Source organism: Brachycentrus maculatus, unplaced genomic scaffold, assembly GCF_059751285.1.
Source record: "Brachycentrus maculatus isolate JH-2025_06_01 unplaced genomic scaffold, ASM5975128v1 h1tg000315l, whole genome shotgun sequence".
Classification (NCBI taxonomy): Eukaryota; Metazoa; Arthropoda; class Insecta; order Trichoptera; family Brachycentridae; genus Brachycentrus; species Brachycentrus maculatus.
This window is the reverse complement of record NW_028281064.1, coordinates 3,549,889-3,610,836: the sequence shown is the minus strand read 5'-3', so window position 1 is coordinate 3,610,836 and position 60,948 is coordinate 3,549,889. Positions and strand designations below refer to the sequence as shown.

The 60,948-nt window shown below is 31.2% G+C and overlaps 1 protein-coding gene across 1 annotated transcript; it reads right to left on the bottom strand.

Moving 5' to 3' along the window:
• Positions 1-395: 395 nt before the first annotated feature.
• LOC148304509 (calmodulin) lies at positions 396-22,653 on the bottom strand. Its single transcript, XM_088268235.1, has 4 exons — positions 22,561-22,653; positions 18,335-18,509; positions 4,953-5,195; positions 396-1,227 (listed from the first exon to the last, which is right to left on the bottom strand). The coding sequence occupies exons 1-4, from the start codon at positions 22,561-22,563 to the stop codon at positions 1,199-1,201; spliced, it is 450 nt and encodes a 149-aa protein (XP_088124361.1). The 5' UTR covers positions 22,564-22,653; the 3' UTR covers positions 396-1,198.
• Positions 22,654-60,948: the final 38,295 nt, after the last annotated feature.

Below are 60,948 nucleotides of genomic sequence, written 5' to 3'. Positions count from 1 at the left end.
TACAAAGCAAACTGATATCTTGAAATAATCCAATTTATTATTTTTATTTCTTTAGTTAGATGCAGCTAATTTGGTTGTAAAAACCAACCAAGTGTTGACATTTTGAATGATAATGATATTCAGCGGGCATCAACATGCTAAATGGACATTGAACATGTCCAGTAACCCACCCCCAGTTGAACTTGTTGAATTAAACCCACCAATGCAACCAAGTATTGACACTTTGAATGATAAGCACATTCATCTCAGTAAGCTAGCAGTGGGGCTGCTAAACGGGCATTCAACAGTCCACAGTGACTGTGTGACAGGTCGCCCACTTGTTGAATTGAACCCACCAATACAAGGTGAGGGAGGTAGGGTAAGGAGGGGAAGTGCACAAAATAAAACAGCAAAAGTATTGACCTAAAAATGAAGAAACATTTATTTCAGTATGTCTTTTGTATAATTGATAAACAGAATGAATCCGTGTGGTATTAAGTAAACAGAGACAGAGCATAAGTAAAGTAGATAATAGGAGTAGTGTACAGAGTTCCTATGTTCTGTAGAATGTATAAACTAAACCACTATAACCAATCTGCTTGCCATAGGTTTACCATACAATAAAGGTGTGTTCTCCTATTCTTCAATCGTATTTTTTTCAAGTTTTTTTAAATATTTTTTTTCCTTAATTAGTCTATGTTTGGATACTTTAGAAAAACAAAAGAACATTTACAATACAATAAATGGAGAAGGCGACGGGCCCCAAATATAAAGGTAGGATTTAAAATTAACAATTAGAGAAATATGGGAATAAGCTGGGGCGACCCCGGAAACACATTATCTTACAAAAAATGTACACAAGTAGGATGATACTGACGGTTACATCTCTCCTCCCTATTCCTACTTTCTTTATTCATACTTAATCCATAAAATGGTGTTAAAATAATTAAAATTATCTTTTACAATTATAATATTCTTTTAATAAAGTAGTTGAATCACTCATTCTGCACTCACAGCAGAGGGGGAGAAACGCACACACTTATATTATACACTTAGTTTGCACTGGGGAGCCTGTCAAGAGTCTATGCGTACAGCTCAAGGGTGGAAGGTAGTCACGGCGTCCCCACAAACACTAGAGAAATGCAGGTCCAATCAATGGCGGTACTGTGTGTCATGAAAATGTGTTTTTCTTTATTACAACATTCTAAGCGTCGCTAACTCACTTCGACGTCATCATGGTGACGAATTCTGCAAAGGAAATGGAACATAATTAGTGCGGCTCTACGAGCATCTCGCGTCTCAGCTAGGGGGGCTACGCTACGTCGCATGCCACAGCCAACTACGCCGCATGCCGCTACCTACTCCGCGCTTCCAAACCTCCTCGCTCTGCCGCTCTACTAACATCGCTCGGGAGGACAACACAACACCGACAGTCGGAGTAGCGGACGTGTCTACATGCGCGGATCCAGTGTGCTAGACTTGGAGGGGAGGCAGCTATGGGACAGATCGAGCAGCAAATAGTAATCCAACATTAGTGAATGGAGTCTGTACCTACGGTCGTGGAGCTCCCGACTCCCACTATAAACCGTTTAATAACGTCCTATATCGCCAAAGGGCAGGCCTAGGCGGCGCTAGTACTCGTAGTCGCTTCTCAAGAAAATTAATTTAGCTAGAGCATGGAAATCTGGAAGAGAGGAGGATCAGGTCACTAAACAACCTCACACACACTACCGCTAGGCTATCGGGCGTGACAACGACATTTACCGGGTTATCTGTCATTAATCTGGCAAAACTGTAGCGTTGGGAACATTTATACTGAATTGTTGGGTAATATATCCAAAATTAAACAGGGTTTATTTGGTTGAATTCTACATTTATTTATGTATATGTTAATTTATCAAAAATTATCAAACACAAAATATGTTTGATAATGTCCTAAGAAAACGAAACGCATCACGTATTAATATATACATAAATAATGTAAAATTCAACCAAATAAACCTTGTTTAATTTTGGATATATAACCCAACAATTCAATATAGAATTCTACCAACTGTCTGCAGTTACAATAAATAACATTTATACTATCTGCCTTTTGCGACAGCAATAGAAACAAAACTCTTTAAAAGATTAAAGAAAACAATTGAAAACATCGGTAATATTAATTTTTATGTAACAAGTAATAAGTGAACATCGCTAGATCTCTTCCTGAAAGGAATCAGCGGTGTATAATGCCCATCTGTCCGACAATAGCTCGTTGACCCGCAGTTGACAACACAAAGTGGCGGGCCACGAGTCAAAAGGGAGGAAATGCGGCTGTGACCCGTGAGCCGCGGCGAGAGGTGAAAGAATCCACAGACACTTGCCGCTCGGAATGCGGAGGGAAGATGGGAGGGGGTCACACCGGGATGTATCGGTACGGTGGAACATATATCAGGTATTGGCGCGCCGCCAAGCTCAGACACAATGAAAGTTATTTACCAACACACACACACGACAATGCGCATACTGCATTTGTATGCTTTATTTCGGTTCACTGAGGCATACAAAACAATCGGCCTGGGATGCAAAATCAATTATAAAAGAAATTAAATATCATACAATAAGATGGTGTAAATGTGATGATTAAAAATAAAAATACATATCTCTCACAGAAAAAGCTAATTTTGTAAAGGAGCATTACGACATAGTATATTTAAAAATATGCATTTATCGTAAACTTTTCGTTTATGAATGATATTTGCAAAATTAAATAAATAACTAAGATTTTTTTTTAAAACAAAGAAAATTTTTAACAGTACGTAGTACCTACTTTAAAAGAAATTTTATTTGCACTAATTAAATTTTTTGTGCATTAAAAAAAAATATATAATTTTATATTATAAATACATGATTTGCAAATCAAGAGTTTATGAAAAAAAAGATACTGCGTTGCAATGCCCCTTAAAATCTAAACTATTGATGATACATTTATATGCGAAACTTTCATCTCTACTAAATTAAATTCAAAGAATACCTGCAAGAGTAAAATGAGAAATTATTGCTATTTGTGTGAAGCAGTGCTCGTGTCGCACTGGTTGGGCGCCCCTCCCAACAGTGTGGTGCATTAGCGTGTAAGTATACCAGTGGTGGACCATTACCGAGTCAAGCTTCCCTTCCTACAATATTATCAGTCGCAAACAAAGGCTCACTATGTGTAATCACAACACTATACTGCAGACACAACACCTAATATTATTTATATTCGATGCGGCAGATTCTAAATGACGAGCGAAAAAAAAGTATGGCCGCATGCCAGAGATCTTTAAACCGCGGGGAAAATAATTAAAATTTAACGAGTGCGGGATGTATTGTCCGAGTGCGCCACTGCGGTCCCGAAACCTTTTGACGTGTTGCAAATGCGGCTCAAAAGCGCTACTAAAGTGGACAGCCGTCATTCTATTACGGCCGTGTCGTAATACAGCGTTGTTAAGGAAGTGTGAGACAGTTAATAGCATCAATGAAATTGCATCGCCGGCTCACGCTTTCACCAAACTGGGAGAATGTCGTGAATGTATTTTTTGGTCTGGAAAAAACAACTTCCATTATTGAATTCAGGTAATTGAAAACAAAAACAGGCATTCAATTCAAGAGTATTTAAAAAAAGCGGAATTTAGCAAATTTTGTCTACATTTTAAGATAAAATTGCATTTGTTAATTTAATATGGAATATGTATTAGGGATGTGAATGCTTTACCCTCAATGTGAATCTATTGGCTGATCTTAGTGATGTTTATTTTTAAATTCACTACATCTCTACTCAATAAAAAAATCCTATTTGAATACTGAAATAATAAATTTCAAATAATTGAAGACATTGCACGAGTGGTAATAAAAGGCACATTTTTGAAGAAATGGACATTGGGGATGTAACACAATACACTGTCATTGCAAAATTTTATAAAAGGAGATTCTGGATAATGTCAGTATATTTTCCAGGATTTGGAAAGCTATTTTAAAGAAATTTAAATACCGATGTGGCAACTAGACATCCGTACAAATTTAGCGATGGATCATTACAAGTTCTTTAGAAAATATTAAAGTTCAATATTAAAATCAAACACATCCTTATAAAGTGACTTTGATAGACTAATCTTAGTAGGCAAAAATATTTAATACGTAAAACATATCATAGAAATGCGTGAAATGAGTTTACTTTCTCCACCATCAACAATTGGTCGTCTGAAGGTAGAAGTGGCGAGACCAACTGTGCTTTTCATATTAACAGATTAGTCACACCACATTTTTATACTGGGCAGTGGTAAACTTTGCACATTTTCGCTAATAACTTTTTAGACAGTGCCCCACTAGTAAGAAAACTCGAGAAAGTAGAGCGCGAGTTGATTAAAACTTTTTACACCACAGCGACAATTATAATTAAAAACTCAGGTATAGTGAACCGATAACATTTTGAACAAAAATCACTGTTAGTGCATTTATTAAAAAGAAAAAAAACTAACAGTGTGTGTGTAAATTTAAAAAATACAAAACTCTTTCGAGTTTTCTTAACCCTTTCAATGCCGAAAGGTATTATTATGGCCATACCAAGCAGGCCGTGATTTTTTCAACAAAAATGTGAAAGCTTTTATAAAGATGACTACAACTTTGATAATATCGGCAAATTGTAATATTTTAGTATTTCTTGATCTTCCCAATTGCTGTCTATATATTCTAATTAAATTAAATATTGCAATTGGATTCGATATTGGCTTGCGACAAGCTCAATGAGAGCGCCCATTTTGTATGGGGAGCACGGAATTAGAGAGAGCGCGTTGACGCACCCGTGGCAGCGAATCGGTTAAAAGTGAAAACCTAGCGATAGTAGTTTGCCATTTACGGATGTCTGTGCAATGCCTTGGGCGGCTCGAGTAACAGGAACAACGCAGAGAGCAGAGAGAGATATAGTATGTATCTGGTAATGGAGAGTGTCTCACCTTCATAATTAACCTGGCCGTCCCCGTCGATGTCGGCCTCCCGGATCATCTCGTCCACCTCCTCGTCGGTGAGCTTCTCGCCCAGGTTGGTCATGACGTGGCGCAGCTCGGCCGCCGAGATGAAGCCGTTGCCGTCCTTGTCGAACACGCGGAAGGCCTCGCGGATCTCCTCCTCGCTGTCCGTGTCCTTCATCTTGCGCGCCATCATCGTGAGGAACTCGGGGAAGTCTATCGTGCCGTTACCTGCGCAGGGAAACAGAATACTTAATTAATAATTTACCGAGAAAACTACACACGAAAAATGAGAAACATTATATTTGCAAAATAGGGAAAATGTTCACACTTTGAAAAAAATTACATCCGTACATTAACTTTGTACACCACATATTTGTGATTTAACACAAGTTAGTGCCGCGGCACACTGGTGTACCGTGTTGATTAGTTAGTGTCTAGTTTAAAAAAAAGTCTAGTTTTGTGAAAATAATACAATTACTCCAAATTTTGATTGCCTGTGCTCAGTTAAGTAGGCTCACATTTCGCACTAAACCTAATATGTTAAATATGTTACCATAATAAAGTAAATATACACCTCTGAGATTTCTTGATTTGGTAGGTGTACCTTGAATAGAAAAAGTTTGCGGAACACCGATTTAGCACATTGTTTGCGGGAAATGGTTAGAAGTGTGTTTTACATACTCTTGGTAGAGCGGTAGACGCTTATAAGCGTTCTATTTGCTTACTTTTGGTAGAACCCGAAAGTCAAAAACATTGTACAGATCGAAATTGGGTTTGCGGCTACTTGTGATTAGTATACTGAAGGTCGGGCGACAGACTGAGCATAATTAGGGAAGGGGTTGATAAAAAAACAGGCTGACAACACTGTGTTAGTAATAAATTGAAGTATCATTTTTAACTAGTGATGGTTCAGTTAAAATATTAAAACGGGGCAATATTATGTCGGAAAAAGCTTGTGTAACTCCAAAACTACACACGTCTAAACAATACTTATTGCGGATAGATTCAGTGTTTTGAAAAGTACCAGTCCAGGATAATATTGAATAAATATTAGAGTGAAAAATCACTTATATTTTTTTGACTCCCCTCCTGCGAATCGAACCTGGGACCTTCAATACGGTAGCCGAGTGTCCTGACCATACACTGCGGAGGCGGATGGAAATAAACAAATTTTTATAAATAAAGTAAAGTTATAGAAATTAAATCATTTTTACGTTTGTTTACGCAACAAACATAACACAAAACACAAATTTTTAATAAATAGAGTAGGATCTTGACACAAGAGACAAGATCAAACAACTCAATAAAATGGGAAAATAAATTGATAAATTTAATATTCCTGAAAAAATAAATATTGAATTGCTAATGCATACAATGCGTACTGCCGGGAATCATACAAAGAGATTAAACACAACTGAATGTTTGCTTTCACTCTCTGTGTGTAATCTGATGTAATAAAAGTGGGTTCATCGCTTCAAAGAGGAGTATTAATAAATGAACCTGGGTCTTCAACCTTAAGAAGGTATTTCGAACCAATTGGTAATGATTACACTAAATGGTTTTGTGTCCGGTCATGCTGTTTGCTGAGGTCACGTAATCTACTCACGAGACTGACCTTGTCTGTTTACACAGAGTTCAAAGCCACCAAACATTCTTGCATACAAACTACTTAAAAATTAAAATAAGCATTATAAAATTTTATCATTTAGATAAAGATACAATAAAATTGATGCAAAAAATACATTTCGATCATTTCTTGGTATTTATAAGTCAACTTTATTACCAACTAGCGGCACCCGACCACGCGTTGCTGTGGCTCAGTCTGGTTAATTGGAAAAGAAAGAAAAGAGAAAGCAGATAGTTCTAATTTGTAAAATTTTAATGCTTATACCACATTGAAAATATTTAAAAAAAAATTAAATTAAATTAAACAATGCCAGTTAAGGGACAGCAGCTGTCAATAAACTCATTCCGCTATGAGCAATGTTTATTATTGCATACGCTGCTATTATTTTCAACAGATGGCGCTGCTATTGCGGTAAAAAATGCGTTTAAAAAAAAATTACCTGTCTAAATATCAAAACAATTGGCAAATAACTATTGAGATTTTGAACAAATGAACATTGAAATTTTTATTTATATTAGATATTAAGCATACAGTAACTCTTAAATGAAAAACGTTTAAATAAACATGCTAAAATACTGAATTATTAAATAGGTACAAATATTTTACTAGACCATATTTAAAAAATAATATATTCCACTACAGAATAATTTAAATTGCCCCTCATGTGGTTTCCAGATAAATCTGGTCCAAGGTATAAAATATAATCGATCGAGCTTAATAAATTTTATCTCACATCTAGAAAAAGCGGACGCAAGTCAAAGATGTGAATGACAGATTGTTAATTCAATATGGTGTGATTATAGTTGGAGAGAAAAAAGTTGCTATATGATATAGACATGTGTATTGGTGACGTAATATAATCCACTAGAAGGCCACAAGATATGTATTAATTTACACATAACCAGGTTGAGTTATTAACTAAAATAGGTATAGAAGAGTAGAAACGTATTATAAAAGTTTCGAAAATGCAAAAACATCACTTTTGGATGTTGAAGATTGAAGTATATATAACATAGCGAACTAAATTCATTATTTTTACTAGCTTCATATTAACGTAAATCTATACTTTGAGAATCACATGGTTGATTTAAACTGGAAAATACGAAGCATGCAACCATATCTTAGTCATAACGTAAAATCATAAATTTAAGGTAAATATTCTGATTTGAAATAATTGAAAAGATTGTCTTACATTATTTGGTCAACATTAGCCCGTAAAAATTATAAACATGTAGTGGTTAAAGGGAATAATCTAGATGATATTTTTTTTCAAAAAATCCACCATAGCTAGCGTTTTCTTGTACAAATAAAATTTACGCAAATAATCACTACGATTTAATTAGCCTAGAAAAAAAATACTAAATTCGGGTTTTAAATCAATACTACAAGTTTTGGAAAAGTAATCCTAACATCTACAGGTGATTTAAATCACCAGTGTGTTAATTTAAAACCCATATATAGTAAAATTTTAAACTAGAGTTAATTAAATCATAAAATGTTAGAAAATTAATGCCGACACCATTAGTGACTTTTGCTGAACGACTAAAAAGCACATTTCAATACGCTTCTTCATAGCATGACATAGCTAACATCAGTAAGAGGAGCTCCACGTGTGTGCGGAACATGTTTTTAAAATGGGTGATATACATTGCAAAAATTTGCAACTCGAAAACATAACTTAATCATGAAACCAGCATCAAAACTATAAGACCGTAGATGAAACTACGCAACATGGAGTTAATTCCGTTATCATGCTCAATATAGCAGTCTTTTCACTAAATGTGGGACAAACTCAATTCGTCTTCCTGCGATACATCAAAGTCAAAATTTAATATAAGCCATCTTTCAGATTTGCTCACAAAAGGACTGTTAGTTCACAAAGACTTGAGTTACAAATGGAGGGGCATATAAGATCGATTTGCAGCGTTAGTTGTTTCACTCAAATTATTATGTAAATAACTGAAGAGATGTGATATTGTTACAGCCGCGGTTGCCTGATTGTAATGAAAATATATGCAAATATATCTGGTTACCTGCGGCGACCTTGGCCACACCAGAGTGGGAGAGGAGATCAATGAGGCGTAACCAGTCATGCGGGTATGACAGGGATGCAAACACAACTCTGAACAAATCAATGAAACACTATCTGTCTCTCGGATTCATTATACGTCAGTTGGTGAAGAATGATGAGTAATGCACTGTGAATATATAATAAGAGGGTAAAAATAGCTATAAATATACGTTAACTCATTCTTATTCATTCAGATAATTTTAAGAAACTTCTATCTAAAGACATTACTATCTATAATTAGAATCCTAACTGTCCATCAAACCTCATCCCTCAGTTTTTTCCTCTACCTCCTTCCCTAAACTCCGTTTTTCCTTTGCCTTCCTTATTATCATCAATTTGTAAAAAAAAAATTAATGTTCAGTAATCAAATATTAATTGTATTTTTTTGATAGCCCGAATTGATTTTAATACAAGGAAACCGATCCACTATAATTTTTAATACTTAATTTAATATTTTTTTACACGGTATCAAGTTATACTATGTGCCATGTAAATGGAGAGAGAGTTCAGTGCATAATCATGTAAGAAATATCTACCAATTTTATTTTTATTCTCTTATAAAAATAAAATTTACATTAAAATATATATACAGCATTAATAAAAAAAAAACGACTATAATGAAGTTTGTTATAAAAAAAGTGTGTGTGTAACACAGATACCGTTTGGTCACATATAAGTAGCATGTGTCACACCGAGTTATGTGGAACAAACACTCAATGGCATTTTTGCATACCACAATGCTATATCTCATTAACAGGAGATTTTGTAAAAAAAAAGTGCTGACATAGTTTTGTTTACCAGAGTCTTATTTTTATTCCGAGAATTGTGCATTATTTTTCTTTTGGTTCATACACACATATCGCTCACTCCTTTCAAGAACGTCATAAATAAAAAACTTGATTTTTCAGGAGAACGTTTTTAAAGTTTGAAAATATAATACAATGTACTAAAAATAAATATCAAGCCACTTATTGATAGTGCATCAGTTCTTTTTAGGTAAAATCTGAAGGTTTTTTCTCCATTTGAAAAATATTTAGCATTTTTAAAAAAATAATTAAACAATACCTTTTCTACAAAATACAAAAACAACACTTTATGCCCTGTAGCGAGTAAATATTAAGTTAAAAATATGCTTATTTTGCTGGGATATAGTACATTTTCTGGGCATTCCGAAAACATGCTCAACTGAAAATTGGCGATTTTTGATTTATGACATTCTTGAAAGGAGTGAGCGATATATGTTTATATTGCGCTGGAATGCGTGAAGTCCTGTATACATATTCAAATTGTGTTGATAACAAATAGGTTTACCCTAAATTGTTCGCCTCCGTGATGTCTTGGTGTATCATGTTTAGCTACCGTGCTAGAGGTCCCGGGTTCGATTCCCAGGAAGGGTGAAAATAAATATTGGTGATTTTAAACTCTAATATTTAATTAATTTTACCCTGGACTGGTCCCTGAAGTCCAGGAGTAATCACCTTGCCTTCATGTAAGCAACAATCAAGATAACTCAGCGTCAATATGATGCAGTGCCCTATGCACCATTGGGTGCTGATAAGGATTAGAAGATATATTTAATTAGCATGTTTAGCTGCCATGCGTGAGGCTTTGGATTCAATTTCCATATATTATTTTATTAGTTTTTCAGTAAAATGAGCAATATTGTCTCACTGTGTATTTCATCATGTAATTTACAATAAAATGCCAACAAACATCAACTGCACTACAAATTACTTCACTTTAATTTTTTTTAAAGCAAAAATATCAATATTTATAGAATAAATTAACTGTATTTGTATGACATCTCTTTAGCATATTTTTTTCAACATACCATTTGCCTCCATATGTGTTGAATGAATTATTCAACGTCATTATGTTGGTGTAAGTGTAAATCAACTTGTCCCCTTACATGGCAAGTCCACGATATGTAACCCTGTGCCTAATACTGTTCATGCATTACATTGCATGCAGGTGAAGAATCTAATCAATACAGCTATTTAAGGCCCAGTATTCGTTGAGTCGCAACTTAATATTTTCTAAATCCTGGTAACATTTGAAGTAATCGATTTTTTCCTTAAAACACCATTTGTGCATTGAAAAAAACAAGTTTCTCTTAGAAATAATTATATGGTTTTGAAAAGATTTATTGAAAGGAAAGGAGTTTAAAAAATATATATAATTTATTTTTATTTTTAAATATATTCTAAAAAACAAAAAATATCCAATATACATTCTTTAATAGATTTATATTATCCACTGACACTACGTGATGGAATTGCATTTTTAATATATTATTAGATTAAAACCAATATTTTTATCATCCACCATCATCAGACTGGTGATGTCGGTAACGACGAAACCCGGTCACTGGTCAAATCAAAATAAAGTGGAAAAGCTAAAAATATTGGTTTTAATCTAATAATATACATTCTTTAAACAAAAAAATTGGGCGTGGAAAGGAGGTCAGCTGTTGATTGAGTTCTGAGTTTCGTTGTATCCCCTTAAAGGAGTTGTTAGTCAAACCAATCCGTCATGGTTCCCCGCTACATGGAATGAAATCAACCTTTTTTTATTCACTATGTTACAAAATTTAGTCTGCCTCCATAGTCTAGTGTTTAGCTTGTTTGGCTAGCATACCGAAGGTCACCGATTTGAATTCCAGGGTCTCAAAATAAAAATTCATTCATTCGTTATTACCCTGGACTGGTACCTGAAGCGCAGGACTAAACACCCTGTCTTCATGTAATTAACGTTCAATATAACACTACATTGATGCGATGCAGTGCCCTATGCACCTTTTGGTATGAACAACAGTTAGGAGAAGAATATATGATATGTTTTAATTTTTTTTTTATTCTAATGCATTTCACAACATAATATAAATACCAGTACAAAAACATATATTTAATAAATTAAATTTTGAAAAATATATTTTTTTAAATATATAAGAATGAAACATTGATTTGTTGAGTTTTTGTTAGTAAAAAAAAAAACATATATTAGTAAGTCCGCCTCTGTGTGTAGTGGTACAATAATGCATTTGGCTATCATGCTAGAGGTCCCGGGGTTCGATTCCCAGGGGGGTCAAAATATATGTAAGTGATTTTCACTCTCTTCTTGTGTTGATGTATTTCTTTCAAGATATTGGTTGCAAGCAGTAGCAAGAAAACAGACTGAAAGCACATATCATTTTGCCAGTACAAAAATATATTGTTTATGTTATTTGATTATTCATGTATCCACAAAGCTCAGACTCGAGAAATATTCAATAATGTATTTATTGCCACACCTACCCACTAGACTGGAAGCTACATAATAATTAACAAAACGCAGATCGTTATCGGCATTCCTTAAACTGGATATGTAAAGTAATTTATTTGTGAATTCCAACAAGGTCAGTATTTGTAAATTGAGAAAAATGATAATAGGATTCTAATGCATCTATAATTATATAACAAATTAAAATAAGCGGAATAATATGCATGTTGGTTAATTACACCATGTTTTCAATAATTGATTCGGCAGTCACTTTCTAGTAAAATCTATCCATTTTTAGTTTAAAATTTTACTTAGTAAATACCACTATTTCTTAAAATCTACTGTGACACGTGTTTCGATGCATTCCGATCATTTTCATACGGTGTTTGAAAGTAAAACTTAAATTTAAAATACACCCTGTTTCCACAAATAGATGCGTTATTGGTTTTAAAAGGCTTATTGAAGTGGTTACTATGGCTTTATTAACGTGTGTGTATTTAAGCTAAGCTAAGTGAAGATAAGAGTGTTAGATATGATAATCTTTGATGAAACAGCGTAGTTAAGTAGCGTTATCTTTCAAGAACACCGACATAGGCTTTTTACTACCCTTGACCATTAGCTAAGGCTGTATTCAGCCTTGCATTATGACTAAATGTACACCATGCCTTTAGCAAGGTAGCGAGTGTTTTTGCCTGGAATTTTCACTCATGAATTTTTACTTAATCATAAAGAGTAAATTCACTCACAAGTAGGTATAGGATATAAAACATGATAAGGCATGATAATTGGTGTTGCATAAGCCATAGCTACATTTCAGAGTCACTTGGACATTAGTTAATTCAAAGGAGTACATTTATATCGATCGGAAACACAAAAATGCTGTATTGAAAAGCTTGTGGTTCATTCCGAATAAAAAACTTAATCAAAATCACACGGTAAAACTTCATCATGACATATTTATCAATGATTTCGCGATGTCAGAGTATAACTGTTATATTTGTATAAAAAATATATGAAAATATGAACATCAAAGTTCTATGTATTGGCTATACACTTTTTTTTGTAAATAAAACACTTGCATACACCCCAAAACCTTTATTTGATTGTTATATATGGGAAAAGAACAAAAAGGTTAAAGATCTGATAACACACATGATACATATATGTTTAAAGAACCATTGGCAAAATTTTATATGATTCGTTTAAAAGGTAAGTGAAGAAAATTTGCATATTGCAAGAAAGTTTTAAAAACAAAATGATTTGCATATTATTGGCACAAATATATATAATGAATAATGAAATGCATACAATCATTGTGTGATTATTTTTCATTTAATACTCATTCTTATCGTATAAGCTTTTCATTTTATCAAAATTTAAATTAATCCGTTGAAAGTTAATCTAAGATTTTTTATAGCGTAAAAACAATTTCAAAAGAATAGAAAATTCTAGGTTTTATAAATTGTAATTTTTTGAAATTATAAATAATTTTCTAAATACTGTTTCGCAGTGGAAAAAAATAAAATAAATTATTTGATTTATATTGTATTAATTGAACTTTAAAGAACAAATAAATCAACATGTTTGTATTTACATTAAATTTTATACATCTATCAATCATGTATATGTAAACGGTTACAAGTGGTCTAGAGAATGGTTACATAAATAACATTGTTGTCAAGTGTTTACAAGGCAAGATTTAAACTACCCGAGAATATATTATATCTGAGAAGAAAGGGCATATAATGGAATGTGATATTACACATAAAAAAAATATGCATTAATTTTTAAATCAAACACAGATTTTTTGAGTCTACTAAGAATCTGTGTTTGATTTAAAAATTATTACTTAAATTATAATAATCGTAAACTGGTTTGAAGCTATTTCTCAAAACTAGGATAAGGGTGGTTGGATCGATTTGACAGAGAGCTTTAAATTGCATCTCATAATGGATTATTTGTTAATAATAGATTCACTAAAGCTGAAAGTTAATTGTGAGCTGTGGTAAAAATAGATCTGTACTAATGAATTCAAATGACTAACACTCGGAATGCTAAATTGGATATGGAAATACTCTACTGGAAGATAACCGTTGCGCAATATTCCAGCTACCTTCAGAATATGAATAACCGATGACGGAGTATAACTAATTCTCGAAATAAAAGAATAAAATTGGAAAATTAAAAATTTTCACGGCAGAAATATTTTAGTGCAAGATCTCCTCCAGACGTAATTGACAGGCAAGGATTGATTCGCACTATACGATATTTATTATTCAGTACCAGAACACAGCCTAATTAATGTAAATATTATAAATAGCATGAGGATTCGACAATGACAAATCTGTTTCCTTAATGGCTTATTAAAATTGTAGATTTTTCATACTGTACCGATTATTTTTACAGCATTCGTCATAAGCTGTATAAATACACAGATTTAATTGAAGACTGGGTCAACATAATTAATAATTCCACGCATGAATGTAACAGATTGAAGCATACTAATGAATGATCACTGCGCGCAATTTACGATTTAGAAAATTCTAGATTGATCCATAACGTGGACCGTAAATACAGCAAGAGAAAATAGTTTTTTTCAAAGATAGAAGTTTTGAAATACAGCATATTACATTCAAATTCAAACAAAACGGACGTATCTTATCTCCCAAACTAAATTACTTCCATGCGATTCGGACATTTGTGGTGTACAAAGGATTTTGTTTGAAGTTTTTATTTTCAACTAATGCTTTATGGTGGGGACTGACCGGAGCATTTCGTCGTAACATCGCTCGCGGCGAGCATCTGAAACTATGGATGGAGCGCTCGGCTCGCTGTACTGACTATTCCAATGCTCGCATCGTGTTACGTTATGACGAAATGAGTCCGGTCAATCCCTACCATTACAATTGTAGAGAGTGATCTCAAATATCTCCGTTCTGATATAAATTATTCGTCAATCAAGCAGTTTAAATTAAATGTATCGAATCATTTGTTATATACGCAAAAGTGTTTCATCATTTGAAGAAATAATTAGGCGCAGAATGTATCCCGCTAAAATAACATCGGCTATATTTAAGCTGAAATTTTGCAAGTAGGCAAACTAAAGATAATAAAAGGTTTTCTGTGTTTGCATTGGGAAACAGGTGTGTAAACAGATGAAGCGTTGGGATCTTTATCAAACAAAAATATCACCCGCATTAGCTACAAAACAACAAACTTTTCCAGAAGAATTGGATTGTACACATACACGGGGTACTATATACCTGATACACAAACACAAAACTTAAGTGTTGCAGAATGATACATTTTTTGAGGTACAATGAATTTATCGATACATTTTCAATTGGGTGATATTTTAAACCGGCATTAAGCAAAAGGAATCTCAAAATAATAAAAATTTAAAAAAATATTGTTGAATTAGAAGAACTTTCCTGAATTAGAAAAACTTTCCTGAATTAGAAGTTCAACTATATTTGTGTAGAAAATACTATTACTGAACAAATTGGCATTTTTTGATCGTATAAGTTACAAATGAATTATTTTCATTGAATCAGTATTATATTATTTTTGACATATCAACATAGATGAGGAAGAATATGGGCATTTACGGGGCTAGCGACCATCATAGGCTGGTTTAAGTGATCACTTTAAACATGTGTAACATTCAATTCAAACCATTTCTACCCATGATTGTCAACCACACTACTCAAATTCTTTGAGCTTCTATATTTATTGTTCAAATTTGAAACATAGTGCTTAATTCACTAGAATTTCACTAGAGATATTTATTGTGAGATGAAAGAAGGTTTTGATTGAATCGAGCTGAAACTCTTTAATTTGTATGTAAAAAAATAATAACTGCTAATTGGAGATAATCCAGATTTGTGAACAAGTATTTGGACACACTCAAATGTTGTGAATCAATATTAGACGATACGCCACCCACATGTAATGTCACCGGGAAATACACAAAACTGAAAAAAAATTACTGAAAAAAGTTACTGTATAACAACAGTAATATTTAAGTTTGGTATTAAACTGATGACTTATTTATTTGCTGTACTGACAGTATGTATGGCAGTACTTCTCTTTTATATTATGGTATAAGCAGATATCGCTCACTCCTTTCAACAACGTCATATATCAAAAAACTTACTATATCAATATATCAAAAAACTTGATTTTTCAGGAGATCGTTTTAAAAGCTAAAAAATATAATACAATGCTTTAAAAATAAATATCAAGCCACTTATTGAACTTTTCACTGTGCAACAGATATTTTTAGGTAAAACCTGAAGGTTTTTTCTATATTTAAAAAATATTTAGTACATTTAAAAAAAAAAATTGAACAATACCTTTTTTTCAAAATGCAAAAACAACACTTTCTGCCCTGTAGCGGGAAAATATTAAGTTAAAAATATGCCGCTTTTGCTGGGATATAGTACATTTTCTGGGCATTCCGAAAACATGCACAACTGAAAATTTACGATTTTTGATTTATGACGTTCTTGAAAGGAGTGAACGATATATTTGCTCTTGTGTTTTCTAACAGCGACAACAACTATGTTGGAAATAATAAAATAATAAAAATACATTGCGAGAGCAAAATATATCAAGATATAAATCTAACATGCTTAGATTCTTTCGTGTTGGCAAGCACAATGGTCAGATCCAATAATTATTTCTTCCAGTCGTAATTATAGAAAAATAACTTTGATGATGTTGAACAATATAATAATGCAGCATTTAGAAATATCAATAATCAGATAGAAACTAAGACATGTCAAGTGTTGCGTAAACTATACATAATATTTTTTTTCTTTATTATTTTTTTCAAAAGAGAAATATTTTTGTTTTTATTATTTACACAAATATAAAATATTAACTTTGTTATGAAAAGATCATAAAATAAAGATTAAATGGATCCTCACCCCAGTAACTACCATCATATACTTAAAAATCATAATTTTCTATAGGTAAATTACGACTCTCAAGACTTATGTATGTGCATTTTACTAATATAAAAAAATTATACATGTCTGACAGAACGGGTAAAAAAATTTTGATTTGTTTTTTTTATATGCTTTTTTATCAGTAATTTTTGTAGAACAGACTGATTTTTGCATTTGATATTTGTTTTACGTCATTTGTATTATTTTTAGTCGTTTACTTCTTCTATCCCAACTTAATTTCATACTAAACTAAACCGCATCGATCGTTTCTCTATCACCATTTACCGCGTTTATCGTTCGAATTAAGCTGCGTATTTGATGCATCTTGTCTGTTTTTTTACATTATTTCCAATTTTCTTACATTCAACGGCAACGTATGGGATAGAAACTATTAAAAGCTTGCGTAACCGATAGCAGGAGAGGTTGATATTGATGAAAAGGAGCCGCTGCCTGTACCTGGATTTCCAGAAGCGTGCACACTCTTTGAAAGAAAACTTTCTACAACGCACATTCAATAACCGATGCTGAAAAAAATACTATTTGCAAAGCCGAAAATATACTATTGACTTACGGAAATAAAACAGTTAAAAAACAAAAGTATTTTTTAAAATTCTATTCAGGTTTGTATTTTTTTAACCTTTTAAACGCGTTAACTTTGTTCCTAAGAGACGCCCGTGCGCGGCGGTATTTCGCCATTTTTTAAATGATTACTTTTATCATGTATTTAGTTAAGAAACGATTTATTTTCCGAAACAAAAACGTTCAATGGGATTCATTGTGCCTTTTTGGTACTCTATAATACACGTGTGTCACATTATTCTTGAAATATATCGTAATATAAACAAATTAGATCGTAACATAAACAAATCAAAGCACGCATCGTGTGTCACTCTTACCCACTGGCGATGCGTAGCGTCGAGAGTGAGACAGATATAGGGCATGATTATGGCGCGGACTAATTACCGACCGCAAGAAAAATCAGGGATCTGTTGTTTTATTTATCCTTGTGATGTTACAAATTATTAGTCAGATATTTCAACAGATGTCATAAGGCCGAGGATTGACGTACTATTTTATCCAAAGTTCCACACCATGAAAAAATCCCTCCAAGTTGAACTGAGGTTCGAAACTTGGAGCAAAGTGAAAACACAAACGCTTATGTCAGCCGCGTATGGGGCATGTCTTGTAAAAACACAAACGGTTATGCGAGCCGCGTGGATCCGGTTAATAGGTCCCTTTAAAAACGATAGATAGAGGTTTCACTGTATATAAAAAACAAAAACACTGCTTTAACATACATATTCATGATGCAGTGCCCTATGCACCATTATGTAGAGAAAGAATAAGAATAGAAGGATATTAAAATCATGAATTCTAGGAAGAAATTTGAAGGTTTTCAAAAGTTGTATCTATCTTAAGCAGATCAACAGATAAGTTACGGAATGGAGGAAGCTCTTACCGTCAGCGTCTACTTCATTGATCATGTCTTGTAGTTCCGCCTCTGTGGGATTCTGACCGAGTGATCTCATGACTGTGCCGAGTTCTTTAGTGGTGATGGTGCCATCTCCGTCCTTGTCGAACAATGAGAACGCCTCTTTGAATTCCGCGATTTGTTCTTCTGTTAGTTGATCAGCCTGAAAATCCCAGAAAACAATTCAGAATTTACAAAAGAAACAACATGGAAGAAGAATGCGCTTTTTTATAACCAAACTACCATTTAAAGAGCGGTCAGGTTAGGAGTCCAAAGATAACATGATTCGAAGGTGACGTTGTCCAGGACAGTAGGACCTATGACTGGAAGACAGGAGAGCTAACCCCAGCAGTCTACAAAGACAATAAGCTGAGATGTAGCCAGGAAGGTCAGGTTAAGAGTAGAAATAATCGCGGGTATGTATGAGGAGATGCATGAACGTGAAAGAGACGAAGATGTTTGCAAATACATTCTATTATCACTGCCTACCCCTGCGGGAAGTGGTGTGATGGTTAGTTAGTGACTACCATTCACTCTTGTATATATCTTACCATTCACAACACTTCTTATTCAACAATATATGGTTATGAATAGTTCATAGATTTTGTTTCCAATACCTATACCATCATTTATCCCCTTCACACTACTCTCCACAAGAGTAGACAGAGGATAGAATGACACATTACTGCTCCTTTTCCACATTGGTGTATTCTCTTATACAACTCATATAATGGATTTAAATAAATTATCTCAAATCCTGTAAACGTTCATGAACCATAAGATATTTAAAAAATGACATTTTAACATAATTTTAAGATTCATTTGAAACTCATGATATTTGAGTATATATATATATATTATTCTGCAATATCTTCTAGTTTGAATCACATAAAATAAAACTGGCCATAGATTTCTAAATATGTTTTTCTTTTTGTTTCAAAATTTCCCGTGTAGAAATTATGTGCTTTGTATCAGTAACATGAAGTATTTTTCATTGCAATATTTTTATATGATACCCTGCATGTAAAAATGATCAATGAGCCTTTATGTAATCAATGATGCGTTATCTTGCACACTATGCACCATCAGATATACTCAGTTGAACTTCTATTTAGTAAATTTCTCCCAATAACTAACATTTTTTTATTGAATTTAAAACTAAAATGACATTCTCTGTGTGTGTTTGCTTTCCAGAAATCAAACATTGAATTATATATTGTTTTCCCGAGAATCGTCTCCCGTGATACCAATTAAGGATTTCACATATGACGATTTAATAAAGTATTCGTGTTCAATTTACAGAATTACAAAAAAACAATGCAGCAAAATATCTCTCTTAATATAAACATGCAAGTCATTTTAGGGGCAGGCAGAGATGATGGTACACTATATTTTATTATTACATGGATTTCTTCTGACCGACAACACTCGTCATTTACACACAATGATTGCTCCTAAAGGCAGACCTTTTCAGGCCTAGTTCGAGTTCTTCATCCATCAATCTGATTTGTTTGTACTGCGTCCTCAAAACATCATTTAACATATTGAGAAGCACCGATGAAAAATACCAGGGCATCAATAAGAAGATGCTTGACTTGACGGCTTCACAGCCGCCACAGCAATAAAATTAATTTAAAAAAATTATTTTTATATAAACTGTATTAATTTTCTCATTTTAAAATACAGAACAGATGTGTAGTAACATAAGTAAGACCTGTATAATTATGATACAAAAAAAAACTACCACCAAGATGAAAAGTGGAACACATTTGAAATTCAAATTGTATTTTGAATGGGCTTTCTGTATTACATTACAAATCATTGGACCTATTCAGTGTTGCCAGAATTTGTTTCCTTCTAAATTTTTTTTTTTTTTTGAATATTCAGGTCTTTACTTTTTTCCAGTACCTAACTAATTTCCCTTTTCCAGTTGTCAAGACATTAAAAATAAATATATGATGTATGTTTGCATTTGTCTCTGAAAACATTATTGTAGGTACTTAATTTAGCATTTTTAAATGGTCATATTTTACTATAGATACAAAACTGCGAGCTGAAAATCAGCATGTTGACAAAATGAAACAATTTTTTTATTATTAGGATACTCAACTAATTTTTTTGTGAAAATATACCATATTAAGTTGTCAGAAATTCAACACAAGAGCTTGTTTCAGACAGTAATTTAGCTATACTATAAGGAATATTTCAAATGTAGGTCACTACCATCAGTTAATTAATACATGTTCAGAATATAAATATTATTAATTTTAATGAAGTGAACATTAGTACACAGCGTTACCTTTAATTACATATTTTTTTAAATGTTGCTTTTTTTCAATAAAATTATCATAATTTTCAAAATATATAAATTAAAAATATAAGCTAATAAATAAAGTCAAGTAATCATTATTATGATCGTTGCATACTTGTCAATTTCTCACTGCTAAACTATACTTATTTAATTTATATTATTTTATTTTATATTTCATGTTTAATATCTGTAATTCCAAAGTAATATTTTTATAATAGAAAATGCATTGTAAAAAAGTAACAAATAAATATATATCTATATTTTGTGTTGCTATATTAAAAAAAAAAAAACTACACGGATATTACAGATCCAGTAATAGAGAAATTCTTAAACATTTATTATTATTCGTATTTTTTTAAATGTCGATGAGGAAAATATTTCTTACTTCACCTGTCCTTACTAGGAAAATTACATTCAAAGGTGACACTAATTCCAAAATGACTCATTTTGAATTGGTAATTTTTAAATAATTTTAATGATTCAGACCAATAAAGATAATGATAGTGGATGGAACTTAACAATTGGTATAAATGCACTTGAGACTCAAGTAGGCGTAACCAAATTACCGTGCTCTTTATCCCACGTACAAACATCTCCATAAGGAAGGATGTTAAGTAGGATGTTAGTAGACATTTTTTTATTTGAGCAGTTGTTTCCTCTTTATTGAGGCCGCGAAATTAACCGCCATAATTAGAAAAGAACACATCGTAAATGTATTCAAACCGAGCTATAAAGAAGTTAACAAAACGAAACGGTTCTAAAGGAACGAATTAACGTAAATTTTATTGCGCGCAAACGATAATAAACCCGGATTAATTGCCATTTTACTATGACATCAGATAAAAGTTATTTCGCGCAACGCCCATTCCTAAAGTTAGGGAAAATGTTAAATATCAGCGCGGCTTATAACTTCCCGTGTAGCGTTATCTAGAACGAGGTTAATGGTGGTTACTAGTCCCTGATAACGGAAAACAAGCGCACTTTTCTCTCTATCAATGCGGCACCTCGGTCCACGTAAACTCTTCGAGAATAGCTTTTACAAGAACCAGATAGCGTGTCCGTTATTATCGGGATTCCTCGCATCCCCGTCCGCCCTGGGATATGATACTGCACCAGCTGGTAGAATTTCTCAAAGAATTACGTGTGCTGCATTCTGACTAATTACATGATTTCGCGGAAAATCGATAAATAGAACTTTCCAAACTCTCAGCTACATTCCCCGTACAAGCGGGCAATGTTTACTAAATAATGCCTCGCGTTTGGTGCCGTGGGAATATTCCGCGAATAACTATAAAAAGGCAAATAATTCCAACGAAACGGTATAACTATACGGAATGGGCAAATGGAGGACGCCGATACAAATTTTGACACAAGAGCGCCAAAACCGATCGTACAAATTGGCGAGTCTTTGCGCTCGTCTAGTCTGCATCCGATGCCTGCATTGCGGAGATGCGATATTATAGGGATATTATGGAATACGCGAGACATCGGATTACACTTATAAAGAATGCGTCATTGCGAAACAATGAGATGATCCGCCGAGCAACGTCATTTAACCGGTACCACCTAATGATTCCTAGAATCCGTTACCGCGATTCCCGAAGCGGACAATTCCATTTCGTGCAAATGTCAAAATATACATTCCGCCCCGAATAAAAGAGTCGTTACACACAACAGAAACAGATACGCGAAACGGGTTATTTGCGGATAACACAGTTTGAGAACGGAGACAGAAGAGCGGTATAATGCCCCGCATTGCGGCAAAGAGAAATGACCGTTGAGGTAATGGTCTTCTCCGGGACACGCACAAAATTCACAACAAACCCAAAAATATAAATGTATTCCTGTAGCGAGGTTCTCCTAAAACACTTATTTGACACGGATGGCGTAAAATAACACTCACCATGGTAGATTAAGGTGGATAAACCGGAGCTACACTAAGTTCGCGAGACACGGCACTGAACCGAACGTACGGGCCGATGAGTAAAACACTACTGGCGCTCCGCAGCTCCGACAGTCCCTGACACGACCGTCCGAGCCGAAACCGAATTACTCCGCGACCGGCGCACGAACTACTTTAAATTTTATTTTCGATTTTCTCGGCTTTTCGAGCTCTATTTGAATAAAACTTTTTTAAAATTTGACCATTTATTTTTCAATCACTTTTCACTGCATCGACACGGAAGATTCGCGGGGGATTAATTTAATCCGAGGAAGTAAGTCGGTTTTATAGGGTCTGGGTGCGGCTTGTTTACAAGACATCCTCTGCGGATCTCGCTCGCTGATTGGCTGCCACGCACCTGCAATGCGTCAAGCTGGTAACCGGCGCTAGAGATGGCGGCAAACGATCCGAACATTGCCGCGTCGCGCAGCACTCTGGCGGCCGCGCTGGCAACTATTTCCTCCTAACCTGACACGTTAAATTATGCGGCAAATTCAACTGCCGAGCTTTTCAAAAACTTTGAAATCGGCATACCGTTACTGCAAGAATAACGATGTAACGTGCACCCATAACCTCACTAGCGTATAAGTCGCACACATTAATTCAAAATTATAATTTAAATAAGAAATTTGAGTGCAGTGTGTATTAAATACATTTTTTAAATTGCTTAAATACCTGCATTGATAACAATATAACTATAAACAAATATGAAATGAAACATTGGGTCGAATTTTGTCTTCTAAGATTGTTTCCGCGATAATAGTATTATTGTGAAGTAAGTATTTGGGTTTGCCTTTGACCTGTTGATTCTTATACACTGTTCTTATACACGACATACGATTCTCGGCTATTAATAAAATAAGTATACAAATATATACAAAAACTTATACGTGTTGCATAATATCATTTTATACAAGCATGTAAACAATACATCGTGTTTAATGCCTATCAACGCTAAAAGCTTTTCTGGATTAGATACCTCGTTAGATATGCACATACATTTACAGGATGGCGAAAAATTAAACACCTTATCGGAAGATATTATAATTTTTGCAAATGGCGCCGTACGTCAATCATATTTGAGATATCGCTCACTCCTTTCAAGAACGTCATAAATAAAAGATCGTCAATTTTCAGTTGTGCATGTTTTCGGAATGCCCAGAAAATGTACTATATCCCAGCAAAAGCGGCATATTTTTAACTTAATATTTACCCGCTACAGGGCAAAAAGTGTTGTTTTTGCATTTTGAAGAAAAGGTAATGTTTGATTATTTTTTTAAATTTACTAAATATTTTTCAAATGGAGAAAAAACCTTCAGGTTTCACCTAAAAAGATCTGTTGCACAGTAAAAAGTTCAATAAGCGTCTTGATATTTATTTTTAAAACATTGTATTATATTTTTAAACTTTAAAAACGTTCTCCTGAAAAATTAAGTTTTTTGATTTTTGACGTTCTTGAAAGGAGTGAGTGATATGTAAACTAAACAGCTGCGGTAAACAAATAAATTTAGGGTGGCCAAAAATTATCATCCTATTTTGATTTTGGATAACTTTTTTAATAATTAAAAAAAAAAATTGAGTAATGGAAATTTTTATTTGAACCTTTATCATTTTTTTCTGAAGTGTAAAAGATGATATCCGTCAAGTGGCCAGCTGTCTAGTTCATGGGTCGGCAACCTGCGGCCCGCGAGACATCTTGGTGCGGCCCGCGAGATTCTCGCCGCAACGCACATGACGGACGATATTATACACAATCGAGTGAAAGGAGGCGAGAAAGGGAGCGAAGGGAATCTCATTGATTTTATTAAATACAATAAATGTCGTTAAAATATACACTTAGCGTTTTATTTTTAAAACTAAAATATTTGTACATAAATATTGTATGTATACCTACTGCAAGTGCGGCCCGCACTGATCCCCATGAAAAATATTTGGCCCTTTTACAACAAAAGGTTGCCGACCCATGGTCTAGTTCATAAATGTCAAATAAGATTGACGTACGACAACATTTGCAAAAATTATAACATCTTCTGATAGGGTGATTCATTTTGCTCCACGCTGTACATTCAACATGTATTATATTATAACGAGTTAGATATATACATATACGAATATATGTATATAACACATACTATTTTATTATTATTTATTTAAATATATGTTTGTATTTGTGCATACATATCCAAATGTTTCGTTTATGTTTTAAAAAATAATATTAACTTAGAAAATACCACGAATTACCTATCTTACTATATTTTTACACGTGTTTCGATCAATCAAGTGTTTGATAATGATATTTAATATATCGAAACACGTGTGACAATCAAGTCTTTTTATAAAGTTAACGTAAATTTTATATACATAAATATATATATATATATATATATATATATATATATATATATATATATATATATATATATATATATATATATATATATATATATATATATATATATATATATATATATATATATATATATATATATATATATATATATATATATATATATATATATATATATATATATATATATATATATATAAATTTATATTTATTATAAAGTTGTTGTTTTTTAATTTATTATATACACTTGTAAAATTGATATTTCATCAAATTCAGTGTCCGAAAGAAATATAATATATTTTTAAAATGATTTATGGTTTAAATTATATTTATTTAATACATTGAAACACGTGTGACAATGAAGTCTTTTTATCAAGTTAACGTAAATTTTATATACATAAACACATATATATATATATATATATATATATATATATATATATATATATATATATATATATATATATATATATATATATATATATATATATATATATATATATATATATATATATATATATATATATATATATATATGTATTTATTATTAAACTTTTAAAATTGATATTCCATCAAATTCAGTGTCCGAAAGAAATATAATATAGTTTTAAAATGATTTATGGTGAAATAAAGTATGAAGCCAGTGATATATTATTTAAATAAATATAACACATACTTAATAATGTACACTTTCGCTCCCTGTACAAGCTTTCTAATTTTGTAAACGCATTCCTCAATATGTCTAGTAATTTCAATTCAATTCAATTTAAATTTATTCAATAATAATGAATGCTTACATACGAACTTAAAGCTACATGAAAACGTAAATTAGAAAGTAAGCACTCGTGTTAAATATGTAGAAGAATCCCCCTTCGGTACACCCCCTCAGACACATGAAATAGATGAATATCCGTCGCGATATTGTTCAGCATAGCGGTAGTTCTTCCTACAGGCATAACCATTTTTTTTAATTACCTAACGTCCAAGTGACTCTGAAATCTAGCAACGGCTTATGCAACACCGTTTATCATGTCCCTACTCAGGCTTCAACTTTATAAGTTTCATAGCCTATGCTTACTTGTGAGTGGATTTAATCTTTATGTTTAAAGTTACTATAATTTCATGTAATTCATGAGTGAAAATTCTAGGCAAAAACGCTTGCAGGCATAACCATCGGCAGGTTGGTCCTGTATATATAGGAATGTGAAACAACCTATGTATAATCAACATGTTGAAATTGAATCGAAACTATCAAGTCTTTGTACCAATTTTTTAAAGACGTTTCTGGGGCCTCCAGAAATGCATGTTTTTTTTTATTAAACGATGAAAAATTATTTATTTGAAAAAGAAAAAAAATATACGTTGGAGTTACTTTGAAGAATTCGGAAAAAAATATATCTGAATTATAATATAAAGTTGTTTTCTGCTGTTAAACATTTTATTTGATAATGTTTTCGAAATTATAAATCTCCTAGTCATTAACCGATTACTTTGAAATTTAACCTTGCATACAAATAAAAAAAAAGTCTCTGTTAAATATAAAAGCTTGCCTTATTCCAACATAGATGGCTGTTGTGAACCCACATGTACAATATATCCAGAAATTGCAAAAAATGAGTAGTGTGGTTGTCAATCATGGGTAGAATTGGTGAATGTTACAAGGTTAAGACGGTCGTAAACCCTGTAAATGCCCAGCCTTGTATATTCTTCTTCTTCTATGTTGAGATGTCAAAAAATGTAATTTTGAAACCATTGAACGTCTATCATTTATCATCACATCGCTGGTTAAAAGCCAAAGGGCCACAAAGCAAAAATAAAAATAATAAACTCTTTATTCCAAAAATGGTATCTAAATCGTCAACATTTTCATATTCGAAAGACACCTATGATTCTAGCGTTAGAAATGTCCATTTCTTACGCTAGAATCATGGGTGTCTCAATCATGGGTCGTGTGTGCCGCGGCACACTGGTGTACCGTGGTGATTAGTTGGTGTGCCGCAGAAAAATCTAGTTTTGTTAAAATAACAAAATTGCTCCAAATTTTGACTGCCTGTGCTTAGTTATGTGGGCTCACATTTCCCATTAAACATACCTAACTTACCTAGACTCCATACCAAGGAATATTTTTTTAAAAATTTACTTTGTTTATTTTTAATTATAATTATAATTAAGTTTGTTTAATTTACTTTGTTCATAAAATAAAATAAAATTGTTAAACGAACTCCCTCTCTAAACACATGTATCTACTTTATTAGAGATGTAGAAACGTTATATTTGAAAAGTATTGTATATTTAACAAATATTTTGTATTATTTAAATATTAATTTTAAAAAAAATACCACAAAAAAACAACATAATATGTTAAATATGTTACCATAATATGGTAAATATGCACCTCTGAAATTTCTTAATTTGGTAGGTGTACCTTGAATAGAAAAAGTTTGCGGAACACTGAGATAGATACCATTTTTGGAATAAAGAGTTTATTTTTTTTTGTATAGTTTTTTTTCTTTGTGGCCCTTTGGCATTTAACCAGCGATATAAGTATACGTATCACCATTTGGACATTTATCATATGTACATCGTTTTGCCGCATATTCAATATAGTGAACCTTGTCTCCAAGGCAAAATGTTAAATTACGTCTCTGCAGGTATTTAGGTTCAAGTATCTGCATAATGCAGATCTAATTTTACCATGATACAGTTGGCGGTGGAGACAATGCGGGCACTGCACAGAACGGGCGCCACTCCATAATATGAATCGTTAAACCTGTTAATACTAAATCAATACCATTTTTCTAGTTTATTCATTACACTTTGTGAATATTGCTAAGGGATTGTAACGTACCTACCTAAGAAGCCTTAGAAATTGGTTTTACCGCATTTATGAACGCACATACATGCGGTCGTAGCGGTTTTTTCTAATGTGTATTATTAACTGGTGCAAGATCTCCAGATCTACAACTACTACTATGACTACTGCTACCATCACGCCGTTTCTCTGCATGGGTAGGCAGAGATGATACAACGCCACACTTTTCTGTCCTGGCATATACTTTTAGCTTGCTTCACCTCCATACTAGATGTATGGAGGTCACCTCCATACATACTCCGATGATATAGACTTTTGACCCTATCAGATTTTAGGTTCTGATTGATCTAGTCGTGACAATTTTCTTTTGGCCGTCCTTGTTATATCCTCCCGTTCACACTTTCTTAGTCATTCCCTCGTTATCCATTCGATCCACATGGCCATTCCATCTTAAAGAACTTTTCTTAATTTTAAAGCATTCTGATCTCCAGATTGCGTCAAAAATTTTAATCTAGTGCAAATGTAATCGCCCTTGTCAAAATTGACATCAATATAATTTAACCACAAACGAAAAGCTTTTAAAAAGGTTCAATTTGGTAATGACACATCTTTCCTTCATAAAATAAATAAAACACAAATATTTTTTTATAACCACTTAAATTAAAGAAATATTTTGATATTCTTAATATTATTCATATTTAAAGCATTTACTTAGTGGTACCAAAGTCATTTTTAATGATTTTTTTTTACAAAAATGTTAAAAATATTAGTATTTAACCACTCACTGAAATTTTTATGTCTACCGGTTTTGAGACGTACCCGTCTCTTCGGCAGGACAATTGTCTTCGTTAGGATAATAGACTAATATTTTTTAACATTTTTGTAAAAAAAAGTTAATATATTGATTATTTTGATTTTTTTGTTTTTTTTTGTTTGAATATTTTACCTATTTCAATAATAAAAATACCATGACTCAACCCCTCTCATTTCCAATTTCACTCATGGTAACTAACTACACCTGTATCCGCCTACTCACCTGACTGTTAAAATTTATCTGGTTTAAGTTAAGTATATATCTATCCCTGAAGAAAGCAAGATATTTGTCAAAATCGATTAAATTAAAATCGTTGAAAACAACGATTGCGTTTTAATCATCTTATAAAGTTTATAAAAGGCGCCACAAAGTATCAACCAAAAAAAGTAAAAAAAAATAAAAACGTTCCTTGCTATGGAAGGACGTGAAACCAAACCCTGCACCTGTTGCTAATAAAACCCTTAAAGATTTTTTGATTTTGAGCTGTGATATACAAATAAATAATATTATAGATAGAAAAATAACAATGTAATATATTTTTGTAATATACAAAATATAACATAATAATATTCCTAATTTTCCATGTAGGTATATCTTTTTTGTAAATTCCTTTTGAATGGTTGAGTAGACGCTTGACTGCGAAACTGGGGTCACGGGTTTGATTCCACCAATTATTTAATAAATTCAAGAAATATTTATTTTTAATCGGTCTGGGTGTTTTTCATGTATATTTTACGTCCACTTTCCCTATACTATCTTATCTACAGACAAGCCTCTAAAATAAAGTCTTTGCAGGTTTTTCCTTTTTTAATAAATAAAAATACAATTAAAAATGTAGACCTAACATATCCGTTAAACCCAAATTTATTTCAAATCCGTTTTCTTTCGTGAAAACTGTATTTCACGACATGCTTTTTAAAACCTTTTTTGTTCTAAACACCTTTGACGATATTATGTTAGTCAGTGAAACACGTTTCCAGTATGCAGACAAGGGCTTACATAACCATGTCAAAGGTCACTGCGGAATAGTAAATGAATGAGTTGAAAGCCAATAAATTCTGCGGGTGTAGGTATACATAGATAGTAAACCTATCCATTAATTTTTTTATTTTGAAATTTTTTTACTATCATTATTTTTTCATAATAAAAAGATACATTCAAATATACATATTCATTTCATATATACATTTATTATATGTATTACGGCTCTTAAGGCATGGCCTGTGTTGAGCCGAATACTAACATGTTAATACAATTTTTATATTTATTTTTTATTTTTTAATAATATATATATATATATATATATATATATATATATATATATATATATATATATATATATATATATATATATATATATATATATATATATATATATATATATATATATATATATATATATATATATATATATATATATATATATATATATATATTAATTATTATATTATAAACATAACATACAGGAGATACAAAAATAATTTACAGTAAGTATAAAGGTTTTTCAATAAGATAATTACATTCACTGTATTAATTCATTATCTATTATCTGCGAAGTCAATATCTTTTGAATTATCATCAGAAGGGGATACTTCTTATAATTTAAAATGTTAAAATTTAAAACACAGTAAGGGACATTTTTTTGTAGTACGTTTTTATTGCATTTTTGGACTAAGTAGAATCTACTTAGTCCAAAAATGCAAAAAAAAAACGTACTACAAAAAAATGTCCCTTACTGTGTTTTGAGTTTGGACAGCCGTACACTTCTCATCTTCTTGGAAATAAATGCCCAGACTTCCATATTCTTCTCCATCTTTGATGAGATGTCAAAAATAAAATAAAAAAAATATCTCCTATAATTGAAGATAATCCAGATTTGTGAACAAGTATTTGGACAGACTTCCATATTCTTCTTCACCTTTGATGAGATGTCAAAAAATAATACACTTACGGTGTTTAAAAATGATGCTGAATGCATAAAAACATAAGTCACAATAGATTTTAGAGAAATATTGGTATAAACACCGTGAAATTTAAATAAGTAATAGAAAGTTAATAATATATTTTAACGAACCTCAAAATATCCGTTGGAATGTAAGCATTTTGTTTTGAAATCACTGGACGGACAGGGAAGCCGTTTAAAAATCTCAAAGTAAGAATGAAAAAGAAACCTGTTTTGTTTTTAGCGGTTAAACCGTTGAGTATTTACACGTATATAAACACATATACGTATCACATACGTAAATATGTTTAAGTAGTCACGACCACAGATGAATGTATCAGTTGATGTTCATGTAAGTATAAAAACATACATACATTCGTACATGTCAGTCAACGTTTTATTTGAATTTGAATTTGAATTTTTTGCTCTCCCGGTTATAAGATTTATATATTCAAATTCTAACATTGATATATATGTATGTGATAGAATAAAAATGCTGTAAGTGAAGGAGCTTACGACGAAGGACGTTTCTGTTATATGAAAATGACAACGCAAGGGGACGAATAGATATGAGATAGAGTATAGTTGCAATGGCCAGGGCAGTCGAGGTTGCATACCTGCAGTCGTATAAGCTTGTGAAGGCTAGCGTGAAGGTATACGAAAAGGATAAATTGATTTTTCCATGTAGAAAAATAGTAATGTTCTTTATTATACCTAATATTTCCGTGGACTGGCACCTGAAGCGTAAGACGATCACTTTGACTTCATAAAAATTAATTATCAAATTAACATTGCATCAATTTGATGCAGTGCCCTATGCACCATTATGTACGGAAAAGGGGAAGCAGTAGTAGTAATATTATATTTGTAAGTAGTATTTTTATCATAGCTAATAAATCTGTTCATTACATGTAAAATTGTTAACGATTATTTCAACATAACGAAAAATAATCAAAAAAGAAACGCCATAGATTTTCTTTACTTTGAAAAATCGATAGGTATCGCGTGTTTTGTTTGACGTTTTCGGAGATTAAAACGATCTTTTTCCTATCTTACATTAGTCAATTACCCCATGGTAGACGACTCCCAGGCAGACCATCAAAGAGATGGGTCGATAGCTGAGAATCGACATCGCAGGAGCTAATCCCTCTTAAAAACAGGCCACAAGGGCTATAACAAGATGAAGAAAAAGAAGACATTAGTCAAAAATTAATAATTGTCAAGTAGATACCTTCTTTTTTTAAATATCCAGGTACCTACAACCTGCATATATATTTTTTAAATAGGTAGTGTCTTATTTTTTCCATTAATTTTAAAACAACGTTTCAAAGGAATAATTCCTTTATATCTCGCGTACTCTTTGTACATAAATTAAGAAAAAGATACTCGAAAAATATCTCTACGACACTGTTAGAAAACCATTTTGGAGGGGAATGAATATTAATCTCTTCTGAAGAATTTATATTACTTATGCCACGCAATACAAGTAATATATTTCCACGCGCGATGTGCAGATCCCAGTGGGAAATGGGAAAAACAATGAAGAAAAGAAAAATAATGGTAAAGTTTATATTAGACGTCTTGAAAAATAATGTCGAGGATGTCTAGGGAATTAATGGCCAAATTTGCTACCCGAACGAAATAATTAAGTTTTCCTTGTAAAAATGAAATGCCGAGAATAAATGTAAGGAAAATAAACAATTTATTTAAGATGTTTTGTGATTTGAATGTTTCAAAAACTAGATTTTTACCCCTAAGAGCGATAAAATAAAATAAATTAGGTGTCTTAACAGAGAAGAAGCATATATTTTTATTCTAAAGGTATATGAAAGTTTAGACAATCACAGGACAAGGGAATTATCTTACAATTAGATTATTAAGCCTTCGGTAAACTGATTTACTTTTTTAAGGAAGTTTGGAAGTTGAAGATTTTGGATCACGAAGTCTCCCTACAGGAGTAGGCAGAGAGGGAGTAGCGCCACACTCTTCTGTCCTAACATACACTCCTAGCTTCCTTCACATCCATACATCTAGTAATACATGCCCTCCGATTGCGTAGACTTTTGCCACCACCATATTCTAGGTTCTGATTGATCTGGACGTGCCAAGTCTTTTTTGGCCGTCCTCGTTCTGTCCTTCCGTTCACATTTGCCTAATATACTTTCTCAATCATTCTCCATACCACCTCAAATAAATTTTCTTACCTTTTAAATTTAAGTGTATGTAAATCAAAGTTATCTACGCTACTTAGTTAATGAGTTAACTTTTCACTATAATCGACCACCTGAGGATATATTGCTCGAATATACAGCATTCTTTTTACATTGAAATTGGTTTTAAAAATAATGGCAAAATGAAATTTATTTTTTCGTTGAAAAAAAGCTTCATGACTCATTATTTGAAAAACCTATGATAAATTCCTTGAATTGCAATTTATTGGTACCTACTCAATGTTTTTTTAGGTATGTGAAATATGGTATCATATACTTTATTGAATAAGAGCTGATTAAAAGATAAAACATGTTTCAGAAAGAATTTATTTGCTCCAAAAAATGTGAATTAAAAAATACACCTTGTACTAAGATAATTATTAAAATTTATCGTCAACATAAAAAGTTTTAATCTGTACTATGTATAAAGAATTTTATGATAACAACAAAGCCTAGACCAGATATCGGAGGACCTGGGTTCGAATCCTATCACAGGTAAAATATTTTTTCCTTTGATATTACGGATTTATTTATGATGAAACTTCTTTGGCTAAGGGTCTTGGCACAATTTTGTTAATATTACCTTGGATTGAATAAGCTTATTTGAAATAATTACTTGATTAGGGTTTTAAATTTACACTCCAATAGGGTTTCAAATATATTAAATTAAGGTTTATTTGTTTGTTTTCATCCCCTATCGATGTGCGGATTACTCTCCTGAGCAGGGGCGTGCATTCCATATAGGCAGGAAAGCAGTGTTTATCCTGACATACCCGCGTGACATATAAAAAGGCAACCAGTACCTACCCTACCTTACTAAGTAGTACCTAGCTTACCTTACTACCTACTTCTTCTGCCTACTCTAATTAATTCTCTGTGTAAACCACTGCTCCTGAGTAATTGTAAACCATATTATAATAATACTTTTCGTGTATCAATTGATTATTAATGCTTTTCATAAAACATGTGTAATTTTCCATTTTTCGCTTTTCAAATAGGTAAAAATGTTACTTCTGACCCCGGTTTTCCAAACACGGGTTTTGATTTTTGACGCTCTCAAAAGGTGATCTCAAAAAATAATCCCAGTTCTTTTTTACCCATCTAAAATATGAAACACAAAAGAAAAGGAATAAAACCGCACATTTGAGAAATTGTTGTTTTTCTGCTTTGCTGTTATTCTTAAGGGTTGACTGTATCAACTTGGAATTTGATCTGTTGACCGGCGTCCCTCAGGGAATATATAAATGACCCTAGAAAAGGCCGAGGGTCAAGGAATGGGAAAGGGTTCCTGCCATTTTATTTCAACAATCCACAATACATAAGTATGTTAGCACAATGGATAAGGATTTACTCGTGATTAATGACAAGTTTTTGACCTATTTGAAAAGATAGACAGCGAAGCGTATTCTAAAGTTATATATAGTCGAAGGACTATGAAATATGTAACCTATTAGATATTTGACTGATCAATTATTGATATGGTAGCAACTTTGCATAATAATATGAAGATCAATAATTTATTTACTACTACTTTTGAGTTTAATAATTATGAACATGTGTTGTAATTAATTAAAACGTGTTTTTTTGCAACTGTATTAGTTTTATTGTATAATTTAAAACCGATGATATTTAATAAATCTCTAAGTTTGCCTTAAAAATGGTATTTTTAAAATGCAAATATGGAATCTTCATACTAATTACTTTACATTTTATTTTACGTATACATTCTCCTAAAACTAAAAAAATAACATTTTGACAACCAAGTCCCACGATTTAGTATTATTTTTTAGTTAGTTGTTTGAGTATTATTTTTAAATTATCAATTGTACAAACTTAATTTAAATTTAAAAAAGAGGAAAAATGGGAAAAAATAACATAAAATTATTAACGGCAGGTTATCTTAGAGAACACATTGAATTACTCGATTTAACAAGTCGTTCATCAATATTTCCTTTTCTGCTCAAATTAACAGATTCTAGAATGGATTACCTTTCTCTGGAATGTTTTTAGTTTCAAGAGTTGGAATGTTTTAGGATATTATTGTGCACTACTAGTCTAGCTTCAGCTGATGGGTTTTATTTGCTACAACCGAATTCAATGCACCATTCATTCTCCTTTCTATTAATATATGTATTTAGGATGTTAAACAGGGATGTGTAATGTCACCGTGACTGTTAAGACTGTAGTTAATAATTGCGTAAAAGAATTGAGAGGTTTAACTATTTGAGTTATAATAATCGATTTGACTGTAGGCTGCTTTTGTTTGCTACGATTAAAAATTATTTATTTTTTACAATATTTTTTTGAAATTATTTTCATAAGTACTTAAAATGTATGGGCAATAGAAGTACGTACGTATTAAATTTTCAGGTTTTCAAAATATATCTAAGCTTTAGGATATTTTGTTTTGTTTCAAAAGTTCAATTCGAAAATCAATGTGTGATGAAATACCTCGGAGCTTATTAGAATAAAGGCCTGGAATTCGGAGGCTGTATGTATGGTATATGTACATACCTATACATACACGTACAGCCTTGACTAAAGTATAACTAAGACAACCTGTTGCGCAGCGTGTAGCCAGAATAGGGTTGCCATATTTTTCCGGGACTGCGTTGGGACGTCTTCATGGTATTTAATTTTTTTTCATATTATTTTTGAGAACTGTTATCGCATTGCGCACCGTTTTTTCTTCACATAAAAAAACATTATTTTCATATATTTCATTTTTTAGCTAAACCTATAAACATTTATATAATATATACTTGCCGACAGTGACTAATCTCTCTGGTCCATATTTATATTACCTTCTTATTATGTTTGATATTTTTTTAGATAGATTTTAAAGCTTTATTATTTGTTTGCTTTGTTAGAAGTCTAATATTCCAACCCATTTACGTAAATATTACATTTGGATTTTCTCAACAATAATTTTTTTTAAAATGAATATTCATTCCTACATTTCGTCACTCTAAGTCGTATTGGTGGTTATACAAATTATATAGGAAAGCGGTTTTGTGTGTGCAGTTATTACCGTTAATTTCATCAGGAAAAAAATGCTCTCCAAAACGAGTAAATGCATTGATAAAATATCATAAATGTCATTTTGTCTTAGTTACTATATGTAAAAAAATGAAAATATTGAACAACTATTTTTCTCACTTTCTCACTTATTCTTCCCATATGTCTAAACCATTTCAACAGACCTTTCCTAATTTTATCGTTGATATTATCTCGTCAATGAATTATTTTCTTATTTCACCGTTCGAACATCTATTAAACATCATTTTGCCCTACATTTGTCTGAGAGACCGCATTTGACAGCATTCAGTTTATTTTTTTTCATTATTTTCATATTTTATACTTCACTTCCATACATTATATATAAGATTGGTAGCAGTGAAATCTAAGTAAAACTGTCGAAATTCCACAAAAATGCTACAAGAATTATTTAGGAGAGTGAGTTAGGAAGGTGACAATTCTTAGATGAATAGAAAGCGGACAATAATCTTAAATTTTCTTTAACGATTTTTTAAATTCATCCAGAGCTCAAGTGAAAGTAAAAATAAATATCGAATCATTTTCTGAGGTCCTGGTAAATCAGGATCCCCGGTCAATGATAGTGAAATGATAGTCAATGATAGCCCCAACGTTTCGGGAAGAATGGCGACCCTAATCGAGGCCTGTAGAATACCGGGCTATGTGGGGTCGGAGGTAGGCGATGGGTGGCACATCACTACCCCAACGCGGTGGCTTTGGTGCCTGAAATTGTGCCGAATTCTCCTGAAATTTAGGGCGCGGTACTAATATTCCGAAAACAAGACTTATCACAGTTTGTCACGTTATAAGCTGATATAAGGCAATTACATCATTAACTGTATTAACGACACTATGAATATTTATGATTGAACAATATTCAAGCCTTAGAGACAACACGAACTTACATTCAACAATTGTGTACTTATTTAATAATAACACGAGCTTTTCTGAAAGTGATATTTACATACGTTCAGAATTAAATATGAAGGAGGGTTTAACTTACTCTTAATATTTTTTGTCCGCCTCCGTGGTCTAATGGTCAGCGTGTTTAGCTACCGAGCCGAGTTCGATTCCCAGGGGGGGTGTAAATAAATATTAGTGATTTCACACTGTAATATTTATTTAATATTACCCTGGACTGGTTCCTGAAGCGCAAGAGTGATCACCTTGCTTTCATGTAAGTAATTATCAAGATAACACTGCGTCAATTTGATGCAGTGCCCTATGCACCATTGGGTGCGGATAAGGGTTATAAGTAAGTAAGTAAGCAATATTTTTATTTAAACACTTATTAACAGTTTAACTTTTGTAATCAAATGTTTTTATTTACTTTAATTTTTTTAAATAAATAATTACAGAAAAAAATAGGCACGATTGCTAAAAATGTCATTACAATTTTTTTTTAATATTTTCATGAATTGATTCGGCAGTCCGTTTGTGGATATCCATCCATTTTTAAATTATGTTTGATATACCACTAGTTTAAAAAGTCTATTGTATTTCAATGCATTCCGTATCATTTTTGGTGTTTGAAAATGTTTGTACTTACAACGTAAAACTTAAATAAAAAAACATATATTTTTAATGAGTTTTATGATCCAAGTAATAAAAATAAATGATGGAAAAAGATAAACCCAGTCGATATTTTTACAGTTAGAATAATCACATTAAATATACAACCAACTAACTAGTACTAGTACTTTCTATATCATTATCTCTAAGGGTGTTAATCAGGGATGTGTAATGTCACCGTCGTTGTTAAATCTAAACAAAGATAATTGCATCCTTGACATTTTTCAAATTGTTATCTTAGATTGCGCATCACAAGAAATAAAGTGTTCATTAAAATCAGACAGTATGCCTTGTAAATTCCCAGACATTCAAATTCCCAGCTAAATGAGACCCTTCGTCTTTGTTGAGATATATATTGCTGTAAATATAAATGAGACCTCATGCACGGTAACCAAACGTGTTAACCACTGTACTACGTAGTGATCCAAATTACATAATATTTTTTCCTGTTGATATCTCCTACAAAATATCAGATAAATATTAAATTATGAAATTTCTTATGATAAAATGACAATAAAAGTTGATTCCAGTTTTGTCTTATTTAGTAGTACTTTGATCGTTACAAAAAGATTGTGATAAAGCATAAGTTCTTTTATTATCGTAAGATAAGATAATGCAAAATGTAAAAAAAATTGCAAGATATATCAAAATATTTATACTGTGTGCGTACAGATAAGTATAGCAATATACGTGGCGAAACGTACCTGATATCAATTGTGGCCGCAAACACTTTACATTGGTAATCGAGATACGGTTTTATTGAAGGTCGAAACATTTTTCATGTTCGGATAGTAATTATCACATTCAACTCAATATATGAGCTTTTTATATATTTTTTAAAAAATTTTGACATCTCAACAAAGGTGAAGAAGAATATATGGAAGTCTGGGCATCTACGGGGCTTACAACCATCGTAGGCTGGTTTAAGTGATCGCTTTTCACTCGTGTAATATTTACCAATCCTACCCATGATTGACAACCACCCTACTCAAATTCTTGGAACTTCTTGATAGATATATTGATCAAACTGGAATAATGTAAAAAAAACTTCAGAGAAAATCCAGATTTGTGAACAAAGTATTTGGACACTCTCAAAATGTTATAAATATGAGCTTAGTTTAGTGAGTGAAAACCGGAAAAGATGCTAGCCATCTGAATTGGTTTTAAAAAGAAGACTTTGATCCTTAAAAATGCCAGAAGAAATTATTAAATTATTTAAAAGAAAGTTGTAAAACAGCATAGCATATGAAATAATAATATATGTTTTTGACGTTAATGGTATTAGAACCTATAACCATTTTAAATTTGTAATCAAACAAATATATGGAACAAAGGAAAAAAAATAGGTAAGTGATTAAAGAGTTAAAAACATATTTTTTTGTTGTGTTCATTTCATGTTAAAATAGATATTGAAAAAAAAACTAAGTGAAATGAAACCTACCAACAAGACACACAAGGAGGCTTGGTGGATCTTCCAAAAAAAAGTTTATTATAAAATGTAAATGAATTTATATGTAAATAAATATATATTTTTTTAATACATAGAATTTTATAATTTTTAAAAATAATAACTGACAATGCCCATTGCGTAACCCGATTTATTCGAAATCGTATATATATTTTTTTTAAATAAAAATTACCTTTGAACATCTCATAACTATAATATGTTTTTATTAAATAATACATTTATTTAAATGGTTGGCAAAGCTGCAATGCAGTAATATTTCCTACGAAAATTTATTCCGCATTGTTATCTCTACCTTGATAAAAACAAATGTTAACGAAATATTATCCATGTATGGGTGGAATATATTCATCACTCGTCATTCTATAGCCCGAATCGATAATGCCAGGTAATAAACATTTATACATAATTGGTTTGTGAATCAATATGTAATATTATACAAGAGGTATACTGCTTTTATGGAGTTAGTTGCAAACATGTACATTGTACAGGGTGGCACAATGGGATTGACGGTTTTTAGTGTTATTATGGATAAAGGTATACTAATGAAACGATTAAGATCAAAAACACATATTTTTATTGCATATTAATGCAGTTTAACTAAATTGTTTTATGGAGCAAAGAGCCATACTGCGTCAATTTCACTAGATTATCCCTCCTGTTCCCAACACAGATTCAAATAAAAACATATTTAATTAGCTAGAAGAAACAAAAATCCACTTAATGATCTATAAACCTTGTACATAATAAACAAGGTAAATAATAAATGCAATTCCCATCTAAAAAAAAACTGCGTCAATTTTCATAACATATAATATTATACATGAGGTATACTGCTTTTAGGAATTTTCAAATATAAACATTGTAGAGGGTGCTATTGTAGTAGGTATTGTCGGTTTTTAGTGTTATTATGTGTATTTAAGAATAAAACTATTAAGGTCAAAAATAAATTTTTATAACAAATAAATGCAGTTTTACAACGAAAACTACTAACATTTAAAATTTTATTTTTACTTGGTAAATACCACTTTTTCTTTAAATTTATTGTGACACGTGTTTCGATGCATTTCGCAACATTTTCAAACACCGTTTGTGAAGCTAAGTTTAAATTTTAGAACTGTGTCCTTGGGACGTTGAAGGTTGAAGACGGGGTAGGAGCTGTTTTAAAATAAAAGATTAATAAATAAATAAAAATAAGAAACAAAAAGAGCTGTGAATATAATTAGTAAATAAAAATAAGAAACTCAAGAAATAAGAAACTTAAGTATTTCTCAAAGGACCAAAAATTAGCAGTGTCCTTATTACATATATTGTATGTATGTACTAGTAGGACTATTGGTATAAAAATTTAAATATTTAGTTTATATAAATATATGTATTTATGTATAGTACATAGATATGGTATATGAGGAGGTGACATCATTAAGCAGATACTTACCTCACGTACAAACTAATTGAAATATGGCCTAGTATCAATCAATCTTATCTAGCGACAAGAATATAATTTGTGGGAAACCATAAATTCTACGATTTGTATCGTTGTTCGCATTAATCATAAAATAATCGTAAAATTTTCTTGTGTAACCTGTCAATTAAAATTATTTTTAATTTGTTTCGCCACGTTATTCACATGTCATCATTAAAAATGCCACGACACAATGACAATCGTTAATAATTAATTACCAAAATAAATCCGCACCTAGTTCTTAGTAATCACATTTAGGAGTTGTATTTGGGGAGTGCAATATAAAGAAGTTATATTTCATCCCTGTTACTGTATGGTTATACATATCGCTCACTCCTTTCAACAAAGTCATATATCAAAAATCGTTAATTTTCAGTTGTGCATGTTTTCGGAATGCTCAGAAAATGTACTATATCCCAGCAAAACGGCATATTTTTAACTTAATACTTACTCGCTACAAGGCAGAAAGTGTTGTTTTTGCATTTTGAAAAAAGGTATTGTTTAATTATTTTTTTAAATATGCTTAATATTTTTCAAATGGAGAAAAAACATTCTAGTTCAATGAGTGGCTTGATATTTATTTTTAATACATTGTATTATATTTTTAAACTTTAAAAACGGTCTCCTGAAAATCAAGCATTTTTATAAATAGCGTTGTTAAAGGAGTGAGCGATGTATCAACTAACTGTCTAACAAACCCTCCAAATATAAAAAAAGGACTCCTCCATTTTTTCAGACTTGATTTGTTTCTTCCACATCAAAACATCTCCTTATACGAGTACATTAATTTATAATTAAAGATATTTTTATCGTTCAAAACTAAAAAAATAAATTTAATATTAACATTACATATTTTAGATACTTACACTGACCAAAAAAAATATATATAAAAATATTTGAGTTGAACAAGAAAATATATGTTGGTATATGTATTGATATTTTTTTTGAAAACATTAAAAATATTTTATTTGTTGTTTCGGCATTTACTGTGTGGTAAGACATGTTGAAATTATTAAAGGAAACACTTGTTTTTTTTTACCACTTGAGCTTATTTGACGACTAGTTTCGGAAGCTAAGCTTCCATCTTCAGGTCTAAATGTAAACATGTTCACCTGAAGACCTGAAGATAGAAGCTTAGTTTTTGAAACTAGTCGTCAAAACTGGTTAAAAAACACCTTTTTCTTTAATAAAATAAATGAAAAAAAATATTTTTTTATTTATTTTGCAAACCCTCTCTGTCAAAGTACTACTACTACTACTACTACTACCATCACGCCGTTTCCCCGCAGGGGTAGGCAGAGTCACACTCTTCTGTCCTGACATACACTCCTCGCCTCCTTCACATCCATACATCTAGTCATACATGCCCTCCGATTACGCAGACTTTTGACACCGCCAGATTTTAGGTTCTGATTGATCTGATCGTGCCAAGTCTTTTTCAGTCTCTGTCAAAGTATCATATTCGATATTCTTCATCAATGTTGAGATGATAAAAAATAATAGCTGCTAATTGGAGATTATCCAGATTTGTTAACAAGTACACACTCAAAATTTGGACACACTCAAAACGTTGTATTTAAAAGGATACTCATTCATATTTATTAGCGAAACATTGATTAAAGAGGTGACCTTTTTCTATCAAAATTTTGTCATAATTTGACGATAAAATAAGTATTTTAATGACTTGAGCAACACTTATATAAAAAAAAAATGGTGCGATAAAAAAAACATTAATCCGTTCAATTAACTTCATAAAAAAATAATTACATTTAGATTAGTATATGTTTTATTAAACGATGTTTATAAATACATTAAAAAAAATAATCCGTTCAATTAACTTCATAAAAAAATCATTACATTTAGATAAGTATATGTTTTATTAAACAATGTTTATAAATACATTAAAAAAAAATCCGTTCAATTAACTTCATAAAAAATCATTACATTTAGATTAGTATATGTTTTATTAAACAATGTTTATAAATACATTAAAAAAATTAACTAACAACCAATTAATATGGAAAAGCAAAATTCAATAAACGTTTATAACCTAAAAAACCTAACTTAACAAAAAAACCTAACCTAACCTTTCCTTACAAATCTGAATTTAGGTGCAGTTATGTTGATATGCGATGAGTTGATACAGATATGTTGATATGTCCGCCTTTGTAGTATAATGGTCAGCACGCTCGGCTACCGTTCTGGAGGTCCCGGGTTCGATTTCCAAGGGGGGTAAAATAAATATAAGTGATTTTTTTCACTGTAATATTTATTCAATATTACTATGGACTGGTACCTGAAGCGGAGGGCTGATCACCTTTCCTTCATGTGTAAACGATCAAGATAACACTGCGTTTATATGACACAGTGCCCTATGCACCATTGGGGTGCGGATAAGGGTTTTATTATTATTATTATTATTATTATGTTGATATGTAATAATGAATCCATTTTGGTAATCAGTGTTCAGTAGACTTCAAGAAATAGGGCTCACGACCTGTCGTAGGCTGGTTTAAGTTTTTAAAACTTACTCAGCCTAAACACGAATGGTGCCGAGATGTGAAAGAATGTGTTAATCGTAGGATAAATACAACTTTCGAAATTCAAGTAGTGTAGTTGTCAATCATGGGTAGAATGGTGAATGTTACATGATCACATAAACCAGCCAATGAAAGGTCTTGACTTTTTTCAGATGTCGAAATGTAAGTTTATTATTATTTATTCTATCAGACACTGGATCAATCACCCTACGGATGGTATGTTGATAAGTTAATATAAAAAATAATTCCATGCAATTATATTTAATCAGGAATTTCAGTGCTATTCATATATTTTTTGAATCGCATGTACGATTTTTTTTTATTCTATAGCGAAACACAATGTACGAATTATTCTGAATTTAACCATGCGACATCACACGTGTCATGTGACTCAGTTCGAAATCCATTTGCACCGTATGGATACAAATATCACTTTACAAAAGAGACAACGGCTTATAAGAATATATATTGTATATATAATAGATCACATTTCTTTTGGATGGGAGTTGAATTACCTTGCTCATTATGTACATGGTTTATATATCAAAACGTGGATTTTTGTGTCTACTGGTTTAAAAAATCCTGTTTTATTTTAATCGGTGTTGGGAAAAGGAGGGATAAACTAATGTGGTCCAATCAGGACCTTCTCAGCACTTGCTCATTGCTGGGAGGAAACCACGTTGCACTCCTCAGGAGAAGCCGGACTGTTGACTGTCGTCAACATACCATCCGTTCCACTAGAATAGGGTTCGACATTTTGTGTCCTAGCTTGGTTTATGTTACCAATGTCCTTCACGATTTTTATCATGTATGATACCACCTCTCATGAGAGTTTCTTTAAACTAACAGAACCCTTATTTCAAATACCTGAAAGTGGTCAGGTCAGAAGTGGGAGTAATCGGTGGAGACGTATGAGGAGACGCATGAATGTGGAAGAGGCGAAGATTGTTTGCAATGACAATCTTGTACCAAACGTAACATTGCATCTTGGCACCTTTTAATATATATTTATTAATTTTGGAAACATTTAGAGAGAATTAACAAACAAGCTTTCGATACGATTTTTTTTCATTAACAAAAGTGTTTTGGGATTGTTTGGGCATGAGAATCGAATGAGTGTAGTAAGAATAGAAAACTAATTTATGAGACGAATGTGGTTGATAATAGGAGCAGATAAAGACCGAGAAAAAATCGGTCAAATACTTAAAATACTTGAAATTGGTCAGAAGCCGGAATAATCAGCGGGTAAGTATGACGAAAACCATGAATGTGGAATAGGAGAAGATACAGTTAGAAACGTATCTAATCTGTTTTCAAATACAGATTAAGATAGAAACGCCATACTTATCTGTTTTCAAATACAGATTAGTATGGCATTCTATCTTCTCTGCCTACTCCTGCGTGAAACCGACGTACTTCTAAGTTACTTTTAGTTAGTTAGTTCATTTTTATATATCCACAAGGACTGAGTAATAACCGCTTTTATTTTTAATGAATATCGATCGTGTATTCCTAGCCTCGTTTCGTTATCTTTTATTTAACACGCACGGGAGACTGAATAATTAAATTAATTAATTCCATTTTTAATTTTACAGCTTTAAAACACTTATTACCTCAGCGGAACCTAACGTAAATTGTACACTCCACAATGTTCTACCATTTTTAAATGGGAGTGGCCGACTAAATAATATTGCCACGGCTTTCAAATTTATATTGAGTTCTTATCTAAGAGTAGAAAAAATCTTCCGCGCGCACGCAACGTTTTTCAGGGTTTTATTATTGAGTAAAAATTGGTTTCGTTTACATAAACTATTATGTGTCTGCATATATAAAAAAAAATGTATAGTAACTATAAAACACAAATTTACTCAAATACTGTACCAGGCCACGCGTTGCATTGGCTCAGTATTTTTAAATGGAACAAAAAATAATAAATGAAATTAAACAAAATACGCGTGTATTCAAATACAAAATTGTGACAAAATTTCAAATCGATCGCTGAATATCTTTAGAATTTTTTTTTTTTTATGAACACAACTGTATAAATATAATATAAAAACTAATTTTGTGTATTTTCGAGGGTTTTATTTTCTTTAAAGTTGTCTTATTGAAGACCACTTTTAAGTTTAAAAACACGATTAGTTTTGAGAAGTTTAGGTGTTCTCATCGACAGGTGTAAATGCAATGATGAGATGAGAAAATCTGAAGTTGTAAAAACCAGTGTTGTTAACATTATCAAAATCAAATTTTGTCTTACACAAGTGTTTTATTTTTATTTTTAAATCATTATATTATTTCACAAATTTAATACCAAATAATAATAATAATAGCAATAATATAACCCTTATCCCCACACCAATGGTGCATAGGGCACTGAGTCATATAAACGCAGAGTTATCTTGATCGTTTACACACAAAGGAAAGATGAAAAGCCCTCCGCTCAGGTACCAGTCCAGGGTAATATTGATTGAATATTACAGTGGAAAAACACTTATATTTATTTGACCCCCCCTGGGAATCGAACCCGGGAACTCCAGGACGGTAGCCGAGTGTGCTGATCATTACAATACGGAAGCAGACAAATACCAAATCTACAATTAATTTAATTACACCAAATAAATAAATATATATTTTTTTTAAATTCTGTATAAAGGCTTGAATTTTTATACGAATATAAATACTGTTTCTTCTATCCCTTATCCGCATTATGCATTAGGTACTGCATCCTGAAGGCACTGATGTCCTGGTTGATATTAAATAAACATTTGAAATGAAAAATCACTTGTATTACAATATGACAATACCATATTATATGACAATACCTTTTTTTAATAGCATCACGATAAAAAAAATTACAATGTAAAATATTCTATTCCGCATTGCAACTACATGCTAGCGCCTTTGATTAGGCAATTTGACGAATATGAAGTTTTTTCGAATAAAAAAAAGTAAGGCATCTAAAATACATATATCATTTCGCTAATCCAAACATAATGATTTAAATACAAAAATAAAACACTCGTATCCACATGAATTTATAAATCTAAACACAACACGTTTTGAGAACTACAAATGTTCTTTATCTCATCAGAAGGTGTTTTTACAATGATGAGATAAAAACATTTGTAGTTCTCAAAACTTGTCGTGTTGACATTAATAAACTTAAAAGTGGTCAAATACAAATAAATTAAAAAATAAAATACAAATAAAAAAAAATACAAAAAAATACTTTTACAAGAATTTATTTTCCAAACTACATTGACATAGGAGGACATTAATTTTAAAGTATCAAAATAAATATGCTTAATTATTTCACTATAATATTAGTTAAATTTATTACACGGGACTTGTAGCTGATCTGTAGGACTCATCACCTTCATTTATGTGATTAGTAATCAAATAAACACTGTATCGACTTATGTTTTAGCTGTTATAAGCGCCTTGCGTAATACTAAGTGCAAATAATGGTTAGAAAAAGAAAACGATCAGTTGACGAACGAACATCTGAATAAAACTAGGGGCTCCTGTGCTATCAGCATCACCATCTATGTATATTCGCCTTAGCCAGGACTCTAGATATGTCATTATTCATATCAGCGTCATTTATTTTCGTTACTGTCACAATAACTCGGGTTCACGTCGTGAAGTGACATTTATAAAAAAATATTAAAAAACGCGGTGGCCGTGTTAACAGCCTTAAGGCTTCGCGACACAATTTTCTGGGCCGTTTTCACCACAACTTTCTTAGTACCACATCAGCTAAGGAAATCATAAGATAAAATATTTAAACAAAGATAATCTTAATATTCCATAATATAATATATTTAAATTAAATATATTTTTCAGGGTCTTTTCGGAAACACTTTTAATTTAATTAATACACAATACTTACTAATAAAGTATTTACTTTTGGTTGATAAACAATACGTATATTAATCTAAATACAAAAATGAAACACTTGTAAAATACCACTTTTTGAGTTTTAAATGTAAACACAACTATGTAGTTTCGAGAAATAAAGATGTTCTCATCAACAGGTAAAAATAAAAACTGACCTGTTGATGAAAACATCTGTAGTTCTCGAAAAGTGGTTACATTGATCAACTCAAAAAAGTGATCTTACACAAATGTTTAATTTTTATATTCATTCAGTTATCTGATACAATGAATGCCCTTTGTTCAATTGGGTGCGTTAAAGACTAAGTAAATATTTATAAAACTTTTTTATTAATTTTTTCATCCAAGGAGCTGAAAAAAATTAAGCATTTTCCACGTCTTAAAAAAGGTCGTTGTCTTCAGCTATTGAGCTGAGAATTCATTAGTGAAAACACCTCTAAGTACCCGTTTTACCCCTTGGCCAACAGAAGCCTCGGGAAGGTTGAACATTTAGGGTTGTTGGGTGAAACCACCCCCATTTAGCCGGTAAACGCTGACAAAATGTTCACAATTAAGATTTAAATCATTTGTTTCAGATGAGCGGGCTTAATCAGCGTAAAGCAAAACGTTTGCCTTAAAAAAAAAAACAAGTATTGTACAAGTCATTATTTATATTTTTTCATAATTTATATTTTACTTCAAAATCATCAATCTTTTCCAATCTATGGACCTGACTTCGAAATTGTTTCAGATGATATTTGTATGTAAGCTGTTTCCATAATATTTTAATAATTAATCAGGAGTCACAAAAGGAGAAACAAAAATTTATTTAAAATCCCTGAAATGCCCATCAAGTCCTACCAAAATTAATTTTTAAATTGAGCCTGCGATATGTTCAATGTAATGCCTAATGAAATAGACATCAATAATGTTTCTTTTAGTACGTTTAAGAGAAATATTGTTTATGTCTATTTGATTAGTTGATAAAGAAAATTTCTATTATTCGATAAAAACGCGTAATGTAAGTTTATTATATAGTTATACTTTTATGTACATGACAGTTTATTTTATTTTTAGATAACTTAAGTGAAAACCTCTAATTGGAATGTTATTTTTTAGATTTTATTATATTATATTATTTTTGTTAAATATTCTGTTGGTTTCCCAATAAACAAAAACAAAAATATAATTGACGGATATGTATAAAGAGATGCATGAATGTGGAAGTGGTGAAGATTGTTAGCAAAAACAGATTGTTGAGGCATTCTATTCTCTTTGCCTACCCCCGTGGGAAGAGGGGTGATGGTTAGTTAGTTAGTAAGTTTTATATCCATTATACGATAAATTTGAAAATAAACCCATCATTTTAGCTTTATTTACGAGTAAGTATTAAAAAAAATTGTTTTCAAGATTTCCACCATTGGCCAATCATCCGTCGCACACAGGATAATCTGTGTGGTGAAAACTCTGATTTTGAAAAACATTGAACAAATAATAAAATATCAATCGTATAGAATATTAACTACATGATATAGATTCATCATTTTAAACACCTAACTTTCTGAAGTATGTGAAAAGATCTAACACCATTGCATAAATATAGGTTTCAATAATTAATGCAATACTTATGGATGTTCAATAATGGGCAGAATGGTGAGCATTACATAAGTGTATAAAGTGATCGCTTAAGCCAGCTATTTAGCTATGCCTATTTAACCTAGCATTTGCTAGGTTGAATGCTCAAACTTCCATCATCTTCCACAAAAAAGGGAAGAATAATACGTGTTTCATGTTAAGTTGAGATACCTTTAAAAAATGTCAATTCTAACTGATCCTGAGTGTTTGCATAATTTATTACAAAAATCGAAATAATACTGCGTTCTCCTTATAAAAACGATATGTAAATTATATATACGTGATTTTACTATTTATTCTTCTAAAAATAACTATATTTTCGCACACATTTTTCGAAAATACTCCTCTGTGCGACGACCAAGTGTCTTTCGGCCTAGTGTCCGTAAGGCCTACATATATTTTTATAAACAAATAATAATATATCAAAACAAACGTCATTTATGTAACATCAAATGGAATTTTATTACCAGGCTATTCTTTTTTTAATATGTATTGATATAATGTAAAATAATGAGTTTAAAAAAAGGAATAACGCGCAAAGCCTTTATTTTACAGGCTATATGCAGGTAGGATAAAAATATACCTTTTATCGCTCACTCCTTTCAAGAACGTCATAAATAAAAAAAACGTGATATTTCAGGAGAACGTTTTTAGAGTTTAAAAATATAACACAATGCATTAAAAATAATTATCAATCCACTTATGTAACTTTTTACTATGCAACAAATCTTTTTAGGTACAATCTGAAGGTTTATTTCTCCATTTGAAAAATATTTAGTATATTTAAAAAATAATTAAACAATACCTTTTCTTCAAAATGCAAAAACAACCCTGTAGCGGGTGAATGAAGTTAAAAAAATGCCTCTTTACAATAGTACATTTAAAATAGTACATTTTCTGGGCATTCCGAAAACATGCACAACTGAAAAATGACGATTTTTGATTTATGACGTTCTTGAAAGGAGTGAGCGATATGTGAAAAATACGTTACAAACTCCCAGACCAATTATTTCTTAAAATTCGGAACAAAAGATTTACATTTAATAATACGTAATTTGTATTATAATATTTTACGAAAAGCATAATTTTTTTATCTGTCATCTCGTCTCTAGCGTAAACCCCCCTCTTAAAGTTCAGCACTGTAAAAAGGCGATAAAAAATCCAATAAGCAAAAAAATGGCACTCCCTTACCCAGGAAACGCTATTGCAAAATAATTTTTAATTCTTTTTTGCATCGTGCCAACCTTTACATAAATCCTGGAAAGAATCAAGATAGATCTTGGATCCTGGGCATGATAAAAAATTGCGATGTTAAATAGTGATTACGTAAAAGTTTCTCAGTTTTGTTTTGATGGTAAGCAGGAGTTGTTGGGATTTTTTTACTAATTGGTAGGTTTTGTCGGCCCGGCTGGGTATTGATTGCTAGTTCTGGATGTAGGTTTAGGGTCAAGGGAATGCTCGGCTGCTGGGCATGCGCACAGGCCGCCGACGCAATGCGACGCCGACGCCTTCCCCACCCCCGACCCTCCCCTGCTGGCCTGGCCCGCTTCCACCCCTGTACGAGCTGAAACCCCCCGGTGAGCGCATATAAATTGTTGTATCGTGTAATAAATACATAAATGGAAATGGAAGTATACGTAGCATTGTAAAAAAAATCTTAATTATTTTGTTTGATTATTTTATTTCCTTTGTTGCGAGATTGGATATATATATATATATATATATATATATATATATATATATATATATATATATATATATATATATATATATATATATATATATATATATATATATATATATATATATATATATATATATATATATATATCACTTATCACTTATCGGAGGAGGCGAAGAATGTTTGCAAAATGTTTGGAAAAAGATTTACATCGTTAGTAACAATTAGCCCCAATTAGTCTGCCAAAATATAAGTAAAAGTATGGGAAGAATGGAAAGTGCGTCAGACGCTCATTCTCATTCCTCGTCATATTTGTAGGATGAGTACCTATCTACACCTACATTAAACATATATCTTATGCGCAAAATTATATATTTTTGTATAAAAATCAAGGCAAACTAAGTTTTTTTATTACTTTCATATTTCAGATTTTAATAGCGTAAAAACAATAAAACGTAGAAAAATACAGGCGGGACTTTTTTTCAGTGCCAGTGAAATTAAGCATTATTTGGAAACATTACTTTTGTCGTATAGTCTGTATCGCTCACGTCACCATCCTAAGAGATTGAACAATTTTCATATTAGATCAACTTAAAATCTTGTGCAAACTAAATAATGCACGGTGACTCATTTGAGGATGGGTGAGACTTTGAAAGATCGGCATTACTTCTAGTGGGAATTTCTCGGAATGAAAAAAAAACGTTATGTAAATAATATACCGTAAAAACTTCAATATTTAGTGAAAGTATATTTTATACACATTATAAGAAACCGCGTGTGGTTGTTATAATTATCATATTTTCTATCTATATCTACCATTTACTTAACGCTTTATGAACTTTTCTGAATTTATTCAGGCACTATCAACCCTCTGATTGCAAACAGCTATATAAGGTATCAAACATTTTGACCAAATTTACTAATTGGACTTGCGTGACAGGATAACTAAAAGTAGTTAAGTCAATTCTCCCATACGGTCAAATGTATATCGTGAAAAATCGATTAAATTAGATCAAATAAATACTATTGTAATACGTCTATAATCGTTCGAGGGATCATGTAAAATAATGACTAACGTTAAAGAATATTAAGTATACTTTAAGTTTAGTTTTTGCAACATTTAATTTGAGGTTGAAATGAGCGATTTACTCTAATAGAAGATGACGGGTAACGCAACAGTGTTGGGGTCCACAAAATCTAGATAAATTATGAGCCATGAATTTGAGTCAGATTTTAGTCTCGTGATTAGTTTCGCTGACTCTGAACCAGTGTTTTTTTATATCAGGTTCAAACCTACATACTCTGTCACTAGTTGAACCTTATTTTTAAACACAAAGGGCTTATCTGTCTAAGTATTGATTTTAAATATTACACATATTTTGTTGAAATGTATATAAATTTACATGCATATTCATGTTTTATGTTGGCAATATTTTGTGCGTCCAAACTTTTGCTCACGAATCTGAGTTTCTCCACTTTTATATTCATATCTCAACATAGATGAAGAAAAATAATGGAAGTCTGGGTTACTCGACCTCATCTACCATCAGCAACAAGCTTACTCAACTCAACCACAGATGCCGCTGTGAATATGTTAAATAATGTGTCAATTATTCTTTTCACATATCGCTCACTCCTTTCTAGAACGTCATAAATCAAAAATCGACAATTTTCAGTTGCGCATGTTTTCGGAATGCCCAGAATATGTACTATATCCCAGCAAAAGAGACATATTTTTAACTTAATATTTACCCGCTACAGGGCAGGAAGTGTTGTTTTTACATTTTGAAGAAAGGTATTGTTTAATTTTTTTTTAAATATACTTAATATTTTTCAAATGGAGAAAAATCTTCAGGTTTTACCTAAAAAGATCTGTTGCACAGTAAAAAGCTCAAAAGTGGCTTGATATTTATTTTTAAAACATTTTATATTATTTTTAAATTTTAAAATCGTTCTCCTGAAAAATCAAGTTTTTTTTATTTATGACGTTCTTGAAAGGAGTGAGCGATATGTTGATATGTCAAGCTTATTTTTTAATTTTTTTTTCAAATGTGTATACACGAAGACCTCGCTTTACTTCGTAGATACGTTTCAAAATATCGCGTCGCAATTTGAAACAACGCAAAGTGTATTGCTATTTTCCATTGGAAATCATATAAACATCAAAGATAGGTTACCGTATTTTTCATTCAGTCCTTAAATGTTAAAAAAACAAGAATATTTACAAAAGTAAAACAGTGAAACAACGCAAAGTGAAATGACGCAAAGCTAGGTCTGAGTTTAAATTAACGTGAACATATATATTTTTTTTGTAGGAACCACCACACCTTGAAATATTACATATAAAAATCGACATGGACTATTTAAACGCCTAATGTAATATTTTATTTATGTTTAAATTTATCTAATAATGAAGCAATAGCGAAAACGCTAACTATTTGAATTTTTCACAATTTTGAATAAATGAAATTTAAAAAATCACAATTTTATTTTTTTTTCATTTTTTATAATTTTTTTTTATTTCTTAAGTTAGCCTATATTACAACTAATATAAACTATTATTTACACTTAATTTACATCATCTTTATATATATTTACATCTCCTTACTGTAAACAAAACATTTATTTTAAAATTCTTTTTGAAATACATTCAGGCATCTCATCATACATTTTCAAACCCTTATTTATACATTAAACAATTTTGCGATTCGGTTTTTTTCAACAATGGGAGTCTTATTTTATCCTTATTTCAACCAAAGATGGTATATTTTTATAAGTGAAAATAATCAGGGGTTTTAAAAAAATCTTTAGTTAGCTTATATTATACTAATATATACTATTAATTATACTAGTAATATGTTCATGACAATTTTTAAAGCACATAAAACAAGAACTGTTTAATCCAGGGCAAAAATCTTATTGTATATGCTTATTATTTATTATATATTGCCTTCTTCAGCGTCTTATTTCTCCAGTATTATTTTACAAACTTAAGAACTTTCATAGCGTAATATTAATTCCGCAAATGCTGTATAAAAATTTAATTTACTTGAGAAAATTCCATTGAACCCCATTGTAATGTGTAATAAAGCACCCTGTATCCAAGTCACGTTTACGCTTCACAGTAAACAATAAAAACCACCCTTTAGTTTGCCATGCATGTTAAATGCTGACTACTCTACTGCCAGTCTAGTAATAGTCGCGACATTACAATGGATTGGTCTCTATTGCCGGAATATATTATGCACGTTCCTTAAACCAGTGTTTCTTAAACATTCTGTAGTTGTAACCCAGCGGTCGGGGAACCGGGGTAAATTACCCCAAATGGGGTAAAAATGATTTTTTAGGGGTAATAAGGAAAATTTTCTGGTTTACTATTTCACTAACGTGTTAGTATGTTTACAAACATAAACAATTCAGATGTGTGCGTGAAAAGTAAGAGACGAGCGTTGTGTGTGTGTGTGCTTGATTTTTTCCCGTGTAAATTAATTCAATAAATAATATTTATTTAAAATAAACATTTATTGTCTTTTCTTGAATGTTTTTAGCAGATACTTTGCAACAACATACAACAACTTTGTTTTAACCACTTTTTTATTATTAGTACACTTTAACCTACCGGCTTCGACAAGAACCTTGTCATCATAGAGGTTTATTAAATTCTAAAACATAAAAACATTAAAATACTCACAATTAATTACATTCTTTTACCAAAAACTACCAGTTTTTAATTTTAAAAAATTTACTGTCTTCTTTTCACACTGGAGAGAGGGGTAATATCGATAATGGTTAAAAAAGTTCCCCGACCATTGTTGTAACCCCTTGATGTTCTAGAACCTAGAATATTAATTTTAGTAACTGAGTAATGTAGTCGTTCTTTTTATTTACGGCGTATACGTTCCTTAGAATCGTTGCGTATATCGAAACTAGCACTCTCAACTAGAAATCATAAAGAGTTTTTAATACAAACATTATTACAGGTATCTCAAGTTGAGATGAATCTTCAATAATTTTTATAGGAAAGATGTGGGGGATGTTTGTGTATATGGATGTGTGTGTATGTTTGTGTGTGTGTGTGTGTGTGTGTGTGTGTGTGTGTGTGTAGTTACAATAATATTTCTAAATATTTGCTATTTCCACATTTAAGGTGGTAATAGTTGTAATGGCTGGAAATAATGGTATTTACCAAGTGAAACTTAAATTAAAAATGGACAAATATCAGTAAAGTGACCGCCGAATCAATAAATGAAATTATATTTATTGTTTAATTGGTTTACAACATTTTGAGTGTGTCCAAATACTTGTTCACAAAATCTGGATTCTCTCCAATTACAGGAGTTATTTTCATATTATTGTTTGACATCTCATCAAAGATGAAGAAGAATATGGAAGTCTGGGCATTTACGGGGCTGACGACCGTCATAGGCTGGTTTAAGTGATCACTCTACACACGTGTAACATTCACCAATTCTACCCATTATTGACAATCACACTACTCAAATTCTTGGATGTTCTGTATATATGAACCAATTTAGAAACCTTGTTCTTGAATCACTAGAACTTTACTAGAGACATCTTTTGGTGAGATGTAAAGAATAATGGGTAGAATTGGTGAATGTTACGCGTGTGTAAAGTGATAACTGAAACCAGCCTATGACGGTCGTCAGCCCCGTTAATGCCCAGACTTCCATATTCTTCTTCATCTTTGATGAGATGTCAAAAAATAATATGTTCAATTGGTTGTTCCAAGTTTAATTATTTATTTTTTGGTTGATAAATATAATTTATCAACCAAAAAATAAATAATTAAACTTGGAACAACTTAACTAACTTCAAAATACTTTTATTTTGTATCTATAATAACCGTTAATTCATTCTAAAATCTAAATTATTTCCTAAAACTTCTTAAACTTAAGTATGTGTGAGCCGAAATTAATAATCTTATCCTAAAATTCTCTCCATTGCTTTCTATATTCCCGTTGAACTAAATACCACCCCCTTATTTATCCCCTCCACTTAGTACCCCACTCACCTCCCATTTGTTAGTTTTTATTTTCACATAATGATGAGAACATATAAAGTTCTCGAAACTAGCTGTGTTTCCATTAATAAACTCAAAAACAATGTCTTATGCAAGTGTTTTTAATATTTTATTTATTTCAAAACATATTACATACATAAGTCATATATACATATAATATTCGCGATGAGTAATTTCTATTTCTCATTTTGGGACATGGTATTAAGGTTAACAAGACTGGAACTCAAATAATAAAGTAACAATTTTTTTAAATAACCAAAACCAATACTAATACATGGCAAAATATAAAAACAATAAACAGGTATTATAAATAGGCACAAAAAGCATATTTAAAAGAAATAAATTAGAAAAACATAAGGTAAGAAGCATATTTAAAATAAACAAATGAGAAAATATATAAAACAAAAGGTAAAAACAAAATAAGAAAATATGACTAATCACTACATATATATCTTTCCATAAAGTACATTTTCAGATCATTTATTTTGCATCCCCGAATGGGTTTTATTTTATAATATGTCAGGCGGCTGGTTAATTTGCATATTGGCAATATAATTTAAGGACCTTACTCCAAATTTAGTAGTGTTTATCGGCTCCACGTATATTTTGTTATGTTTTTATTTTTATATTCATAACCTCACGTTGTTTCATAAAGTTAATCCCAAATAAAATAAATAAACCTATTAAAAAAATCACAAGACAAATTTATACTGTTCTAATCCAAATCTATAACGTAATAAGATACATTTGTATAAAGGATTACACTCCAGACAGTATAATAGGCGCCGCGACACTATATCCTGATGACGTCAGGTGTGATGTCATTACATTTCGGCGTAGCTACAACCTCTTTACATAGTCTATGTACACAGTACGCTACGTCTGCTACGGATCTTGCGATCTCTGTTCCAAGTATGTAGCACTCGAAGCGGGAACTAACGGGAACAAAATCTGATTTTCACTAGCATTGAAAACAGCGTGAAAACTTAAAAAAGGGTGTAGAACATCAATGTAAAACAATAATATAAAAAAATGATTTTTATTACGAACAACGTATTAAGAATATTATATACCTTGTTAATTTAGTAAAAAAATACTTTAAAAGTATTTTTAAACAAAGAAAACAACTATGTAGTTTTTATAAGACATTCCAGTATGCGTGAATGCGTGTTTCGTATAAATATACGAAAATCAGAGTCATATATATAAAAAATAAAATGTATGGATCTCGTAGTAGATCTTCTTGTCGTGTTCTTATATTATGTATATTCTTAACAATTTTTTTAATTTAATTTTATGGACAGACTCTAGATCATAAATCAATAGATGATATTGGTGTTTCAACTTGAGAAAAACCATGTATCGCCTGTCAATATTAAATCACTTATCCTATGATCACCTTTATTTTCATTAACTAATGGTGGTTGATAATGACGCAGAATATACAGAAATACAGGAGTCATAGCAGACTTAAACAAATAGTGATATTTATAAGTATTTTAAAATAATCTAAAGTCCCTATAGTTTTCGGAATCAGGCGGTACTTTGCTATCGACCTGTAGGACATCATTGCTGGAAAGTATTAAATATACGTGTGGGAAGCTTTTAATCCTAGGATCTACGAAAATGAGATCCCAGAATCCCAGAATATTATTCCGTACTCCAGATAAATAATACGGTTTTGTCTGCTGACACATTTGTTCAACATTATAATATGAATTTGTATGTATTTTAGAATATAACATCGGATTATGTAAGTGATCTTTTTCACAAAACTCGACTCGAGCTTTTTTTAATACGTTTTTATTACACTCCCTATTCAATTCTTACATTAAAAGCACCGCAAAAACCGAGATACATAAAAGATTATCCGCTTATACCATTTCTTAACGGCTGTACTGTAATATCGTAAAATGTTGGTGATTATCGAATTTACAATACGGGTATGTATTCAAGTTAATGTTAAGCTTAGAGTGCTGTCGGAATAGGGTATTAGTGATTAAGAACAAAAATTAGCTCAGAGATTATTCAAGATTATGTCTTCAGTGAAGCTGTGAGGATTGTGTTTTATTAAGGATTTATGTATATAAATACAAGTGCGTTATAGTCAAATTTGTTTATGAATGATAATAATATTTTTGATTATTTATCGTTTATATCGCCATTTTCGGAATTTATTAAAGGGTCTTCATAAGCATCCACGTCGTTATAAGCGCCCATAAAACTATTAAAGAGCGCTTATAAAGACGTGTATTATATTTTTCGGATTTAAAAATGATTTAAAAATACTGTAAACATATTACAAGTACAAAATATTATGAAAATAACTTTGTAATTGGAGATAATCCAGATTTTGTGAAATCTCCGAAAAAATAATATGAAAATAACTCCTGTAATTGGAATCATAATCCAGATTTTATGGGAATAATAATCCAGATTTTGTGAAAACTCCGAAAAAATAATATGAAAATAACTCCTGTAATTGGAGATAATCCAGATTTTGTGAACAAGTATTTGGACACACTCAAAATGTTGTAAACAAAATATTTTATTATACTATCACAAAAAAATATCCCGCAAAGGCATAACCTGTGTGTGGGTGTACATTTTATTTAAAGTATTGAAGGAATACGAGGTATATTAAAATACAATGAAATAACATAATACGTAAATTAAAGTGCTAATATTAAACACAAATGATGATGATAATGATCACTACACATACAATACAATAAATATAAATATATGGATATATATATATATATATATATATATATATATATATATATATATATATATATATATATATATATATATATATATATATATATATATATATATATATATATATATATATATATATGTATTCTACGGTAATATTTCTTAAAAATGTTTTATTCATTTTTATACGGTTTGTATAATAATGTACGTGATTTGAAACCTGGATGCTTGCACACGTTACCTCAAGGTTTGAAATAAATAAATCAATAAATCAAAATGAATAAATCAAACACGTAAATAAATTACGTGCAATTAATATGGTAGATTTTCGGTATTCGTACACAACCTGCTTATTGTTTTATGCAGTAATATTACAAGTCTAAGTCGGAGCCAGTGGTTAAAGAGGATTCCATCAATTGCTGTATTTTGTCTGGGAATTTATCAAAGATTCATTTCACTCCCGATTTGCGTCAAATTATTAATTATTTAACCCATTGCAACACAAAGCCGGCGAATTGCCGGCTAAAGTCAATTTGTCACTGACTCACAAAGCCGTAGATTCGCTGGTTTATCTTTGAAATGATTTTTCTCATTAACACTGAATCACAATAACTAAATTCATTAATTAAAATTAAAAAGTATATTTCGGTTATTTAACCGAAAGTATTATTTAAGTATACAAGTATAGTATATTAAGTATATTATGTATAGCTTACAAAATAAACATAAAATGCTTTATGTTTTGCCATTTTTATTTTGTGTGTTTTAATATTATTGTAATAAAAATGTGTCAAAATTAAATAGTGTGTTGAACAAATAATGTCATTATCAAAGAAAACACGTTTTTTATCACTTGAGTTTATTTTACAAGGACTTGTTTCGAAAGCTAAGTTTCCATCTTCAGGTCAAAATTTTTAACTTATAATGAAATGAAATTTTGTGAAATAGTTAACTCTAAATGGATAACTTTTTCTTCAAATAAACTCAAGTGGTAAAAAACAAGTGTTTTCTTTAATGATTTTAACATATCTTACCACAAAGTAAATGCCGAAATAATAAATAAAATTTTATCATCTTTATTAGTGGTGCAGTGGGTTAAAAGTATCACTTCAAAAACATCTGGTATTATTTCATTAATTGATTCGGCAGTCACTTTGTGGCAAAATCTATAAATTTTTAATAAATGTTTTACTTTGTAAATACCACTATTTCTTAAAATCTACTGTGACACGTGTTTCGATGCATTACGCATCATTTTCGGTGTTTGAAAATGATGCGGAATGCATCGAAACACGTGTCACAGTAGATTTAAAGAAATAGTGGTATTTATTAAGTAAAACATTAATCATCTAGAATTAGTTTAATGAAAACAGTAGACGCTGCTTCCCTAAACGTTTGTATTATTTTGTAGAACGCCCTGTTTCGTTTTAACAATATACGATGCTGACAAAGACAACCCCTCTTTCCGCGTGCTTTAAGCTGACATACCGATCCAAAGCATTGGCACAAAGCCTGCCGTAAAGCCTCTTATAAACCTCCCTCCTTTGTTATCAGCTCTTGGTATAATTACTGCGGTGCGGCGTGCACTGTTCCTCGTCTTCCGCTCCAAATGTTATCCAAAAGTCCATCTTAATTGAGCACTACTCGACTATTTCACCCTTGAATCAAATGTACTCGTATATGAAGAAGAGATAAGGCTATGTTTATTTCAATTATACAAATTAAGTATTTATTTATTATCAATATTATTTAAACATTTTGAGTGTGTCCAAATACTTGTTCGAAAATCTGGATTATCTCCAATTATAGGAGTTAGTTACCCAAGTGGGTGAAAATAAAAAAGTGATTATACACTCTGATATTTATTTAATATTACCCTAGACTGGTCCAAGAAGCGCAGGAGTGATCTTGCCTTTATATAAGTAACAATCAAGATAACACTGTACCAATACGAAGCAGTGCCCTATGCACCACTAGGTGCCAAAAATGTTTATTATATAATAATCATTTAAATTAAAAATATCATTTATCATTTATCAACTTTTATTTTATTTATTGTTTCGGCATTAACTTTGTGGTAAGACATATTACAATGATTAAAGAAAACACTTGTTTTTTACCACTTGAGTTTTATTATAGACTACATGTTTCAGAAGTTAAACTTCCATCATTCAGGTCTGTATAATAACTATTACTATGAGTTATTATACAGACCTGAATGATGGAAGTTTAACTTCTGAAACATGTAGTCTATAATAAAACTCAAGTGGTAAAAAACAAGTGTTTTCTTTAATCATTGTAAACAACATTTACTGACTTTTTGAAAATTTGTGATTTTTATATTTATAAAATATGTATTTTAAAGTTTTACTTGTTGGAATTTATGTTCGAGCACATATCCTGTAAAAGTTTTCATCCTTTGCTATGGAAACCTCATCCCCATTGTGTGTAGTCTAAGGAGTGTATAGTGCACTCGTATACTTGGAAACTTCCGACTATCAATTTACAGAAATGGGTAAACCAGCAAACATCCCCTAAGATATAAATCCGTGAGAGGAAAATGCTTTCTAAGAGTCATTCAGTTTCATAGGTTGATACCTGCATTTCTGTACTTTTTAGTTATAAAAAAATAAAAATAAAAATTTAGGAATATTGGTGGTAAGTATTCATTATTTTCCAAAATATAAGCTCATAGATGATTGATGTTTAATGTGGTTGAATGATTAAATAAAACACTTTTTTTATACCACTTGAGTTTTATCAAAGACTACTAGTTTCAGAAGATAAACTTCCATCATTCAGGTCTGAATAAAAACTGCTTTTATTGAGACCTAAATGATGGAAGTTTAGCTTCTGAAACTAGTAGTCTTTAATAAAACTCAAGTGGTATAAAAACAACTGTTTTATTTAATCATTGTAACATGTCTTACCACAAAGCTAATGCTGAAACAATTGATTTAATGTGGTTGATTGTTTTTTTTAATTTTAGTGAAAAAAAACTACTATAAGCTCCTTTAAATTGGATTATTTATATTGATTGTTTAAATTAATCTTTAAAGGCAATCATAAAATATATTACGGTACGTACATTAAAAATAAAATACATATAAATAATTATAATGTGGATTTATTTTTTACACATAATTAAATGATTTTATGAAGTTATCCAATTTTGAATGTACTCTACTTAAA

Coding starts and splice junctions, on each gene's coding strand:
- LOC148304509 (XM_088268235.1), bottom strand. Junction 5,196..18,334: donor CAATGAAGTAGACGCTGACG/GTAAGAGCTTCC, acceptor TTCCCTGCGCAG/GTAACGGCACGATAGACTTC. Junction 1,228..4,952: donor CGGCCAGGTTAATTATGAAG/GTGAGACACTCT, acceptor TTTCCTTTGCAG/AATTCGTCACCATGATGACG.